We start from the raw sequence: 72,089 nt of genomic DNA, 5'->3' as shown, positions 1-72,089 counted from the left end.
AAACAAAGCTAGCCTAAGAAAAGAAATAACTAAAAGCAGAGCAGAACTTAGTGAAATTGAGACCAAAATATCCATACAAAACATCAACAAAACCATGACTTGGTTATTCAAAAAAAAAACAAAACCACATTGACCATTAGCTAGATTAACAAAGAAAAAGAGAATCCAAATAGGTACAACAAAACATGACAAAGATGACATTATATCAGATCCCGCAGAAATACATAAGATTCTCGGAGAATACAATGAACAACTCTATGCGTGCAAATTGAACCAGCAAGAGATTGAAATCCTGAATAGACAAATGTTGTGCTCTGAAATTGAATCAGTAATAATGTTAAAAAGCCCACTAACCAAGAAAAGCACTGGATCAGATGGATTCACAGCCAAATTCTACCACAAGAACAAAGAAGAACTGGTACCAATTCTACTGAAACTATTCCAGAAAATTGAGAAGAATGAGCTCCTTCTTAACTCAGTCTATAAAGCCAGCATCAGCCTGATACCAAAATCTGGCAGGAACACAACAAAAAAAGAAAACATCTGGCCAATATCCCTTATGAAAATACATGCAAAAATCCTCAACAAAATACTAGCAAGCCAAATCCAGCAGCACATCAAAAAATTAATACACCATGATCAAGTAGGTTTTATTCCTGGGATTCAAGGGTGGTTCAATTTATGCATATCAATAAGTGTGTTTTACCACATAAACAGAATTAAAAGCAAAAAGCATATGATCATCTCACTAGATGCAGTAAAAAATTCAATAATATCCAACATCCCTTTATGACAAGAACCATCAACAAACTAGGCATGCAAGGAACGTACCTCAAAATAATGAGTCATCTTTGATAAACCAACAGCCAACATTATATTGAATGGGTAAAAGCTGGAAACATTCCTCTTGAGTACTCACCTCAACTGAGCGAAGACTGTGCCATTGCAATTGAGCCTGGGCTACAGAGAGACTCTGTCTCAAAAAAGAAAAAAAAAAAAAAGAGAGAAAGAAAAAAAATCACTTTGTCTAGCCTGTATGCAGAACATAGGGAAAATTCTATACTATTCCTAAGTTTCATTTCAATTGCATCCTTCAACACTTTCTGGCGGGTTTGTTTGCTTTTGCCCAGGGCACATGTTTTAGCTTACGTAATACTGTGTTAGAGTTTACACAGGACTAAATGTGGCTTTACCTTATTATAATATCATATTTGGTCACATACCTTGACAACTGGTCTGTTTTAATCCTGGGGACATTTTGATCCTTGTAATGGATAATGGTTCTCTCTTGCTTTTTGTTCTTTTGAAATTGCAAATTTGGTTCACCTCCAGTAATTGCACAATGCTGTATGATACTAATTTGGCATGGTAAATTTTTTGCTTGGATTTATTATTTTTCTACCCAATTCTTCCTCACCTCTTTCCTAATTGTTCTCAATTACTTATTTTTACTGTTCCCTTATATGAATATTTTCTAAGTAATTTTACTCTTTTGTGTAATGATATAGGTCCTGAATAAATACCATTTTGACGTCTAAACATGACATACTATGGCACTGGGGAGAGATGTCCAAGTCCCAGAGTCTAAAGGCATTATAGATAAAATGATAGATACACCGAAGAGCCAAAAGAATCAGTACCATCGGTAATCTACACTGAAATGGATGTACTCTCCTGCATGAAGACCCTTTTGACAAATTAATATTCCCTTGAGAATGATATTTACTTAGCAAAAAGGACAAGTATGGAAAAAATTTCACACCCCTACACTTTTTCCAACCTACCATGTGAAAATGAACACCTATGTTCAGATTTTTGTTTCTGGCAATATGGTTGACTGGATAGTCTGAAAACTTCCTGCTACAAAACATTTTTAAAATATATAACTTAACTTGAAAGAAAGTAAAGGACCATAATGCTTGAAAGTGAAGAAAGAACTGGGAAGCAAATAAAAAGCTGTGGCTTTGGGCATTGCCAATCACAAGATGATTGGATTTTGGTTGCTGCACAGAAACAGGAGTCAAGGACTTTGAATTGAACACGGTGAGACTTGCATCGAACTACTTGATTAAAGCCAGTGTCCTCAGAGTGCTGAATTCTCAACAAAAGAACTGAACAGAAAAAAATTTCATCCTATGGGAGAAGAAACCTTTGTGTATTTGGAAATAATGCACTTCTATATAACTCACAAAAGAAGTCATAGTGGAAATTAGACAATATAACTGAAAAATAAAGAAAATACAATATATCAAAAGTTATGGGCTATGACTAAAACAATGTTCAAAATGGGATTTATTGCAAAAAAAGGTTGAAAAATATGAGCTCAGTTACTAACTTAAGAACTTAGTAAGAGAACAACAGGAAAAATTCAAAGTAGTAGAAAAAAGCAAGACTGACAAAGAGAGAAGGCAGGAATAAACAATAACTGAGGTGAATTAATCACACACAAAGCAGACATTAAAAATATGATCATCTTTTTGACAATAATTTTGAGAACTTGGATGAAAGGCATGATTTGTTTAAAAAATACAACTTGTAAAAATATGACTTAGGGAGTAGAGAACATTGAAAGATCTCTAACTACTTCATAAATTGAAACAGTTTTTAAAATGTCTACCATGAATCAACCTCCTCCCCTCCCTCTACAACCACCACCATCTAGGCAAACTGATTTTACAGGCAAAGTTATACCAAATATTCAAGTAACACGTAACTTCAGTATTGCCATATATAGAATACACTGTTCCAGAGAATGGAATAAGCAAGAATATTCTCCAAATCTTTAACAGAACAGCTTAACTAAAATCAGACAGCTGCAAGGAAAATTCGTAAAAAGAAAATTAGAAGCCAGGCCACTACATCAACTTAGAATAAAAAAAAATTAGAAACGAATCAATTAGCAAACAAAATCTACAATGGATAAAAAATGCATCATGATCAAGTGAGTTTTATCACCGAAATGCAAGGATAATGCACCACTGAAAAAACTATTAAAGAAATTAATCACATTAACAGATTAATAAAGAAAAAATCACACGATAAACTCAATAAAAAGAGAAAACAAAATCAATAAAATTTAATGATCTTTTGTGATAATATTTCTTAGAAAAGTAGGAATAGAAAAAGATTTTAATTTGCCAAACATCTCACACAGTGAGATTAAATATAATCCCATTAAAAATAATCATAAGAAAAGAATGTCTCATTTTACATTGTACCAGCCAGACCAGTAAGCCCAGAAACTGGAGTAAGCAAATATAAAGGTTAAAAGGAATAACCAGTTTTCTCTATATTTGAGGTTAATAGGTAACTCAAGAGAAATTACAACTAAATTATTTAAAATAGGGGGTTTCAACATATTTATTATGTGTAAGGTCCAGTAATAAACATTTGAAATGTAATTTTAAGAGGTTAGCATTTTACAATAGCAACTAAAATGTAAAACAGTAGGAATAAATTTAACAAAAGATGTGCAAGCCTTTTATGAAGAAAATTATGAAACTATTGAAAGTCATTAAAGAAGAACTAAATAAAAGGAGAGATATATTGTATGCAATAGAAAAAGTCAAAATATGAAAGATATACATTATCTTAAAATTTATGTATAAATTCAAAGCAATATTCCAATACAAATTTTACCGGTATTTATATAGAACTTGACAAGATGAGTCTAACATTCATATAGAAGAGCAAAGGGGAAAAAAGCTGAGACAGCTTTTTCAGAAAAGCTTTTGTAAAAAAGAACAACTCAAAGAGATACCCCTTTTATATATCAAGAAATTTTAAAGTAATAGTAATTAAGAAAAGGAAGTATTGGTATTAACATAGATTAATGAACCAATTAAAACAAATAGAAAGCCAAATATATATTTTTATATATATTATACATATAGATACACATAACATACATAGATATGTGCGCACACATATGCACAAACAAACACACACATACAACTATATACATGTGAGATGAGGCCTTTAAAATCAGTGGGGAAGGATGGACTTTTATTAATTATCCATGTAATATCCTTATCTTTAATTATAAACAATAATGTCAAAAATGCTCTTTTGAATAGAAGATCTAAAAAATCCAAAACTTTCCGGCTTTATGAAGAAAACAAAGAAAGATATTACTTCGATAATAAAGAATTTCTTGAAGCACAAAAGTCTAGAACAGTCTAAGGCATTGTTAATAAAATGAATTATAGTAAAATTAAACACCTCTGTTCATTAAGAGGCATTGTGAAAAAGAGAAAAATCATAAGAACAGACTAGATGAAGATATTTGTAGTGTATAGAGACAGTGTATAGAGATGACAAAAGATCACTACCAAGAATATTTCAATGCTTTCTATGAATCAATAGTAAAACAGTCGAATACCCCAGTGGGAAGTGGGCAAAAGAGATAGAAAGAGTGAAAGACATATCATTGGCCAATACATACATGAAATGACATGCAACTTCATAAATAGCTAAGAAAATGATGATTATAGCCACAATGAGATTCTATGTCACAGCTTAGCATGAAGTGAAAAGTTGAATATGTTGACAAGTATATACAGCAAAGGAAACTTTTACACAGTGCTATTATGATTGAAAATTTGATAAAATAATTTTAAAGAGAGTGGCTATTATCTAATAAACCTGACAATGGACATACACTAAACCCAGCAATTCTTAGATATGTATCCTAGGTATAATATTGCTTATGTGGAGAAATAGGAATGCTCTACACTGTTGGTATAAATTAGTTCAATTATTGTGGAAGACAATGTGGCAATTCCTCAAAGACCTAGAACCAGAAATACCATCTGACCCAGCAATGCCATTACTGGGTATAGTCCCAAAGGAATATAAATTATTCTGTTATAAAGATACATGCATGTGTATGTTCACTGAAGCACTACTTACAATAGAAAATACATTGAATCAACCCAAATGCCCATTAATGATAGACTGGATAAAGAAAATGTGGTACATATACACCATGGAATACTATGCAGTCATAAAAAGGAATGAGATCATGTCCTTTGCAGGGACATGGATAGAGCTGGAAGCCATTATCCTTAGCAAACTAACACAGGAACAGAAAACCAAACACTGCATGTTCTCACTTACAAGTGGGAGCTGAACAATGAGAACACATGGACACAGGGAGGGGAACAACACACATGGGGCCTGTTGTGGGCACAGGGAGACGCATGTGGGGCTTAATATCTAGGTGATGGGTTGATAGGTGCAGCAAATCACCATGGCACATATTTACCTATGTAACAAACCTGCATGTCCTGCACATGTATCCTGGAACTTTAAAATAAAATAAAATAATTTAAAAAGAAAAAGGAGATGTGCACAAGAGTGTTCATAGTTCATTGTTTGAAATGGAAATATTTGAGATAATGTAAATAGCTATAATCAGCAGGATGAATAGATAAATTGTGGAAAAGTCGTATGGTAGAATTCAAGTAATAAGAATGAATGAACTATGCTAGAACCATTTGTGTCATTGTGAGTAAATCTTCCAAACGTGTTGAGTGAAAAAGCTTCTTGGGGAACAACACACACAGGATTACTCCAAATATTTAATTGGAAGTATATAAGTAGTGACAGTATAAAGGTAGACAACGAGAATAATAAACATTTAATTTAGAATGGTGCTGTCTTCTAGGGAGGAAGAAGGATATAATTGGGAAGAGGGACAGAGAGCATTTAACTATACTTACGGTATTACATTTCTTAAGCTGTATTTTGGGCTTATGGGTGATTATTTACTATTTTTATATTTTTGGATATGTCTGAATTAGTTTATTTAAGAAAATCCTCAAAACAAAAATGAAAACAAGTAAAATTAGCTCTAGGTGCAATGTACCTATTAAGTATATCTAGCCATTTTTAATAGTGCTTATTTTTAAGACCTATACATCACATACCAAATTAGAATAAAATTATGTTTCTAGGGAAAGACAAATGTCCCTGACTCCTGAATGCCGACTGCCTTTTTAATGGCAAATATAATCTTAACAAATCTATTTGATGCCAAACAGAGGGCACATATATTGGGCATATTGTATGTGTGTGTGTGTGTGTGTGTGTGTGTGTGTGTGTGTGTGTGTCTGTGTGTGTGTGTATTTTGAGAGAGAGACAGAAAGAGCAAGAGCTTTGAATTGATGAATACCTGATGATTACGGTCAGAGATTTTACCTATGAAAGACTAAAAATTTTCTACAAATATCACATTTAGATTGTTTTCTCTCTTTCTTCCTCCTCTGTCCCCGTTCAGCTCAAGCAATAATTTTCAAATCTCTATCCAATTCTTTTGCATGTCAGAAATTATTGCTAGAGACTGCAATGCTCAAGGACTATACAGCAAATCCTTCTTTCATTAACTCTTTAAATTAAATGCTATATAAATATAAACATGAAATGTCATATGACTAGGAACACAAATGGCTACTCTGTAAGTTACGTTTGTCACTTTATGGCCAGGTCCATTATTTTTTTCTCAGTGCCTCTTCTAATGTAGATTTTAGAAATCTATTTATTGAACAAAAATGCTATGCAGCAAAAACATGCGTATCTTTTTTTTAAGGATAGAGCTGATTGTAATTCAGCAGGAACTTTTCTGAAGATTAGCTCTCTTCCTGAAGCTACAATTTTCACAGCAAATGTAAGAATAATTTATCCAACTTCTGTTATGAATATGACATTTCTTTTCTTATATGTGTACCAAGGGCTTAACAAAAGCTTTTATTATCAGGTATTTTATCTAGATTCAAAGCCTCTAAAGAAGGCCTGATGTTAATTATTTTGTATGTGACTCCCATATATTAGATTAGGTATTCTGTATAAACAGTTTTCATCTTAGTGTTAGAAAGCTGAAATGATTACAACTATGTATTGATGTTCTCATGGATTATTAGATTATATTTACCAAGTGCTAATTGTTCCATATCATTTAAGTAGAAGGGCCCTTATTCTTTTGTAATTTGTATACTAAGAATGATTTTGACTAAGCCATCCTTTTCAGGTTTCTTATGAATCAACCCAGGTAAAGGAAAACAAAAAGCTCAGTGAGGAGGCAAGAGGTGACCTTGCCTCTGTATTTTTCCTTTCACGACTGTGTAGGACATAGGACATCTCTTTGCAGAATTTGCCAGTTTTCCCATTGGCGCTATGTGTGGAAATCATGTGTGCATGTCCAGATCAGATTGTTCAGTGCCTGCATGGATCTTTGTCCCAAGAGCCTTAATATAAACACATGGAAACATCTCTCTTTTTGCTCAAAACTATATACTGAAAGTCGGTCTAATAGGCAAGCCTTAAAAGTTAATATTTGACATAATCAATGATAAGACACTTTGCTGAAACACCTATAATTTTGGTCCAAAGTTATTTTCCAGGACTCTGGGGCTGGGCATGTTTTCGAGACCAGGTTTCTTAGAGAAGGGTCTGCATTCCTGCATTTGACTTTTCTCTGAGACTAAAGCCATTGAAAGGATGGTAACAGGACTGCCTTTCCCTTCAAGACACAAGGATGTGGTGTTCATAATCATTTCTGATGACCAAGTTGTCTTTAAATGGATTTTTTTTTCTGACTCCAGGTTCATTTAATAGTGGTAACAACTAGAATTCCTGATGTGGACTGGGGGTATGAACTGTATATAGGAAGATTCCATTCACATTTCCCCTAATGTGGACACTTCAGACTGTTAGCATTTGGCCCTGCCAAGTGCCTCTTTTTTCCAAACTGTTTCAGGGAGCACTGGCTGCCCTCATCCTCTTCTTTGGTAAGTTAACTCCAGCTCCTTGGTAACTCTAGTAGAAGTTGTCTTCAAACCATAGCCCAAAGTGAATATTTTCTTCTCAATCTCTTTGGAATTATTTACAATGCAATTTCATTGCAACCTACGTAGTTAGTTATGGACAACTTATAACTTATAGACAGCTTTTATAACTTATAGATACTTGGACATTTAATTTGCCTAAACTCTCTGCAGACAACCAATATCTGTTGCCTTTTCAATAAATTTATTTCCTGATATCTGTAGCTGTTATTATGTAGACTGATGGTCTAGATATAGTTCCAACTTTGTTACTCAAATTTTTACTAAGCTACCAGAAACTGTTTAAAATAGATGACTACTGAAATATATATTTTGCACAGAATCCCATTATATTAGCATATTTTGTTGACTGCAATACAGTCATAGGTCATTTTAGGCTCTCTAAGTTTGGCAACTCTACGTTGTCAAAAGGAAAAGCTGTCTGGAAATTGTCTTGCCTGACATGACAAAACAATAGAGAATGAGTAAATACTCTCATTAGGTATGTGTAAAAAGAAATAAAATAATGAGAAAGCAAACACTATACACACACAATAATGGTGTGACTGTGACTAGAGTATAGATAGTCAGCAACTATCTATACTTCCAAAACCGGCATCACAAAAAAGAGAGCCTTCTCCATTGCTCTCTGACTTAGTTCCCTCTTCCACTAGGGCTTATTTGGGGGAAAACATTATTTTAAATTACTGCTATATCTTAAATGTCGTCCCATGTATATGCATTGCCTACTAAAATAGAAAATTTGAAAATGTTGCATGGTTAATGTGTTATTCCTTTTGGGGAATAGAACCAGAAGAAATGAGTTATAATTCCATATGAAGAATAAACTTTAACCTACAAACTCAGCAAAACAAGAATTATCAAATTACATCATTTTCTTTAAATCAACTCAAATCTTTTCTGAAGGAAATTTTACCTCAGTTGTTACTGAGATTCTCTCTCCCCTGCAATATTGTACAAATTCCCTGGTTTCTATGAAATATTTAAACATGGTAGAATCTCCTCCAGTTTTAGGTCCCCATCTTTCACTTCTGAAACGTTACTTACGGAGCCCGCATGGCCTGTTCAGATCTCCCATTGTTTCCTCCCCCCGACCAGGAGAATTTCCTTATGTGCATGACACAGCTCCCATCTACTGAAAACAGACACCTTGCTGAATAACTGACACAGGCTTTTCAAGGACATTTCCCAATTTCAGGGTCATGTCTTTTTTCTCTCTTGCTGTCCCTAGAAGAATAAATTTTATTCATTCCTGTGTAGCACTCTTGGGCTAATTGCCTCAAGAAGTTTAGATGTTTGTAAAAAGCAGTGAGAAATGTTTAGTCTCAGAAGCTTCTGCTTTCAGCCTGGCAAAAATCCCTAGGCAAAATTGAACAGTCTTATCAAAAAGGATGGGAGAAATATATCAAGATAGCAAGCATAATTTAATAGCTTAACAAATTAACCTGCTGTAAGTATATCTGGGTTGTTTATTTTCAGAGTAATTCCCTAGTCAATTTGCTTTTGCAACATAGCCAGGCATTTATCAAAAGTGGTGATTGTCATGATGTCTTGGTTTGAGTCTTCTTGAGAAGGGCGTATAGATTGTTAACATCCCTTGATGCCTATAAAACTTACGTCGTGGATTGAGGTTTTCATTTATCTTCAGTGTTAAAGTGTAAAGTCCTTGAGGGGAGGGTCAGAGAAGAGTCAGTATGGTTACCTATTGCACACACATGCCCAGTGCATGAGATAGAGCAGTTCTTCCATATACTGTTTTGAAAAAATGAATAAATTTTTGTAACTTAATATAGTACCTAGCCTTATTGCTTTCCATTGCAAAACAACCTATAACACTGCTCCTAATCACTTTCACAATGATAAGGCAACTTCTGAATCATCAAAGGCAGTTTCAACTATGATTGTCATAAATTGTCCATATACTGTATTTAATTCTAATTTCTTAATATTAGTTATGGATATTTGATGGAATTTTATGAAATTTTGCCAGCACAGTTAATTTTTTGTTGACTAGAATGCTTCTGTGACAGAACTATGCTCTTTTAATGAGGTTTTCATCCACATATGCTTACGATTAATTTTCAGTAGGATGGAAAATATTAGACTGCAATGGTGAAGGGGTATTTTCATTTACAGGAGCTATTTTGTATCAGCATTTTTCAAAGCTTAACTTGAATCTCATGATTAGCAATGAATTGGCTTCTATGTAATCACTAAACATCATTTATTAGGCTGTTCTTGCATTGCTATAAAGAAATACCTAAGACTGGGTAATTTATGATGAAAAGAAGTTTAATTGGCTCATGGTTCTGAAGTGCAGTGCTAGCATCTGCTTGGCTTCTGGTGAAGCATTAGGAAGCTTTCAATTGTGGCAGAAGGCGAAGCAAGAGCAGGCAGCTCACAGGGTGAAAGTGGGAGCAAGGGAGAGTGAGAGAGAGAGAGAGAGAGAATGAGAATGAGCAGTGGGGGAGGAAAGTAACACACACTTTTAATTGACCAGATCTTGTGTGAAATCAAAGTGAGAGCTCACTTATCATCAAGGAGATGGCCCAAGCCATTCATGAAGGATCTGACCCCATGATCCAAACAACTCTCACCAGGCCACCTCCAACACTGGGGGTTACATTTCCACATGCTACTTGGAGCAGACATCCAAAGTATATCACGTCACAATAGTTAACTTTTCCAGATTGTTCAAAGATCTCTAAAGAAAGACCATATTTACAAGAAGAAAAGTTCACTTATTACATTTACTAACATTTTAGTCTCTTCTCAGAGTACTCTGCAGAAGATCTAAGTCCACTCTACACCCTTGTTCCTAAAATTATGCAGGATCTTTTAAATTATGAAATGATCTACCCCTTCGTAACTGTGAGAATCATCTGTTATTCAATCACATATTGCATAGACTCTTTCAATAGCATTCTTTCTAGTATAATCTTGTGATGAATTGGACTCAGTACAGTTCCTGACTGTGTTACCATGCTTTTAAGTACACTTAATATTCTGAATAGGACATTTTTGCTTTAAGTAGATCCTTATTATTTTTAGGTGTTTGTTTTGTTTTCCTTAATATAATTATATATATATGTATATATTTCCAGATATATCTTAGAAATGATGGGTTAATCAATTTCATTCAAGAGTCCAATATGTCTTTGGTCTCTTTGAGGGAACGTTTCATAAATCCAGATTCTCTTTTTTTATTTCTGATTTTCTTTCAGAAATTACTTAATTTGAATGTGATATGTATTTTCCACTAAGCTTATGTTTAAATCAGTGTTTAGTATTCCAGGCATACTTTTCCACTAGTGAATGTGAGCATGTCCTCAGTAAAAAGTAGGCCTTCTAAGTATAGACAGGTTGTTTAAACATTGACGTGTGCATGTTTTCAAATCATGTTGAAATGTTTGATAAATATTTAGATTTAAAATAATTATCATACAAGGCAAAACAGGGGTAATCCCAAAATTTTAAAAGTGATTCACATCTCTCCCTCCCTGACTGCCTGTTAATTATACTCTATATTTAAAGGACACTACTTTTTCTTGAAAAACAGCATTTGATGGAAACCAAGCATTGGTGAGCAGATATAATTAAAAAGTAAAGAGAGTGAGAGAGTGAATTGCAGGCTACTTTTGTTTTGTATCCTTATTAATCAAATCTTAGTACTTTTCTTTTATCACCTATGCAGGACTGCAAAAGGAAGATAGTTCTGCGCTCACAACAAGGATTAGGCCAGGGCCTTGATGACTGGCATGGGTGCCACTGCTGTGCGTAATGTGCTGCTTCCTAAGTGGGAGGAGATGGAGTCTTGCCATTCTGTGGCATCACTCAGCAGGTGCAAATGAAGTATGAAATGAAAAATCCCAACCCACACAATGCACAGAGAAAAAACAGGTTGCATTTTGTAGTCACTGCTGTGCCAGGATATTTACTGTCACAGACAACGCAGCTCCAGTCAGGCAAGCGCCCCAAATCTCTCTGCTCTGACACCTGCAAGAAAAATGGTGTTTCACTCTGCGCTACTTTGCTTATGGTGATTTCCCTCCACGAGTCTCTGTCCTTCAAGAAGAAAACCAGTTAAAGTGTTTAGGAGCTCATGACTTTCTTAACAGGAAAGAATGATGTGAGAGGGGCTTGGGGGTTCTGTTTGGAAATGTGGGAGATTCTCAGAATGGATGATAAAATGTTTTTAAAATTAGGTTCCACATGGAATTATCATGCTTTTTTTAGCTTATGAAAAAATATCGTAGCTAATATTTATGCTTGTGTCATTGTTTGAAGGTTAGCAGGGAACCTACTATCACTGTTGATATCTAAGGTAAAACTGAGTAAACAAAATTATCTTAGTTAATTCAGGTTAATTGATAGCACCATGCTTTTAGATAATTCTGTCATTATCTCTGTATCTGTCTCAATTGATTTCAATCTTTATCTGCTATAGTCGCTTCAAGCAAATATTTAATTGTTAATTTTAAATACAAATATTAATACCTCTGGGATCAGGTTTGTATCTTCTTAGAGTATACTGCAGGAGATAAAGTCTCTGTCTATTTGGAGTCTTTATTCTATGAAATTTGAATGCTGGATGTCAATAAGATGAGTAGCATGGTAATATGTATAGTAAAATTAGACTAATTTTAACAAAAAGGAAGATGTAAAGGAGACAATTAAGAAGATAAAAGCTAGTCTATTTTAACCAAAACAAGAACTATAAATAGTTTAAAAATCAATGCTATTTTATTACATACCCAAAAGGAAATGCCAATATAAAATTAGTTAGATAAGTGAAAATATCAAAACAGAGGTGAGCAATGTGGTAGATACAGGATTGTTAGAATTTCAGATTGTACATATTTAGGGAAGCTCTAGCTTTCTCTCTAAGCCTAAGTTTCCTCATCTGTATTAGAGAATAATATTGATAAAACAATATCTAACTCATAAAGTTTTATAGGGAATAAGGAAAATAATCCATAGATAGTACATAGCAAAATGCCTCGCTTATAATAAGTGCTAGACTAATAACAGCAATTGGATTCACTTATTAGCAAACTCTAGAAATGTTTCAGAGAATACATTAATCTGAACTTTACAGTTTGTATTTGACCATAATTATACATTCTAAATCTGAATAAATTAGCATTTACACATTTTATTTACATGTGATCTTAATAGGAAAATTGTATTTGGAATAGGATTTTAAAAACTTAAAATGGGAATTAGTCACTAATATTATTTCATTCTTATATACAAAATTAAATATAATCAAGTTTCTTCATTTTATGCGACTTCAGGGACCACCAACTTCCTTTACTTACAAAGATACTCTTTACCACAGAAATGTGGTTTATGCTCACTGCATTCACTGTTAGCTGAATCTGGCAAAATTCATTCGTGGAATCTGATTCCACCAATAAGTTAAATATTTCTTTTTATTGATCATCTTCTGCCAAACCCAATGTCTTCTTGTCAGCACAAAGTGTAAAACTTGTAACTCATGGCTTCCTTACTATCTAAGGTGATGGTTCTTATATATTGGTTGGATAAGCAAAAATAGCCCATGTCCACATAGTGAAATATAAGAGATATTAAGGAAATCTAATTAACTAGATTTCTGACTGGTTAGAAGTATAGAAGGAGAGGGAAGTAGCAGACTATATTTTACCAAGTGTTTTACTTTGCTTCCTGGGTAGGTTGTGGTCCATTTATTGAGAGAAAGCATACAGGAGTAATATAGTTTGGCTCTGTGTCCCCACCCAAATCTCATCTTGTAATTCACATAATTCCCACATGTTGTGGGAGGGAACTGGTGGGAGATAATTGAATCATGGGGGTGGGTGGGGGTTTCCTGTGCTGTTCTCATGGTAGTGAATAAGTCTCACGAGATCTGATGGTTTTAAACCTTGTATAGGAGTTTCCTTGTACAAGCTCTTTTTCTTTTTGCTGCTGCCATCCATGTAAGATGTGACTTGCTCGTCCTTGCCTTCCACCATGATTGTGAGGCTTCCCAGCCACATGGAACTGTATGTCCATTAAACCTCTTTCTTATGAAAATTGTCCAGTCCCAGGTATGTCTTTATCTGTAGCATGAAAACAGATTAATACAGGGAGAAAGAACAAATTTGGTAGGCTATTTGATGAGCTCATTTTGGACATATTGTTTTTGAGGCAAACATGTGGCATATATCTAATAGACTTTGAAAATATTGGTCTATATATCAGATATAGGTTATAGTGGGTTATAGTGACATGGTTTAGAAATGCAAGTGTGGTAGTATTTTTTTATGATCAATAAATACCATGTCCTCAGTAACCATCACGCACATAGACAATAAATGTTGTTGATGTATGTGCAATTTTCAGAAAGCAGCTCTAATTTCATTCCTTGCTTGGAAACTCTTTCATGATACATCTTTGAAACCACAGTGTCATTCAGAAATAAGGCTTTTTTTTTCTTTAAAGTAAGGAGAAACAGAACTCTGATAATTACTAATATTAAAGAACAAGTAGAACACAAATCAGCAAAGGGAACTAAGTAGAAACTGTCAGCGGTGTAAGAGAACAGGAGAGATGAGTATCTCAGAAGTCAGGTGAAATTGAGTTTTAAGAATGGGGCAGTCATAAATGGTAGACTGGATAAAGAAAATGTGGCACATATACACCATGGAATACTATACAGCCACAAAAAAGAATGAGTTCATGTCCTTTGCAGGGACATGGATAAAGCTGGAAGCCATCATTCTCAGCAAACTAACACAGGAACAGAAAACCAAACACTGTGTGTTCTCACTCATAAGTGGGAATTGAACAATGAGAACACATGGACACAGGGAAGGGAACATCATGCACCGGGTCCTGTTGGGGGGTGGGGGGCAAGGGGAGGGAGAGCATTAGGACAAATAATGCATGTGGGGCTTAAAACCTAGATTATGGGTTAATAGGTGCAGTAAACTACCACGGCACATGTATACCTGTGTAACAAAACTGCATGTTCTGCACATGTATCGAAGGACTTAAAGTAAAATAAAATAAATTTTTTAAAAATGGGGCAGTTAACTGTCAAACAGTATTGTAAGGTGTGGGAGCTAAATAAGAACACAATAGAGAGGAACAACACACACTGGGGCCTATTGGAGGGTGGAGGGTGGGAGGAGGAGGGGATAAGGAAAAATAACTAATAGGTACTAGGCTTAATACCTAGGTACAGATTATTTCATCTGTGTACAGACTATGACAGAAGTTTACCTATGTAACAAACCTGCTCTTGGGCCCCTAACTTAAAATAAAAGTTAAAATAAAGATTAATTATATGTTTTCGTTTTAATCAAGAAATCATGGGTGGTATTTGCCGCAGCAATTTTCTTAAACTATTGTAGTGGCCTGAGGAAGGATGAATAACTGGAAAGTAGACACAGTAACCATGGAGTGCTCTAGAGAGGAGTGGAGCTATAGAAACAGCAAAAGGAAGAGCATATGACTGGAGAGAAGTAAATTGTGAGGAGAAATTATTTTAAGATGACAAAGACTAGTCATGCCAGAATGTTCTTAATCTCTAGAAATGATCTAGAAGAGGTTGCCAATGTGTGTGTGTGTGTGTGTGTGTGTGTGTGTGTGTGTGTGTGTGTGAGAGAGAGAGAGAGAGAGAGAGAGAGACTGGCTACAAAGTCTTACAGGATAAAAACAGCACATGTGAGAACTGCAAATAATTAACTTTGATTCAGAGGAAATGCACTTTCCATAAGATGAAAGAAGGTAAAAATGTAAATAGTACAGTAAAATGAAAACTTGAAAGGCTTTGCCTCCGATAACATTGATTTTTTTCTGAAGTAAGAGACATGACTTATCCTGAAAGGGAGGCAGTATCAAAAAATGGCATGACTTTTACTGTTGACTAATAGGGAAGAGACATTATGGAAACATACAAATAGATAAAGAAATATAAGTGCTATGGAGGACAATAAGGTACTTTGAAAGAGAATAACAGGTTGCATAATTCAGACTGAGCATTAGGGAAGGCTTTCAATTCAACTGATGCCTAAAGAATGAGCAGGAATTAGGAAAAAGGCAGACAGCCTATCACATCAGCAAAAGGAACTGTGATACTTGATTATTAATGATCATGTAAATGGCATTCACTTCCTTTTGTATTAAGGTCCTACTGGAGGGTTGGGATGAAGTCTTGTTTTTCTACCTTCACAATCAAGCACTATGATATTAGTTAAAAGTTGATATATCTCTAAACCTCACTGTTCGGCAGATGCTATCAGGCCAGTTTCATGTGGAAACTGAAGCTCAGTGAGGTTACTTCTCCAGTGTTTCCTGGGTAGGCAGTGTTAGGATTCATCGCTCAGGTCTCTCTGATGCCACAGTTGGCTTGATCCCATTTCCTAGGCTGCCTCATAAATACCTTCTTCTAGGACACACTTACTTGAATGATTTCTTCCCTTTCTCATGTTTATCATCTTCCTTTGTGCCCATTTTTAAGACTGGACGTCACTCAGACCTCCGTCTATGGCTCTGTACTCTTCCCTCGTTTTTCCATACTCTTTGATGACACCCTTTATGCCTACAGCTTTAATGATCACATCTAGATTTCTGATTCCTATGAGCTGACATTGCCTCAAATTTTATGTGTCCCAAATTGAACTTGCCATCTTTTTGTATGCCCCAATGGCTCTCCTAATTCGTCAGCACTCTAATGCATCTTGAAAACATTTTTGTTTCTTTCCTCTTTTTTGAAAAACAAATCTGTCATAAAGTTTCCCAGTGAAATGAAAATTACATTTCTTCTCTCTTCTCTACACACTAGCTCAGGCTGAAGGAATTACATGCTGCAATAACTCTCTGCTCTCTGTGCTCCTTAGAGTTGTCATTATCAAATACAAAAGTCTTTGCCTGGCTTTCACGGCAATTCATCATGTGGGTGCCTTCCTTTCACTTGCTTTTATATTTTCTTGCCACAAAAGTTCTTTTGTAAACATCGGATATTGACTTTAAGAGCTTATACAAAGTCTTTTTTAATAGGTTTTTGATGCAGTGAGCGGTAAATGGTGTTTGTTGTCTGTAACTATTCCACACCCTTGCTGAGACTTCCTTATAGGTGGAGCATACTTCCTCAATCCACTGACCTGAATCTTGACCATGTGGCTTACATTGTCCAGTGAAATATAAGGAGAAGTTCAGTGTGACAGTGAGGAGTGCAGACTTTCAGATGCAATGAGTGTTTCTTCTCGTTGTTCTGTGCTCCTGTCCTGCACCATAAGAGCATGTCCCAGGTCATCATGTTCTTTTGACCAGGCTCCTGGAATGAGAGACGCTTGGAGCTGACCTGAACTGGACCTCTAGAAGCAGAGATGCTGAGAACATCTGCAGATACATGAGTAAGATATGTGCACTTGCTTTTTGTAAACTACTGAGATTTTAAGGTTGTTACACAGCATCATCATAGAAATAGCTGACTAACATACAACCGTTCTAGAAACCAGGTCTATAATCACAAAACCAATCATAACCCTGAGGTTTAGTTTCTTCCTAGCTAGTGAGCTTTGGGCTAAGTGTTTTGAAGAAGTGTTAGATCATAGTTACAAAGGACTTCTTTTATGTGTTGGGAAAGCTGGGATTCTTTATTTAAATATCAAAATGATCTTAAGTTTGTTGTTAGACATATTCCAGTTCTCAGTAGAATTTAAATAGCAGAAATTAGCTACTAGAAATGAAGTCTTTTAAAAGTAGAAAATTAGTAGAAATGTGTATAAATTAATTTGATAGAAATTAGGTTTTGTCTGAAACGACTTTCTGATTAAATCTTCTTTGGACAAGATTTCTGGAGGTGCATCTTGAGACACACAGACTTTTCCTTGCTTACTCTTAAATTGGTTCTTAAGTTTTGGTCTTTTAAATATGAGGAACAGATTATGCTTAGATCCTTTATCAACCCTTCTAAGTCTACGAAGCCGTGTTTTCACAGACCATCTAATTTTCATAAGATAAACTTAGTTTCTTGATTCCTTTTCCAAAACAGCCATTTTCTAAAGGGTTTCCAGGAGGAGTTATTTCTTGTCTCTTTTTGTGGTCTTTCTAGGGTCCTTTATAAGACCTCATTACTAAAGCCCCAGAAAAGACATTGACACAAAATCAAGTGACTTTTCAAAGATCCATGAAATAGTGTCACAGATTATCTTTGATGTGTGACTGTAATTTGCTAGAGAATCATACCAGGTTAATGGCTTAACTCTCTGGAGCCTATTGAATTTATGCAGATACAGGGCTCTCAACTATCAAGGTCTCAACTGGAAAAGAGAGACGTGGAAAAGTCAAGATTTCATGTTTGTGAATTTATTATCATATTTTTTTTCCACAGTGGATTGAGCAGTCCCTGAGTCATATACTCTACCAGAGAATGAATGATGTCTGGTAAATAAGATGATGAATCTGACACATAAAAGTACTGAGGGCCCAGTCAAGGCAATATCACTGGCTGTGAAATGCTGAAGAGAATCAGTTGAAAGAGAAAGAAGGTAAACGTATTAGACTTTCAAAAAAGCATATGAAGTAGATTAAGAGAATTAATTGGAAATTATTCATCCAAATGGCTCTCAATAGGTAAAAGTAGAAATTATTTTATAAATCTTTTGGAAGCCAGTGTGAAACATTGTGTCAATAAAGGTAAAATGGAAGGTGGCCATCAGAGAGCATGTTAGGACACTGTAAAAATGTCATATCCTGTCCCTTTGTTCAAATGAGAATCACGTTATCACTGACATTGGAGTTTTTTGATGCCAAATTAATACATAGTTTTCTTATTTGTAGAAATTCTAAATGAGAAGAGCCTCACTTCTTTTGATCCTGTGGCATGTGGGCCAAGCCTACTGGATGCCTGTTTTTGTAAAAAAAAAAAAAAAGTTATTGTAACATAGATGCATGTGTTTGTTAGTGTACTGCCCATGGATGCTTTCATGCTAGAAAAGCAAAGTTGGGTTGTTGCAACAGAGAGTATATGGCCGTGTAACCTAAATTTTCTAATATCTGCTTTTTAGGGAAAAATTTTTGCTTGCCTCTGCTCAAGCACAATGGCTTTCACATATTTTGATTATCCTAAGGGAATAATATATTTTACATCGTCACCAGTGCATGAGCACCCACATACAAGAATATATCTGGGAAGACATTTCATGCAATAGTTGCTACTCAACAAGCCCTTTTTTTCCCTCTGTTTAATTCTATTCTGTTTCAGCTTTGAAACAATGCTGCTAACCCTTAGCTGCTTTAAAATATTTCACCCTCTGCCTCGGGACTATGAAAGCAATATTTTCTGCAAATGTCAATGTCACTCATCTGTTTAGAGTATTGAGTTTAGCTTAGCAGTGCATTTTATATAAAATAGAAACTTTATTATCTTTGTTAATGTTAGCAAGCAAACAACAAAAAAGTTGGTCAGACATCTGACATATTGCAATAAGGGAAAGGATTGAAAGGGACAAGATGCAGTCTATGAGAATATTGGAATGCTACTGACTTAATGACCTAACGTTGTTTGCAAGGCTTCCTCAAGAACCCAATTAATTTCAAATGGGTATCTTACATTCTTGAGAATTTTGCTCAACTCCATTTGTTATTGCTAGTTTTTTTATTTGTAGATTGAACAAGGGCTTCACATATAATACATACAGATACAAATCCAAAATAAGATATAAACTTGAATCACTGTCAAATTCTTTACTTTCTTTCATTCTTTTATTCATTTATGTAGTGAACATTTATTCATCGAGGCCAATCTCTGTTCTAAACACCATGCATATCTGTGTCACTCACAATATAATGATATCCTTATGAAGTGTACTGTTCAATATAAGAGACACAAATTAATCAAATAATCACATAAAACTGCCTTTGTGATAAAAGCTATGAAATTGAGATACATGTGCTATGAAGTACATAATAGGGCAATTTGACCTAGTCAGAGAGGTCAGTTGAGATTTCCATGAAGGAATAGTGATAGGGATAATATCACAAGGAATTTCAGGGCTGAAGAGGACAGGGATGAGTGAGCTCTCACAGTATGATAATGTATGCCCAGAAATATACTCCAGCTTTCTCCTTAAACATTGCTATTTTTTTCATTTCTCCAGCCTTTCTCTGGTGGTATTTACAATCAGTTATTTATCTTTTTTCCCACTGCCTTTAGTCCACAAAATGAAGAGAACATAGTTTAAAAATTCTATTATGTGTCTATCTATTTATTTGAATATTTCCATATAACATACTTTTACATTTGTGGAAATTGTTCCTGTTCATTTGGATTAAGTCCTAGACAGTTTCCCTAAATAGCTCTGTAAATCATCATGAAGACATGACCTTGGTTTTCAATCAGCTTATATTTATGGTTGGGAAATGATTCCTTGTGAAGCCAATAGGTTCAGAGTCACTGACCAAGGATTTATGGTTGCGCTTATTATGACGGGCTTGGACTCTAGAATGATAGCAAGGTAAATCCACTGTAAGAATGGATTTTCTTGTTGAGATCTAAAGCTTTACGTTTTTTTTAAATCTATAGAAGTCTCATTTGGTAAAGCAACTGAAAAACAAATCATAACTTTTCTTTTTCATGCTTATTTAAAAGATACCCATCTGCTTAGTTTCTGATCCTTAATATGTTGACATGACTAGAATGTTTTTATTTTTTGCTAACGTAAGGAATGGAGCAACAAAGAGATTTCAATTTATACAGTTTGTCTTTGTAACCATACTCCCATGTGAGTAATGTGGGATAAGCAAGACAGTTGTACAGCTGCTTTGCTAGAGATGAAGAGTAGAATTTTACTGTAGGAAAAATATTGAAAGTGCTAATTTGGTGCACAAATCTATAGCTAGACTCAGTCCAAGTTGACTAAATGGGTAATAGAATAAAATACTAAATAAAGACAAATGTACTAGTAAGTATCAGTAAGTAGTAAGACTGTATTCCAATTTTTTTCTCAATAGAGTGATAATATTTTAGTAATTTATTTCAAAAGTTAAATAGATAAAAGAATTTGTGAAAACTGGGTTTCAAATATAAGAGCTATTAATATCCACATGCAGAGCAAGGAGGCTAATTAAACGTTTTTTTTTCATCCTCCTGTACCCCAATGACCTACTCTTCTAAGGAAATGCATAGAACTATAGTTAAGCAAATATAACTTGTAAATGTCTAAAAAAGATTACAATAAATTCAGTGACCTAGAAATCTGCTTTACCTTGGGATTATTGCATTAGTGTATTGCTTCCCTCAGATATGATGTGAGTGTTCAAAAGTTTTCCTTACAAAAGTCAAGACTGGTCTTTGCTGCTAAAAAGAACAACACAGGAAAACATTACAGCCCTTTTTTTCCTCCTCTGAGTTACAATGCTAGGAGAGTCATAGAGGCCTGTCACCACGAGATGGCGCTCAGCTTCCGTCTCAAAAAGAAGTGAGTTCCATGTTTTTCAGCCCCTACTTATTACCATTCATTTCAAGGAGTGAAAAACAGTGTTCAGAGAAAAATCTTTGTTAGCACAAAGCGTCTACATTTGTGAGAGACAAAATTATGTTTCTAGTTCATTCAAAGACTAGTTGCTAATCTCGGAATTTTGCAAGTTAACTCACAGGAACATGAAAAAAAAATCCTACATTTATTGGTTAACTAGGCACACTCATTTGCTTTTTATCAGTTCATTGATGTTTTATGGGGAAGCATGGAAAAGGCAGTTGACATTTTCATGCATTTTGAAGGAAGAATAAAATGGCTGGTTCTCGGCTGTGCTTGTTCACAGGTTTTGTAAGCCGAGGAAATGGATACTACGGTTGTTTGTAAAACCGGATCCAAACAAAGGAAGAGAGCAAGGATGCTTTCCTGCAACATTGACACATGTACCACTCTCTAGAAAAAGGATGAGGCTGCAGAAGAAGGTTTTAGCTTAGCATTTCAATTCTAAAATGGATGGTCCTATTTAATTTTCCACATACAATAACTTTCCTCGCTGAAGAATAGATTAATATTACTAATCTCACTTATGTAGCAGCCTTAAAAGGCCAGACCAACACGGATATTTCTAAAGCAGATTGTAGTCATTTCTGCCGGTATCGTCAATTCCCTACCCACACTGAAAGTCATTGTGTTGGTAATCTCACGCTATTGCTTCAGTAGGCGTCTGCGTCATTCTTTGCTCTCCGTGAGCTATAGACAGGCATAATGGATGAAGTGATGAGAGGGCACAATGATGAATTAATATCCCAGAGGTCCTAAAACTAGTCACAATGAAAGAAGGCTTTTCTGTGGCCACTGGGTTCCTGGAGTTGTGTTATGAAATGTGATTCTGGGGTTGTCTGCTTGCTGGTATTCCTGTAGAAGGATAGAGGGAAGAGTTCTCTCAACTGCAGGAGAAAAAGAACAAGAAAAAGCAAGACATACATGTACTATAATGAAATGGGATCATAACTATATATGTGTAAATATATACACATATATACACGCACACACCAGGTTTTTGTATAAATAAATGTGAAGTTTTCTTTTTATCAAGCTTTGCACTATATAAAACATCTACACTGGTTGCAGCTTTACTATTTGTTTTTGCTTGGCATTTTGTTATAGAAATAGCATACATATTAGTGGTACATTAAGCTGCTTCTTCTAATATATGTGGATTAAGCAGCAGAAATAGCTTTTCTATTCTTTGCCATCTTTGGAAGTGTTATTGTGGAAAACAAAGTCAAAGCAGACATGATGAGCCAATGTCAATTTTGATTATACCTTATTCTATTTGTTCTTTTATGTATTTTCAAACTCTCACCGAGTGCCACCTTACACTAGGCACAGTACATGACGCTGAGCATAAAGGCGGGAAAGAGATCACAGTTCCTTCCCACAAAGATGCAGAAATGAATATGACTCTACCTGCAATAGTGCAGTATTACATGAACTGTGGTGGAATTGGAACAGTGGCATTTAGCTCAATCATAGTTATTAGCCTAAAATATTTCAATTAAAGATTAACTTACTACCAAAAATATGTAAAAATCATTTTCTCTGCGGGGACAGGATAAGCTAGGAAAGATGCAAGCTTAGAAAGAAAGAGCATGAGTGTGCTTCCTTTGTCTGAGAGATTATTCCCTTCTGGCCAGAAGAGGGTTGGGGATGGAACTCGGAAAGAAGAGTGCACAGAGAAGCTTAACCAGTGTTTTGCTGTTCTCGCATCATATATTTATAATGTGTTTTTACAGTTCAGTTTGATGAATTATGTTTTTCTGGGATGAAAATATTTTCACATCCAAACACAAAAATGTAGTTAAAAGTATTTAAGGGAAACATAAATAGTTAAAACAGCCAGTTTAGGCAACTCATGTACTTTCTTTTCTCCATTCAAACAGATATTTGAGAATTCACTATATTTCACAACTGATTTTCACTCCCTGTATATTGAAACAAACTCATACATATCTTAATGACATGCTAATCTGAAATAATGAGCCTCATATATAATACTTGTGTCCTTTAAAACGAATACATAACCATATGCTATAATTTTGTGGTGCTTGTTAATTAACACAAGTAGTCCTAAACTTTTCAAAAACGAGGGAGTAGACACCATGATGTGAACATTAAAACAAATAAATACACATACATTATATAGTGTTTAGTTCATGAGCTGGTTTGAAATTTGCTCCATGATTTTGATAGGTCATCTGTATTTGCTCTTGTGTGAAACACTTTCAATAACCCTTATTGGTAAAGCACTTGGAGATCATTGGTTGAAAAGTGCAATTGACTCTGAGTGCTGGCTTCAGAGCCTTACAATTGAGAGCCATCATAAATTTTATTTTTGCTGGCATAAATACGGAGATCTTTTTTATGCAGAGAGGGAGCTCTTTTATTTTGTAAACATTTTTATGCTAGGTGCTTCAGTAATGAATCTTAGATCAGTATAAAAATTGTTTGCAATAATAATCTATATACCAGTCTCTATGTGATGTTCTTATAGCTTTCTCTGCTTGCCCTGGAATAAGAAAGCATTAATATTTTGAAACAATTCTGTATGTGTGATTGTCTGTTTTTATGGTAATCAGAATACAAAAGATAAAAACACGCAGGTTTATTTTGAAAAAAAGGTGTTTACTTGAGGGATCTTTTCTGATAGCATAGATTTCTGTTAGCTTTTTAAATTTAAACAAGTATTCTGGGATAATATTAAATTTATCAGCCACAGAAAGGGGAGCTTTGTAGTTGTTGGAAATCCTGTTTTATCACCTATCACCCAGAAATAAAAGAAATCTTAAAGGATAAAGGTAGAAGTAAATTCAATTTTCCTTGGTATCAAGTTAATTTTTTCAATCAGAAGTTCTTTGAGCAGGTGAAGAAAAGACACTAAAAGAATTGGAAGCTATAGTAAAAGCCCTGATGAAGAATACATCATAAATAACTAACAAACCATAAATGAAAATTGGGTGCCTTTAAGGCGGGAACTACTAACAGGCTGCCAGGCAGCATTTGACCTCTTTTAATGGAAATTTTAAGAGAGGACTCGAGGTGATGAAGGGTCATTGAACCGGATGTCAATGGCTCCTGAGTAGTACTCCAGGTGGGCTACTAAGCTCATTCTGAAGGATGATGTAGATTGGGGTGCATCAATCAGCCAGGCAGAAGTCAACTCCCTGACCAGTTCTTTTCTGTAGTAGTTCAGACACTGCACAAAGTACAGGAAATCAGGTTATTTATTTATTTTGGGCTTTTATTAAGATATAATAACAACTTCTTATATTTGTTTAGTGTGTTATATTCAAGAGCCCATTTGCCACCTCAATTCAGTCAGACTATCAAATAAGACATGTTTTAATTTTCCATCTTCATATATATTTCTATGCTTTATGTGATAAAAAATTACAATTTATCTGGGATCAGGGCAATAAAAGAAACTGATCTTTTGCAAATACAGTTTGCTCTTATGTATAGGAAAAGTTAGAGAGAATAAAAGCCATTAAAGTTGTGTATAAAAGATACATTGGAGTTACATTTATATCATTGATTACACTGTTTCTCAATTACACAGTTTTGAAAAAAACACAAGCAATTAATCATGGTAGATTACACTCAGTTTGTATTTGGTCAGCAGTAGCAAGTAGTTATCAAGAAGTCTGAGTTCCAATTGTTTCTCTAAATAATCCTTTGTAATATCTTTTGCTTATGGGATTTCTGTAATACCCTTTAGTAAATGTGATTATTTATATCTAGAAAACATTTTAAAATAGCTCTCATTCTTTTTTATAATTATACTTTTAAATATATTTTAAACGTATTATATTTTTAATATGATGCCATTACGAGTCCTGCCATTTGTCTTGTTTAATCTGAATATGCATAATTACAAACCATACCAATTAAAATCACTATACATGCATTATTAACTGGGTAAATTTTAGGAGTAAAAACAAGATTAAAATATTCAGGCAAAATAATTACTCGTAGCTTATGTAAAAGAACAACAAATAAGAACTGGAAGTTATTAAAATTTTTATTTTAAAGAAAAGCAGTAGTTTTATATAGATGACACAATTTAGTATTGGTAGAGGGCAAAATTTCTATCAATAACAATTCTTCAGATATAATTTTCTTTAGCAATTGGAAATATTAAAAATAACTTTAGATATTGGCCAGATATATGACATTTATATGACCTACTTGCCAGTATTGAAATGATCCACTGACAAAAAAAAGAAGATATACTATTATGACTTTTATAAGAATTTAAGATACCAGTACTTTATTATCCTGTTTTATTTGAACAGAAAATAAGAAACTAAAAAACAATTAGCAAGGCCGGAGAGTATTTTAGATTAAACTGATTTGAAATATGTAGTTTTCCTTTAGAGACTGCAAGCCATTGGCAATATGGCTTGAAATGAGTGGCTTAATAATAAAATGTTTCTATCCATGTCTATAAAATTCTAGGCAACAAAATTTAGCCATGCATTTTTGCATTAAACATGAACTATATCAAACTGTAGTCCTTTCAGTGGGGTCCTGATTTGTCCAGCCTTCTTTATCAGTCGCTTGAGGATCTTATAAGCTATTGAGTTTAGAGTTTTTAAGGTGTGACAGATGACTCCAAATGGCTCCTCTGTAGCTAAAATTTGGAGCTATAACTTGAACTTAAAATTTGAAGTTATATCTTCAAATTTTAGCTACAGAGTATAGGCTGGTTCTTACACTCCCAGCCTCTACCAGGGGGAAATACTTTTTGTATGGCCATAGTTATCTGAATATTTAAACTGAATTCAGGAAAAATGGGATATCCTGCAGTAGACCGAACACTTCATTGTAACTTTGTTTTTCTGTAGCTTAGTACAGTGCCCTGTAACATGTAGGTTCGGAATATATGTTCATTGAATGATTGTATTTACACTTACTAAACTGGTTCTACTCAGATAAAGGTGCCCAAAGGGTCAGTTTGAAAGTGACAGTAAATGTTACTAGCAATTAATTTTATCAGAGAAGATACTAGGGATTGGAAGGAGGAAGAGATGAGGAAAGAGAAAGGAGAAAGAAACAAAGGTAAGCAGGAAAACCAGGGGAGTTGGACGTGTCCTTCAGGAATAGGTAAAAATTCAATGTGTTCAGGTGGTGGACAGTATCAGGCTAAAGCTGGTGAGCTGAGTGTTTGAAGTTTTTAGAATAAATTCAGGGTATTTAGTGGGTGCTCATAGGAGATGAAACTGCTTTAATTAATGGAAGACAGTCAATAACTTTTTGTTTAGTTTTATTGTAAGTTGGGATGAACAAACAACTCCTTTCCTTGTAAAGTCTTTGGCTTACATTTATCCATATTTCATGTCCATAGACCAAAAAAAAAAAAAAACCAAACAAAAAGACTTTGTATTAACTACTAGAACTTATTGAGCAACTCTGTAAATATCAGGTCAAGAAAAACAGACAACGATTGACTAGACATTTAAGAAAAGCAAATGACATAATTTTACTTCAGTCTCCTGATTTTCATCGGCTCATTTCTAGTTTTCCCAGTCCTGGAGAGGTGGATCAGTGCAGTTTGACATAGTGCCAATTCCGGATTCTGTTCCCTTCTGCTTGGTTCATTCTTTTTGCTCTCTGCCAGAAGTCGGTATTATTTGAACTTTAGTCCAAGTACTTCTCATCTCTCTTTATACTTTCGTTTCTCACAGTATCAACTCTCACTTCCATGAAGCTGATTTCCAAGTCGATCTCAAATCAATTCTTCCTATCTCCTTATCTATATTTAGAACAAGCACTGTTGTATATTTACAGAATGGTATTGTAGGGATATAAAATTAAACCTTATAAATGACATTCTTTTGTTAACAAAAATCTTTAATTTCTATTTTTTCTAATTCTCTCATTCTAGTCACTTAGACTCAAATCTTCAAATTATATTTTATACAATTAACTCTTTTGATAGCTACTATGCCTGTTCTTTTATTCTCACATTCAGTACTTTGTGCCTGGGTTTGTGAAAACCATCTTAACTTGTACTCCCTCCTCTTTGAAATATCATTCTGTACATCAGACAACTAGTAGACAAGTGTAGCCAACCAGTTTTTCTACAACTTTCATCAGGATATTTAAGTTTATCTTCATTTTGGCTTCAGCTTATTTTTCGAGTCCTAAAATATTTTTTAATTTCTTCACTTCAGACAGAGTATCCCATTTACTTAATCAATGCATTTTGCCTTCATACCTTTATCTATATATACATAATTCTTTCTCTGTAATTATCCTGACACTCTTCTCTGTGTCTATTAACCCTACTCATTTTTAAAAGTCTAGTACAAATTTGAACTACTTATTGAGTTTTCTATATTCAGCCTAGAGTTCAACCTAGAGTTACGCATTTTCTGTATTTTGATACTTTTGACATTTTGCAGGTCGGTCTGCTTACTGTTCTTCAGCTATCATTTTGTAATCAGGTATCTATAAAATGTCTCAAGCTCTTTCTCCTGCCTTTATACCTCCTTCAATTTTACCAAACTTTTAATGTCAGATCTACGAGAAAATCTGGTCTAGACTTAAGTTACTTAAGTCAAGGACTGTATCTCATTTATCTTTAGATTGCTGACACTTAGTGTAGTCTCTGGCATGTCAAAAGTACTTATGAATACTTGTAAAATAAATGAACAAATGGCCTTTCACAATGAAACCTTCCAGAATACACCCAATCAATACCGCTTTCCCACATTCCAAATATCATTCTATTAGCTTTCATATAGCCATTTGCTTTTTTGATTAGCTTTTTTATATAGCCATCTTGATATGGTTCGGCTGTGTCCCCACCCAAATTTCATCTTGAATTGTGGCTCCCATAATTCCCACGTGTCATGGGAGAGACTTGTGGAAGGTAATTGAATCATGGGGTTGGGTCTTTCTTGTGCTGTTCTTGTGATAGTGAATAAGTCTTACAAGATCTGATGGTTTTTTAAAGGGGAGTTGTCCTGCACATGCTCTTTCTTGCCTGCCCCCATGTAAGATGAGAATTTGCTCCTCATTTGCCTTTCACCGTGATTGTGAGGCCTCCCCAGCCATGTGGAACTGTGAGTCAATTAAACCTCTGTTCCTTTATATATAACCCAGTCTTGGATATATCTTTATTAGTAGCATAAAAGCTAAGTAATACACACGTAGACTTAGTTCTTTTTTTAATTTTTATTTTTAGAGTTGGGGTCTCACTCTGTTGCCCCAGTGGAGTATAGTGGCTGTCATAGCTCATTGCAGCCTCACACTCCTGTGCTCAAGCAATCCTCCTGCCTCAGCCTCTCAAGTCACTGGTGGCATGAGCAACCACACCTGGCTCTAAATTCTTTTTTTTTTTTTTTTTAACAGGAGTCTTATCTGTTGCCCAGGCTGGAGTGCAGTGGCACGATCTCGGCTCACTGCAAGCTCTGCCTCTGGGGTTCACGCCATTCTCCTGCCTCAGCCTCCTGAGTAGCTGGGATTATAGGGGCCTGCCACCACGCCTGGCTAATTTTTTGTATTTTTAGTAGAGATGGGTTTTCACCATGTTAGCCAGGATGGTCTCGATCTCCTGACCTCGTGATCTGCCCGCGTCGGACCCCCAAAGTGCTGGGATTACAGGCGTGAGCCACCATGCCCCCTTAAAGTCTTTTTTCATTTTAATGTTATTTTTCTTAACTAAATTGTAGGAACTTGAAGATTGATGATTATATATATCCCACAGTGCATACTTTACCCAGAGTAAGCACACAGTGTATAATTTTGGAAAATTTATTTTTTCATGGTGTTAGTGTTTTCATGTAGTACATATTTTACATACATATACACATGAAGAGTTCAGTATGTTCAGAACTTTGGAGACTCAATAATTCAGATTATTTATTTATGTTTTTAATGCTGCTAATTCATGAAAATTACCGAGGCATCTTAAAAATAAATAGGATATAAACAACATGATTTACTAAATCGAAGAGAAATCAAAACCAATGAAAAGAAGCTGGGATAGCTACTATTGGACACTGCAGAATGAATTACTGTGCTTGAGATTCAAATTTAGCTTTGGTTCAGAAAGTAAGGTAAAACAAGAAAAGTACTTAGGTATGTAGTTACTTTATTCTGAGAATATACCTTTAAAGATAAAATTAAGCACACATATTCTTCTGGGTATTGAATTTTTTAATCTGTTATTGAATTAGGAAGGTGTTTATTTCATGTTTATAAATAAGCAAGATATATAATTGCTCGAATAAACATTTCTTGTGTTGGTCCTCTAGGAAATTTGAGGGCTATTACAAATTTCTGAAAAACCTAATGAAAAGGCACTGCGGGAAAAAGGTGCCACTCTAAGCAACTTTGGAAAGGAATGGAAACTAAGACTGATGGCAAAAGCCCTATAAGCACTCTATGAGCTGATGAAGACTATATTCTAGTTCATAAAGTTGTTTTCCACGGGAATATGGATTAACTATTTTGAACCAACTATACATGAATCCTGGAACTGAAAAATTAAGTAATAGATGGCTGAAGGTGAGAGCCAGTTTTCTCACTTTTGAAGTGGGAGGTGACAAACAAACAAGGGGAGAAACATGGATGCATTACTTACCTATAAGGTAGTTAATGAATTAGAGTTGGAGATATCAGTATAAATTATGTTTAGCTCAATATAGATAAAAATAGATACATATAGAAATATTTATAAATATATGTGTGTATACTGGTTAGTATACACACATATATTCTTTTACTCTGAGAGGGCCAAGAAACAAAGATATTCCAGCAGCAACAGGCATATTTGGGATCTAGACCTTGTTTCTAAAACCGTCGTCCAATGAAAAGAACCATGGCTTCCTGAAGAAATGACTGGTTGTTGGGCAGGAAATATATAATATAATCCTGGAGCATCTTGTGGTGTCAAAATTTAAAGAAGTATCCAAAGACCCATATACATACACGATCACTCACCCAATAATGAGGGTATGGGGTATGTCAAAGGGACATTTGAACCTTCCGAAAGCTCTTAAAATGGCAAAATCCAGTACATGTCGAAGAATCATGAACATATTTAATCATATCCCAGAGTATCAAATAAATACTTATAAGCTCATCCTGATATAAACAAATGACTGGATAAATAGGTTCATGGAGAAGAATACACAAATATACTCTTGCATAGGAAATTCCAGATAATTTATGAAGATATTCTGCTCTCAAGGAGGTGGAACATAAGCTTACATTCCTTTCTTATGGATTGGATTAAATGGCTTCCTTCCAAAGAATGCAGTATGGAAAGGCAGAAAAAATACTAACTTTATAGTGGAAAAACCTGATAAACACTGCCTCTTCCAAGGGGTTCAGATCAAAACACAACCCTGATGTCATATGCATCCTTAATATGATGTGATAAGAATGGCACTTTACCTCTGTTGTCTTCTTCTTACTCTTAACTTCAGTCTAATCACGAGAAAAAATCAGACAAATCCCAAATGAGAAACATTTTACAAAATACCTGACCAGCACTCCTAAAAACTGCCAAGGTCATCTAAAATGAAGAAATTCTGAAAGTGTCAAAGCAGGAGGTGATGAAGGAGTCATGATGACTAAATACAGTGTTGCATCCTGATAGAATCCTGGAATAGAAGGAGAATATTAGGTAAAAAATAAGAAAATCTGAACAAAGTATGCACTTTAATTAATAACAGTATGTCAATATTGATGAGCTAATCATGACAAATGCAAGAGGCTAATGTAAGATTGGGTGTGGGGTATATGGGAACTCTCTGGGCTGTCTTTGCAACATTTTCTTAAATCCCAAGCTATTCTAAAGAAATGAGATTATTAAAAATAAAACTTAAAGCTTAAAATCAACTCATCTCTGAAATATGTGCAATCCTGAGTTATGATTCAGATATGTTAATTTATTATCTTGTTACATGTCATAAAATAGGGAACAATGAATATATATCATCGCCATAAGATACTCTCAAACACTAGATGCACTGTCTTAGTCCATTTGTGCTGCTGTAATAAAATAGCTGAAACTGGGTAATTTGCAAACAATAGAAATTTATTTCTCGCAGTTCTGGAGGCTAAGAAGTCCAAGATTCAGGATCAATTAAGGCCAGCAGGGTCAATGTCTGCCAAGGACTGCTTTCTGCTTTAAGATAGAGTCCTGTTGCTGTGTTCTCTGGAGGGGATGAACGTTGTGCTCTCACATGATGAAGGAATGGAAGAGAAGGATTTACCCTCTCAAGCTCTTTTAAAAGATTGTAATCCTATCAATGACAGTGGAGCCTAATCATTTTCTAAAGACCCCACCTCTTAATACTGTTTTGCTGGGGATTAGGTTTCAACCTCATTTTGGAGGGCAAACAGCTAAGCCATAGCATACACTGAATAATTTTTTGAGAAGGGCTGGATTTCAGGAAAGTTATAGTGAATTTCACCATTGAATTTTGAATTTTTCCAAAGACCTTATATCTTGCATTGACATATAAAGAATCTACAAAGAGGTAGACAGATTTGACTATGGAGACATTTTTAAAAAGTCAAAGAAGATCATAAAGTGATAATGCAAAGGGAAAATTAGGAGCACATATGAGAACATGTGAGATATGAGAACAATCAAGTTAATTTATGGAGCTGTCAAAACATTAATATGAAAATATGAAGGTTCTGTTAGAATATGAAAGAATATGATCAACCAATTTATAAGATAATAAACAGTCCAAAACTTAATTATATATTTAATTTTTCCAGGAATTTAATAAATATGGATGCAAAAACCACAGATACAATTATATGTATTCAAATAAATAATTAAAGATTAATACTCAGTAGTAATAAATACACATTACCATGTGTAAATTCTTACTGTTTTGGGATCTGAATTGGCATATTTCTAGAATAAAAGTTAAATAAATTAATAACTTTGGACTCCTAGGAATGCATTCATAGAGAATAATTAGAACAAAAATTTCAATTAGGCATGCTTAACAGAGCTTTATTTGTAAAAAGGAAAAAGTGGAAACAACCTAGATAATCAACGGTAAGGGGCTGGCTAAGTAAATTAGACTACATCCATGTGAAAGAATATTTTTTCAGTATGTAAAAATTATATTTAAAGCAGATCAATGCTAAGTAAAATATTTAAAGTAAAAATATTTAAAGCTAAATCAATGCTAAGTAAAAATTATAGTATACCAAATTGTATACAAAATATAATTCAATTGAAAATGTAAATCCAAATAGTAACTGGAAAGAAATACGTTTTAGTAGTGGTTATCTCAGAGAGGTGAAATTATGGTATGATTTTTGCACTTCTCGAATTTTTCTCTATTGGACATGTATCTATCCCTTTATTCATAATAAGAAAAGTATTATTTAAAGTAAACATACTAATATCCACATAACATGCATAAGCCTCTGTGTGAATAATGAGAAGACACATGGGAAGGGGCTGTGATAAGTCATAGAAGTCTGTAGGAGAAATATACTTAAATTTTACTTCTTACAAAATAGAGAGGCCTTTGCTTTGGAGTTTGGGTTAAAATCCAACATAGTAATGACCTCTAATATAGTGAGAGGGGGAGGATTTCTGTGTGTTTGTTCAATGGTAGGGCCATGACATACGGCCTTAAACTTTCTCCTCTGCTCCCAGGAGCAGATCAAAGTTTTGTGAAGGTTCAGGCTTATACAATTTTGGCAGTCCTTTATAAAAAGTAATGCAAAGTTATTAATGTAAAGTTTGGCATGGGGGTTTGGAAATGACACAAAAGAGTAAAGGGTCCTGTAACTGCAGTATTATTAGCCACGTGGTAAATATGTCTCTGTTGCTCCAAAAAGTGAGGGGAATTTTCCGGTAGGCTCCAAATTTAAACAGGTATCAGCTCTTCCCCTTCATCCCTGCACAACATTCTAGGTAACTCAAGGAGGTCTGTAAAACAGTTACAGCCACAGTTGTTTCCAGTACTATTAATACTTTCTAAGTATCATAATACTTTGCTTGCCATAGTTCTTAAGTGTTTAGAAGCACATACAAACCTTTGGGATGTTTAGCAGGTAGTCAAGAGAACTTCATTTCCTTTGTTGTTTGGCTCTTTGCTATGGGATTTATACTCTCCTAAAATCTCCTGATCCACTTTAATATGAGCTACACATCTCAGCACATAATGTATTTCCAAGAGTCATTTTCGTCTTCTGCTCACATGGTTTCTGGAAGACCTTTTGTGTGTAGACCCTTGCTTTCTGTATGAAAGGCAGGTCATTGAAGGAGTGAGAACCAGCTTTCTTCATTTTTCTAGATCGTCATTACTTTTCATTAAATGAAATCAGATGGATTTTTTTTTCAATCTGAACCAACTACCTTAAACTACTGAAGATGTCTTTAGGCTGCTTCTCAGTCTTACTTTTTAATTGTGTGTGAGTTTTCATGATTTACTGAATCTTTGTAGGCACTTTCATCGGAAGTTGTATAGGCTGCCTTAGATACTGCTAGTAGGACGTTGCTATGGATTCGTGGTTCTGCTAAATAGTTTTGTTGGTTATGGATGCTTTTCTCTACAATCTTTCCAAAATAGTTCATAAAGGAAATCTAATTCCAAATCCATCTCCTGCATTCTTGCCAAGTACTTTAAAAATGCAAAGTCTTTACATTCTTACCTATATTTCCCTTATTTGTGAGTTGACCCCAAATTCACCTTAGTACTCACTCTGCTTGGCATCTCTCCCAGACCTATTTTCCTTTTGCCAGTTTGGCTTGCAATAGATCTTAAAGTATAATCCACTCCAAGAATTACTTCATCAATCTTTGAAAGTTGCTCAGTCTGCACTTTTTCCTAAGCATGTCCCATCCTATATTTCCACTAGGCTGTGCTTTCAGTCCATCTTATGGGAAAAATCTATTGAATTAAATAGGAAATGTGATTTGGAAAGATTTAGGCCTCACTGAGGTGTATGTAAGCTCCTTACTCCATGCTACTTCGCTGCAGTGCTAAGAATCGAAAATTAGGAAAAAGCCATAGATATGTAAAAAATCCAGTGATAGTCTTTCATATATCCAAAGAAATTACTCTGAAAACTAATTTCGAAGACATTCTACCATGTACTTCTGCTGAGCTATCTCTTTAGCATCGAGCTAAAAGAAGACTAAACTATATATATTTTTCCTTTAAAAAAATCTTTTTAGGAAGCCATAGGTCTTCGGCCTCTTGCTGGAGACTCTTTAAACTTCTTTTCACTGAATATTTCAAAATATAAATGAGAGAAAAAAATTTAAACCTGTAACAAGCAACATCTTCTACCCCCATGGAAGAAAATTGAATTCTATGGCAAAATACATTGGTAGTTTGTGTTTATTGCAAAATATAAAGCCCCATGGAATTATCTGTAAGTTCACTGCAAACCATGAGAAAGCTGAATTGACTATCTAAAAAACAAATTGTATATTTGGGGATTGCAAGGTTCACAAGAGGAGGACAACTGTGAGAAAACTCATGAGGGATCAAGAGGCCACAGGAGACTGCAGAATGTTAAGAGAGAAAGTGGTCACACTGACTGTGACTGAGGGGATCTTATTTTGAAACATGAGTGTGTATAACCCATCTTAAGTTACCTTCTGTACTGTGCAGTGATTTACTCCACTACTGAAGCCTCAGGAAAGATGTACTAGACACAATGTTTTGTGATAAGTATTGTGGGGAATTTAAGAAGAAAAGTGACTATTTTCTGATAAAATCTTATGGAAATTTTCGGAAATATTGTAGAGTATGTGAAAAAATTATTAATATTTTAATGAACAGAAGCAAACTCAAAAGACTATCCCAATGGCAGAAGGTGGAATTATTTTTGCAACAAAGTAAATAGTGATTATATAGAATTATAATCCAAAGAATATGATAAATGCAGATAAATTCATACTTACATAAATAATAAATGAGTAAATGAAGGAGAAGAAACCATTCTTCCTTATAGGTGCATTCCAAAAAATATGTGTAGATGCTCATATCCAGGAGGTAGAGCTTAATTTCATGTCTTTTGAGTGTGAACTAGACTTAAGAAATTGCTTACGAAACATAGAGTATGGAAAGGGTAAACAATGACTTTATGTTGTAGAAACCTGGAAGACACCATGTGAACCAAGAGATCGAGGTTAATATTACCAGTGATAAATCATGTTGCTATCATCCACCCCTTGTTTTGATGTAAGGAGAAGAGTGTCACACCTCTGTGGTGTTCTTCCCGAACACCCTATCAGCCAGTTTAAGAATGAGAAAACAGACAAACTCAAATTGAGTGACATTCTCTCTGGCCAGAATTCTTCAAAAGTGCCAAGGTTGTGAAAGATAAGGAAAGACTGAGAAACTGTTAGAGAGTTGAGAAGGCATAGTGACATACATATGGCGAAGGACAATGTGATATACTGGACTAGATCCCGGAAGAGAGAAGGGACATTAATGAAAGCACTGGTATGAAGTCTGTCATTTAGTGGCATTGAGCCAGTGTTAATTTCTTCATTTTGACAAGTGTACCATAGTTACGTAAAATGTTAATATTAAAGAAAGCTGGGTAAAGTATATATGTCGATTCTCCATATTATCAAAAATAATAATCTGAAATTATTCCCCACTAAAAGTTTACTAAAATATTAAAGGTCTGTGTTACTTAGCATAAACTATTTTAGACTCACTGCAAATAAAAATTGTAATTCAACACTTCAAATTAACACACATTAACTAAATGATTGTGACAGGCAAGTCTTCATTTTAGGTTTCTGGAATACACGAGTGAAAAAATACAAAAAGTACAGCCCTCTTGGGGTGAGGCAGACAATAAACAATAAGTATAGTGAATAAATGCATTTTACTTTGTGTTGGAAGGTGATGAATACTATTGATGTAGTTTAGATCTGTGCCCCTACCTTAATCTCATATTGAATTGTATTTGTAATCCTCAATGTTAGAGGCAGGGCCTGGTGGGAGGTCATTGGATCACAGGGGTGGGTTCTCAAAAATGGCTTAGCACCAACACCTTGATGCTGTCCTCATGAAAGCCAGTGAGTTCCTGCAAGATCTGTTTGTTTAAAAGTGTGTAGCATCCCTCCACTTCCTCTTGCTCTGACTATGTGAGATGCCTGTTCCCCCTTTGCCTTCCAACGTGATTGTAAGTTTCCTGAGGCTTCTCCAGAAGCCAAGGAAATGCCCCATGCTTCCTGTACAGCCTGCAGAACCATGAGCCAATTAAGCCTCTTTTCTTTATAAATTATTTATAAATAATTTTTTTTTGCCTCAAAAAGTGACATTTATTGAAAGACAAAGAAATGATAAGATGTTCATCCCTTGGCTTCCTTCTCTCCCCCTCATGCTGTACCTCAACCCACCCCAAGATTCACTCTGGATGTGGCTAGGTAGCAGGACAGCCCCCAGCCCCTCAGATGAGATCAGCAACATTGAGGGGCATCTCCTCAATGGAGGCGTTGTAGAAGGTCTCGATATCTTGAAGAGTCCTCTTGTCTTCTTCTGTCACCATGTTAATAGCCACACCCTTATGGCCAAACCGGCCACCTTGACCACCTTTAAAACTGCGATTAACACAAGAAAATTGTCTAAAATAAAATTTTGGATTTGATTCAGATAAAATACTCTAAAACCCCCAGTCAAGGAGAGAGAGAAATGTAATATTTGTACATCTGTTCAATATTTAGTGTATCAGATGTAATTGTATTAAAAATATAATTTACGAGAGATTTCTGAGTAATTCTCTAATTCTTGCCAAAATTAGCTGTTGGGATCAGACATTAAAATGAACTCACTTTTCAGATTGAAACCTCAAAATTAACACTGAGACATTATATTAATTATGAATATAAAAGTTGAGGCTGGGCGCGGTGGCTCACGCCTGTGGTCCCAGCACTTTGGGAGGCCGAGGTGGGCGGATCATGAGGTCAGGAGATCGAGACCATCCTGGCTGACGTGGTGAAACCCTGTCTCTATTAAAAATACAAAAACAAAAAAACAAAAAACAAAAAACAGCCAGGCGTGGTGGCAGCCGCCTGTAGTCCCAGCTACTGGGCAGGCTGAGGCAGGAGAGTGGTGTGAACCCAGGAGGCGGAGCTTGCAGTGAACAGAGTTAGCCCCACTGCACGCCAGCCTGGGCGACAGAGCAGGACTCCATCTCAAAAAAAAAAAAAAAAAAAAAAACCAAAAAAAGAAATATAAAAGTTGAAAACTATTTGGTAGATTCAAAAATTAGCAAGAAGTAAACAAATATAAAGTTCTTTTCTCTTTTTTAAAGTAATTTTGGGGTCAGCAAAACATAAGTTCTGTAGTGGTTTGATAGAACAATTTCACCTTAAAATTTCAATAGTAACAGATAATACCTTGGTTGACAAGTAAGAAAAATTTTAAATAAAATCTCAAGTTATGTGCTGTTGCCCTATCAATAACATTATATTGTTCTCTCATTTTTTTCTTTGCCTTTAATAATTGGTATCAAATTTATTGTCTGGATACTAAATACGTTGTTAGTGTATTAATGACAAATTCTTTCCCAAGTGATGATATTATATACACAGTAATCCAGTGCAATTATGACTTAAATATTGAACTAGGTGTTGTAGAGATCATATATAGGAATGGGATATGAATTAACAGAAACTTATTTTGAATATTCAATGTTATAGAAATGTCTATGCTTATTGACATTTTTGGTAAGAATTTTTGTTAATAAAATGCATTTGGGTTGCTACTTAACTGATTGTGAATTAACATTATTTGTGTTATAGAATGAATTGGAAAAGCAAATACTTCTGTGTTCTACTGTCAAATGTGATGCATTCAAATAAGGGATGTTATGACAGAAAAAACAAATCTTCCTCAACTTGTCCACATCAGTTCCATTCCCTCATTTATAGGGAAGCTTGAGGAATGTTTAGTGAAATGCTGGCAAATAGACTTCAAGAGAAAGTCTAATTAGTAATGTTTTTTCTTCTAAGGTAAGTAGAGAAAAAAAGGTAATTATGGAAACCCCAAGTTTCGTTCTCAAATTTAAGCCCAACTTAAATATAGTTTAAGGTCTTTCTTCCTTTAAACTCACCACTCTTACTGCTTTTTGATTTTGTGGTGGTTCATCCATATTAATGTACCTAATGACAGGCACTCTGAAAAGGTGAGAATGAATTCTTTTCCTTTGACATATCAGCTGAGGATGATGTTACAAAGCATGTCTTTCAATGTGTATCTGCATGGACTCCGGGTCTGAGAGAATGATATATACTTCTACTTTATGCCTGCAAGATTCAAAAGGCCTTTTCAAATATTCATGTCTTTTTCTTTTTCCTTTTTATTCTCTGCTGGTATGTGTTATGTGATGAGAAGAATGTCAGAGTCTCTGGAGTCTTATTTTTAAGTTTTAGGCTTGCCTGAGGGGGGAAATATATTGGAAATTTGCTGGTCAAGCTGTTCACATTTTCTCATAACATGTCTAATAATTGCAATGCAGTTTGTTCAAATAATTTAGTCAGGATTTGCATACTTAGCATGATTGACTCTGAAGTGAGTTATTGGGCAGTGCCTGGCATTCAATCAGTAACACCTGAGGAGAACATTGCCTTTGTGTTGCAACCAAGAAGAAGTTAAAAAAGGCACAGAGATGAGGGATCTTTTTTTTATAAGGGGAATTCTGATCATTCTTCTCTGATCTTGTTTTCAACTTGTGTCTTAATTTCTTCATATTTGATGCCTCAAGTTAATAGGATTTGTATTGCCATAGGCACTATTGCCATTTCATATGCTGTATTAGGGAAGCGGAGTTGCTGATTAGAAAAGTGATAATGCAACTTCCTCTTCTTTCTAAATTAACCTTGGAGTGGAAGGGAAATGCATTCATGATTTTGTTATTATACTCACTAGTATTGGCGGTTGTTTGTCCTTTTTATTTTCTGTGGTTTTGAAAACTTAACATATACATCCATGGAGTATATTACTTAGTGTCTTTTTCTTCCATCACATTTCTGGACTAACTTTTGAAAAAATATTTTGCTTTTAATTTTCATCAGCTTCTGAGGCTCATCTATCTCCAAATCAACCAGGAAAAAAAAGTAGAAGAAAATCACCAGCTGTTGGGAAAGTTATTTAGAGGATGTTAGCCAGATTAATCTTTACATAATAATTATGAATTAGTAACGTTTCTCCTCCATAAAATCCACATATTTAGTGAGCTTCAGAGAACATAGAAGAGGCAAGAGAAAATGACAGTGAAGTGATGTATTAGCCATGGCTCTCTAGAGGGACAAGACTAATAAGATAGACATATATATGAAAGGGAGTTTATTAAGGAGTATTGACTGACACAGTCACAAGGTGAAGTCCCACAATAGGCCGTCTGCCATCTGAGGACCAAGGAAGCCAGCCCAAGTCCCCAAACCTCAAAAGTAGGAAAACCAACAGTGCAGCCTTCAGCCTGTGGCCAAAGGCCCGGGAGACCCTGGTAAACCACTGTATAGGTCCAAGAGTCCAAAAGCTGAAGAACCTGGAGTCCGATATTCAAGGGCAGGAAGCATCCAGCATGGGAGAAAGATGAAGGCCGGAAGACTCAGCCAGTCTAGTCCTTCCACGTTCTGTCTGCTTTATTCTAGCTATTCTGGCAGCTGATTAGAGATCGTGCCCACCCAGTTTGAGGGTGGGTCTGCCTCTCCCAGTCCACTGACTCAAATGTTAATCTCCTTTGGCAACACCCTCAAAGACACACCCAGGGACAATACTTTGCATTCTTCAATCCAATTAAGTTGACAGTATTAACCATCACAAGTGCTTCATCATGTTATAATAAAACAGAATTATGGCTTCAAGGACCCGCAGTCTTTAAAACTACCCACACAAAAGATAAAAGGGAACTAAAATTATAATTTCCCAAGGATTAACAGTATAAGCTTCATTCTAAGTGAATTAAATAATTTGTCAATTTCCTCTTCATACTGAAAGTAACCATACTAGGATATAACATGTGTTGGAAAAGTGATTACAAATGACTCAAATCAGTGCCCTAAAATTTCAAACAAATTCCCACTATTGATACATAAGGAATCCACATTGGGATTAGCAGTATTATTCACTTATGCAAAAATATCTTTTGACATGAGGTGAAAACATAACCTCTGAACACAGTCATTCTTTTAGGTTTTCAGTGGGAATTGTGCCTAAGTGATTAGGAAAGGATATGGTCCAATAAATAAACTGAAAATTTTGTAACAAGTGGTAGAGTAATACATATTAATTCTGAACAGATTGACACTGTAATTTGGGATAAAAACCATAATGATTACAGAACACAGTCAGTGTAAGTCTGATGGACTAGAACAGATGTGTCCACCTGTTTAGGGTCCAGCTCTGCTTCACTTGGGCTGCATAACACTAGCTATTTGGAAAGGCATACAGGTTAGGAAACAGAAAATATATTGGATTCTGGATCAATTTTTGTTCTTCTATGTAACAATTAACGTCAAAAAGACAGAGCACACCAAAGGCTAAAATAAAAGAAAGTCTAGAGGAGATGTAAACATTATTACATGCCTTTCATTGGAGATAATTTGGAAACCTTCATAAAGAGATTTTCAAGGTCAGGAGTGTGTAATAGATTCAAACTGTTTTTGTTTTTCTAACATCAACAAATCTTGTATAAATTAACTCAATCGGAGTTTTTTTAAAATGCTAAACTGAAGAAAGATGGAAAGAGACTCCAATATTATAATGTTCATGCCTAGGGGCACTCCATATATCCAATACCAAGTAAGACTAGGCTTTTGTGAATATTTATCACTTGAAATCATGGGGAAAATACTTTTTTCTTGACAGAATATGCCCCAGGTTTAAAGATTATACTGTACATCATTAAGGGGTAATTTTATTTTTTCTTAAGGTAGAAGGAGATATCAGTACTATAATAATAAATCTGCCTCTTTGTTATAAGAAAAGTTTAATGTGTGGTCATAAACATTGTTTGTTTTAAAGACAGATTGTTATAGATGTATTATTAAAAATATCCATCCTGTCTGTACTCTTTATACTTTCTTACTTAAATTTATTAACAAAATTGGGTATATGTGTGCCATTCTTTCTCTGTTGTCTCTGCCATCCTCTGGATATTTAGCCAATCCTTAACCTAAAAAGCCTTTGTCATTATAAGGGTAAAACATCATTTTGTTATATCTTAATATAGAGAAACCAGTCTTCTAGCTCATTTATAATCTTCAAATGTGTTTGTTGGAGATGTTTTGTATTCGTTAATTTATTTGATTTTTTGTATAATAATTTCCCTCCAAATAAGGTTTTCAAATTTCATAATGAGAAGAACACAGGTTAGTTTAGAGTACTGTAGATATATTCTTGTCAAAGATATCAACTGGGTAAAATGCTATCGGAAACATCCAAGAAGTTTAAAAAGTTTTGTTGGCCAGGTGTGGTGGCTCATGCCTGTAATTCCAGCACTTTGGGAGGCCGAGGTGGGCAGATAATTTGAAGTCAGAAGTGTCAGACCAGCCTGGCCAACATGGCGAAACCCCTTCTCTACTAAAAATACAAACATTAGCTGGGTGCAGTGGCAGGTGCCTGTAATCCCAGCTACTTGGTAAGCTGAGGCAGGAGAATTGCTTGAACCTGGGAGGCAGAGGTTGCAGTGAGCTGAGATCACGCCACTGCACTCCGGCCTGGGTGACAAGAGTGAAACTCTGTCTCAAAATAAATAAACAAACAAACAAATAAAATAAATAGATAAATAAATAAATAAATAAATAAAATTTTGTCTTCCTTGCTTGCCATTTCTTATAATCAGAAAAACTAGAGAAACATCTTTCAACATAGTCTATATGCAGTACCAGATTTGACAGAATTTGTATTATCCAAAAACTCTAGTGGGTAAATGGCATTATAGTTTATAATGAGAATATTTTGTCATACTCTTTGCACTCAAGGAAGTGTAAAAATTTAACAGATATACAAAAAGGAAGAGAAAACTAATATAAATAGATGAGAGATCTGCAAGTGTCCCATCCATTTAGAGGGCCAAAACAGTGATTGATTTCAGGGCAATTATGTATTTGCTATAAATTCCTGTTTTGAGGTCAAAAAATTAAAAGTGTTCAGAAAAATTGATGTAGTTTATGCAATTCTGGACATAGTACATTTTATCTTATCAGTGTTATTTTATAATATTCAGAGTAGATATATTAAAAATAATAAAATCATGACCTAATGACTACATTACTGTGTAATTACAGATGCAACATATTATAGTGGATGACTAAAGACTTTTTAGATTCTGTAGTTGTTTAAATTCAGTAGTTTCAAATTCTGACTGTGTATCAGCTGGGAAACTTTTAAACAATACTGATGTCTTGGTGCCTAGCTCCCGTATCCCCACCCTCCCACTCATGGATTGTCATACAATTGACCTGAGGTGGGGCCCAGGCATTAATTTTTTTTTTGAACTTTTATTTTAAGTTCATGGGTACATGTACAGTTTCTTTACCTAGTTAAGCTTATGTCATGTGCATCCAACAAAGGTCTAATATCCAGCATCTGTAAGGAACTTAAACACATTTTCAAGAAAAAACAAACAGCCCCATAAAAAAGTGGGCAAAGACTTGAACAGGCATTGATTTTCTTTCTTTTTTTTTTTTATTATACTTTAAGTTCTAGGGTACATGTGCACAACGTGCAGGTTTGTTACATAGGTATACATGCGCCATGTTGGTTTGCTGCACCCATCAACTCGTCATTTACATTAGGTATTTCTCCTAATGCTATCCCTCCCCTAGCCCCCCACCCCACGACAGGCCCCCGGTGTGTGATGTTTGCTGCCCTGTGTCCAAGTGTTCTCATTCTTCAGTTCCCACCTATGAGTGATAACATGCAGTGTTTGGTTTTCTGTCCTTGTGATAGTTTGCTGAGAATGATGGTTTTCAGCTTCATCCATGTCCCTGTAAAGGACATGGACTCATCCTTTTTTATGGCTGCATAGTATTCCATGGTGTATATGTGAAATATTTTCTTTATCCAGTTTATCATTGATGGGCATTTGGGTTGGTTCCAAGTCTTTGCTATTGTGAATAGTGCCACAATAAATATACGTGTGCATGTGTCTTTATAGTAGCAAGATTTATAATCCTTTGGGTATATACCCAGTAATGGGATGGCTGGGTCAAATGGTATTTCTAGTTCTAGATCCTTGAGGAATCGCCACACTGTGGTTGAACTAATTTACACTCCCATCAACAGTGTAAAAGTGTTCCTATTTCTCCACATCCTCTCCAGCACCTGTTGTTTCCTGACTTTTTAATGATCACCATTCTAACTGGTGTGAGATGGTATCTCACTGTGGTTTTGATTTGCATTTCTCTGATGGCCAGTGATGATGAGCATTTTTTCATGTGTCTGTGGGCTGCATAAATGTCTTCTTTTGAGAAATGTCTGTTCATATCCTTTGCCCACTTTTTGATGGGGTTGTTTGCCTTTTTTGTAAATTTGTTTAAGTTCTTTGTAGATTCTGGATATTAGCCCTTTGTCAGATGGGTAGACTGCAAAAATTTTCTCCCATTCTGTAGGTGAACAGGCATTGATTTTCTAAGAGCTCTTTTGGTCATTACATTGTGAAGCCAGGGTTGAGAAATAATTATCTTCATTTTTCTGTTCCTAAATTGGGTTAACTGGAGCCATTTCTCCTTATATCGATGAGATCTTATGAGAAACAGTTAATAAAATATCTTCACATACATTTGTGTAACATTTTATGGTTGTCAAAAAGAGTTTCAAATCTATTGGAGGTACACTAGGTAATTAAAGACTACAACAGAGGTAAATACGTTTTTTGGAAAGATCACTTGTCTAAATCTTGGTGGTGTCAGTGAATACTTCCTGGGGAAAGAGACTACAAATCTTTGGCATGAAATGCAAATTGGGGTTCAAGGTTAATCTGTGCAGAAACGCATGTCAGTATTCCATTCCTTTTTATGGTCAAATAATATTCCATGGTATGAATAATCCACAAGAATTTAGTCACAGAAAACCACATATTATATGATTCCACTTATATGAAATATCTGGAAGAGACAAATCTATAGAGACAGAAAGTTGATTAACAGTTGCATAGAACTGGGCTGTAAGGGGTATGGGGAGATTGGTAAGTAACAGCTAATGAGTACAGAGTTTCACTTTGTAGTGATTACGAAGTTCTAAAAGTGATGGTTGAACTTATCTGTAAATATACTAAAAACCATTGAATTATGCAGTTTAAATGGGCAAATTATACATCCTGTGAAATATATCTCAATAAAGTTGTTCTGAAAAACAAGTAGGCTTGCAAGACCAGATGAGTGAGAGCACTGTATCTGGAGGGAGAAATCTCAGAAAGCAAGGAGAGTTTAGAAACTGGTAAGTAGCTCCAGATGGCTGGCACATAGGGTTAGAGAAGGGTCCCAGAGGTGGTTAGAAGTGAAGCTAAATAAAACAAATGGGTCTGATCATGAAAGATATGTTTAGCCTTTAAATTTTTAAAAGTTGTGGTAAAATATATACAACATTTATCGTCTTAACCATTTTTAGTGGGTAGTTCAGTAGTGTTAAATATATTCACATTATCGTGCAATCCAATATCTGGAACTGTTTTATCTCACAATACTGAAACTCTATGTCTGTTAAATAACAATTCCCCATCTCCTCCTGCCCTAGCCCCAGGGAAGTATGGTGACTATATATCATCAAATAAAAAATGTCAACAAAGAGACAGAAATTGTTAGAAAGAACCAAGTGAAAGTTTTGAAATTGAAAAGTGAAATAAGAGTGATTAGAAAATCACTAGATGACCTCAATAGTAGGTTTTAGCATTAAAGAAATAATTAGTGAATTTGAGGATAAATGATTAGAAATGAGGCCATGTGAGTAGGAGAGAGAAAAAACAATGAAAACTTGTTCACAGAGACACAATCATTCTACCATAAAGACATATGCACACGTATGTTCATGACAGCACTATTCACCATAGAAAAGACAGAGAATCAACCTAAATGCCCATCAGTGGTAGATTGGATAAAGAAAAGGTAGTACATATACAGCATGGTATAATATGCAGCCAAAGAAATGAATGAGATCATGTCCTTTGCAGCAACATGAAGGAGCTAGAGGTCATTATTCCAAGTGAACTAACATAGGAACAGTAAACCAAATGCTGCATGTTCTCACTTGTAATTGCAAGCTAAACACTGAGTACATATGGACACAAAGAAGGGAACAACAGACAGTGGGGCCTTCTTGAGGGTGGATGCTGGGAGAAAGGTGAGGATCGAAAAACTACCTATCAATCAGGTTACTATGCTCATCACTTGGGTAATGATCTGTACAGCAAACCCTTGTGATGCACAATTGACCTGTATAACAAACCTGCACATGTACTCCTGAACCTAAAATAGAAGTTAAAAAATAAAGAAGAAATTTGCAAAAAACCCACCAGAGACTCAGAGAAATGTGGGATGGACCATTAAGTCCATCCATATATGCGTAATGAGAGTACCAAAAGAGAGAGCATGAAAGGGACAGAAGAAAACATTCTATGAAAAAAATGGCTAAAAACTTCCTGAATGTGAGGAAAACTAGTAATTTACATATCCAAGAAGCTAAATAACTCCAAGCAGAATAAATGCAAAAAACAAAATCATAACTATATACACTGCAGCCAAAATATTAAAAGTCAAAAAGAAAGAGAATATCTTTAAAGCTCTAAGAGAAAAACAACTCATCATGTACAGGAAAATCACAATAAGATTAATAGTAAATTCTTCTGAAAATAATAGAGGCCAGAGGCAATGAGATGACAAAGTGATGAAGTTAAAACAAAATAAAAACAAACAACCAGTAAGATGAAGCTTATATCAGAAAACCTATTTTTCAAAAATGAAGATAAAGACATTTCAAAAATAAAAAAGAGAAAGAAACAGAGAATTTATTGCTAGAAGACATGCCTTACAGAAATGCAAATGGAAATTTATCATACTGAAAATAAAGATGTTAGACAATAATTTGAGTCCACATGTAAAAACATAATTAACATAAAGGTAATATAAAGATAATTACAAAAGGCAACATAATTGCATATTTCCTCTTCAATTGTCTCTTGATTAAAAATATTAAGAGAACTAAAACAAGTAAATATATCAATATAGTAACTTGAAAACTTTCCACAAAGAAAAACCCAGGCCCAGATGGCTTCAATGTGAATCTACCAAACATTCAGAGATCAGTATCTTTCCTGTACTCTTCCAAAATATGCAGGAGGGAACATTTCTTAACTCAGTCTAAATGTCACGTTTATTCTAATACCAAAACCAAACACATTACAGAAAACTACAGATCAATAAACCAGCTGAATATTAGGATATTAATATATAAAATAACTCCTCAACAAAATACTGTGGATCTGAATCCTGCAACTTATAAAAAGCGTGCATACAGGCTGGGTGTAGTGGCTAACGCCTGTAATCCCAGCACTTTAGGAAGCTGAGGTGGGAGGATTGTTTGAGCACAGTAGTTTGAGACCAGCTTGGACAACATAGTGATACCCTGTCTCTACAAAAAAATTTAATTTCTAGGTGTGGTGGCACATTTCTGTGATTCCAGCCACTCAGGAGGTGGAAGGATAACTTGAGTTTGGAAAGTCTCAGGCTGCGGTGATCTGTGATCTCACCACTGTGCTCCAGCCTGTGTGACAAAGCGAGACTCTGTCTCAGAAAAAAAGAAAAAAGTTATACCACATACAACATGACCAAGTGGGATTTATCTTAGAAATGCAAGGTTTGTTTAATATCTGAAAATCAATTAGTATCATAAACCATATTAATAGAAGAAAGGATAAACTTCATATCATCATCTCAATATAGGCAGCAAACATTAAAAAATACAATACCATTTCATGATAAAAACACCCAACAAACTAGGAATAGAAAACTACCTCCTCAACTTGGTGTAGGCCATTCACAAGAAACCCACGGATAACCTTATATTTGATAGTGGAAGGCTGAATGCTTTACTTCTAAGGTCAGGAGCAAGGCAAGGATATCTGCTCTTGCCACTTGTGTTTAACATTGTGCTGGAGATCCCAGATAGGATAATTAGGCAAGATAAAGAAACAAAGTTCATCCAGATCATGAAGGAAGAAATAGAACTATCTTTAATGGCAGATTTAATGGTCTTGTATGTTTCCTCGTATCCTAAGAAACACATATACTCACACATACAACTATTGGAACTAATGAATGAGTTCAGTAAGGGTGCAGAACATTAGATCAATACATAAAAATCAATTGCTTTTAATATATTACCAATAAACATTGTAAAAATAACATTAAGAAAATAATTCCATTTATAATGCATCAAAAATAATATTTAGTTATACATTTAATAGAAGTGTAAACTTATACACTGAAAACCATAAAACCTAATCTCACAGAATTAAAAAAGATCTACAAAAATGAAAGAACATCTTGTGCTCATGGATTGGAAGAGTTAATACTGTTAAGATGTCAGTACTCTAAATTGAACTATAGACAATGCAGTGTCTATCAAAACTCCAGCTGGCTTTTTTACAGAAATTAATTTTCAAATCTGTATCTGATCAGAGATTTCTATTCAGAAGCCATAAAGAATGCCTATGACCGAACGATAAAAACAATTTTAAATGAGCAAAGAATTTGAATATGCATTTCTTCAAAAAAGATATACAAATGGCCAATAAGCAAAAATAATAATAATGATAATAAAGATGTTGAGCATCATTTATCACTTTTCAGATAAATAAAAATCAAAACTACCACTTCACATCCACTAAAATGGCTATGATCAAGAAAACAGATAATAATCATTGTCAAGGATGTGGAGAAATTGGACCCTAATGCATTGCTGGTGAAAATGTAAGTTGGCGTAGCCATTTTGGAAAACAGCTTAGTTAAACAGTCAGAAGATTAAACATGAAGATACCTTATTACCAAGCATTTCCATTTCTACTAAGAGAAGTAAAAACATATACCCACAAAACACTTCTACACAAATGTTCATAGTAGGTTTAATCATAATAATTGAAAGATAGAAGTAACTGTTCAAATATAACATGTTGCATAACACACAGTTGAATACTATTTGGCAATAAAAAATGAAGTACCAATGCATGCTACAACATGGATGAACCTTGACAACCTTGAGAAATGGGAGGTGATAACTAATGGGTATGTTTTTCTTTTCTTTTTTTTTTTTAAGGAGGAACTAAAATATTCTAAAATGAGATTGTGATAATAGTTACACAACCTTGTAAATACACTAAAAATACTGAATTAGATATTTTAAATTGGTTAATTGTATATGTGAATTATATTTCAAGCTGTGAAAAAGATATGAACTGTTTAAGTAAACAAAATAACAATATATTATTATAATATGTATGTAAATATAATGGATGAAAATAATAACAAAAGCTAGAAGGAGATATATTACTGTAAAGTTCTTATACTATTAGTCAACAAAGGATCTAAATTGAATTATAAAAAATACTAAGATAATCCAAAAGTTGTCTGAAAAATAGGAAAAAGAATATATGGGAAAAAGGAGAACAAATAGTAGAGGTACCTTTATTTCAAGGTTGACTATAAAGCTTTGTCATCAAGAGTGTATGCTGTTGACATTAATATAGAGAAATACATCAATGGAACTGAATAGATAACTTAGACATATACAAACATGTACAATTGATTTTTAGCAAAAGTGAAAAATAATTCTGTGGAGAAATGATAGTCTTAAAGAACAAGTGATTTGGCAACAACTGGATATAAACATTCATGCAATGCACTTTGATTGATGTCTTGCGGCATACGCAAAAGTAAGCTCAAAATGTATTACAGACCTAGAAATAAGTCTGAATGCAACAAAACTTGTAGAAGGAATCACAGGAGAAAAATTTTGTGACCTTGTATAAGGTGAAAATTTCTGAGACACAACAGCCAAAGGCACAATCACAAAAGGAAAAATTAACAAATTTGGCTCTATCAAAATGTAAAAGCTTGTGCTATTTGGAAGATACTGTGAGGAGAATGAAAAACAAGCTACAATTCACAATAGCAAAGGCATGGAATCAACCCAGGTGCCCACCAATGGGAAACTGGATACAGAAAATGTGGTACATATGCACCGTGGAGTACTAAGCAGCCATAAAAAGAACAAAATCATGTTCTTTGCAGCAACATGGATGCTGCTGGAAACCATTATCCTAAGTGGACTAACACAGAAACAGAACTCCAGATACCAAATGTTGTCACTTACAAGTGGGAGCTAAACATTGAGTAGACATGGTCATACAAATGGGAACAAGAGACAATAGACATTGGGAAATACAGGAGAGAGGACAGAGGGAACAGGTTAAGGGTTGAAAAAAAGTACCTATTGGGTACTATGCTCATTACTTGGGTGACAGACTCATTCATACTCTAAACCTCAGCATCATGCAATATACCTATATAAACAACCTGCACATGTACCCCTGATACTAAAATAAAGTTTGACGAAAGGAAAGAAAACAAAAAGGACAAGCTATGGACTGGGAGAAAATATTTGAAAAATATGTGTCTAATAGAGTATATAAATATCTGTCTAATAGAATATATATAAATAGAATAAGATATGTCTAATAGAATATATAAAGATCTGTCAAAACTCAATACAAAACAACTGAATAAAATGGGCAAAATATATGACCATGCTTGTCATCAAAGATGATGATATAGAGATGGCAATAAGCAAAAAAAGAGATGCTCAATATCATTTAGTCATTAGAGAAATGCAAATCAAAATCAAGATGAGATACCACTACATAATTATTGATAGGCTATAATTACAAAGATTGATCATATCGAATGTTGGCAAGGATGTGGAGGAAGGGGCATTTCTTACACTGCTGGTTGCAAAAAAAAAAATGGTACAACCACTTTGGCAATGTCTTAAGATGTTAAACATCTTCACAATGTGCTTATTTCACGTTGCATGCCTGTATCAGAAAAATCTTAGTTACACCATAAATATATACTCCTACTATATACCCACAAAATTTTTTTTAAAAAGTTAAACATGTACCTAACATGTGATGCAGGCTTTTTATTCCTAGTCATTTGTCATTAGGATGTGAAAGCCTATGTTCACGAAAAAACATATATGAATATTCATAAAATTTTAAAAACAGTTTATTTTTAATTGCTATTTTTAATAGGTAAAGTTGAAAAGTCCTTCAACATATGAACTGATAAACAAATGGTAATATATCTATACAATGGAATAGTACTCAATAATAAAGAGAAATAAGCCATTGGTACAAAATGATTTTGCCCAGTGAAAAAAGTAAGAAAAAAGCCAGAAAAAAGCAATAATCAGAATATGCTCATCTAACAGCAATGTTACACTCAAGATTTTACAGATGTATGTGAAATATTAGTTGAGAGTGACTAAACCCACGTAATATAAATATCTATTGCCATTTATTTTCTTAAATTGTATTAACTAATATTAAAAGTTAATTTATTTCTATAAAACCCCTGGAAGATAACTTAGGAAATACCATTCTGGACATAGGACTTGGGGGCAAAGATTTCATGATGAAAATGCCAAAATCAGTTGCAACAAAAACAAAAATTGAAAAATGGGACCTAATTAAACTAAATAGCTTTTGCACAGCAAAAAAACAAACAAACAAAAAAACTATCAACAGAGTAAGCAGACAACCTACAGATTGGAAGAAAATATTTGCAAACGATGCATCCAACAAAGGTTTAATATCCGGAATCAATAACAAACAGAAACAAATTAACAAGCAAAAAACAACCCCTTTAAGAAATGGGCAAAAAACACGAACTGATACTTTTCAAAAGAAGACATACATGCAGCCAACAAGCATATGAAGAAATGCTTAATGTCACTAATCATTAGAGAAATGCAAATCAAAACCACAGTGAGATACCATCTCACACCAGTCAGAATGGCTATAATAAAAAGTTAAAAATAACAGATACTGGTGAGGTTTCAGAGAAAAGGGAATGCTTGTACACTGATGGTGGGAATGTACATTAGTTTAGCCATTGTGGAAAGCAGTTAGGAGATTTCTCAAATAACTTAGAACCAGCAGTCCCATTACTGGGTACACATACCCAAAGGAATATAAAACATTCTACCATAAAGATACATGCATGCATATGTTCATTGCAGCACTATTCATGATAGCAAAGATGTGGAATCAACCTAATTTAGCCCAGCAATGGTAGACCGGATAAAATAAATGTAGTAAATGTACACTATGGAATACTACACCACCGTAAAAGAAGAAAATCATGTCCGTTGCATCAACATGGATGGCGCTGCAGGCCATTATCCTAAGCAAACTAACACAGGGACAGTAAACCAAATACTGCACTTTCTGACTTATAAGTTGGATCTAAATATTGTGTACATATGGACACAAAGAAAGTAAAAGACACTGGGGAGGGTGGGAAAAGGGTAAGGATTGAAAAGCTACCTGTCAGGTACTATGCTTATTACCTGGGTGATGAAACTATTTGTATACCAAACCCCCGTGACACACAATTCACCCACATGAATACCTGCATATGTACCCCTGAACCTAAACTAAAATTTAAACAAGAAATATGATCTGCTGGATTTCTACTTTCACGATGTTAGCTTCATTTTTAGGCATAAAACTTTTTGTTATAAATACTTTTTCTGGTGTTTGAAAATAATGTATATGCTCTGTTTATTTCCCATAAATGCTACGCATTTGTTCATCTAGTTAACTCACCAAATTTTCTAAAAAAGTTATTTAACATTCAGAAAAAGTTAATTTAGTTTTTTGTTCTTTGCATGTACACAAAAAACATGAACATTGAAAATATTGAAATATTTTAGAGCAAAGTTTTTAGAAAATATATAAAGTATATTAGATAGAACTTTTGTTGTCAGTAACAGAAATGAATCAAATCAAGCAAAACAATTTATATTCATATTTCAGAAGTTATAGGACCAAAATTGAAAGGAAGAAATGGCTGGGGACAGAACAAAAATACAAACTACAATTCTCATGAAAAAAGTATTTACAGTAATAGAATTACCACAATTCCTGACGATTCTGTGCACCTGGATACTCACGTTGCCTGGTTCTTTGGCAATCTTAAAGTACGGCACTGCTGCAGCGGTATAAATAAGTATCCCACTAGCCCTCTGGCATGGGAGACAGGATGGAATTGTGTGGAGAGGAAGAGAAATATTTCAGAATAGTTTTGAGATAAAAGAAATGTGAAGCAACTGTGGTGTGGAACAAAGCACTGGAAAAGATGGCATAATTTCAAAGAAATATTTTTGTGGTCTGCAGATCCTCTTGCAAAGTGTTTGAGAATTTGAAATAGAAAATTGAGTTATCCTGAGTTTACTCTTTGGTCTAAAAACTGTGCTTCTTTTGTGTAACATAATCTCAATGGGATTCTTCCCCTGTGAATCACAGGAAACAGAAAATAGTCTTCATGACTCTTTTCACAATTCTCTGAAGAATAACACATATCAATTTCATTCTAGATGCATAGGAAAATAAGTTAATTCATACATAAAATGGAGGCCTTTAGTGCATTTGGTAGGGGCTTAATTTTTCATGGAATCCCAGTTAAGGAAGGCCTAGAGTACATCACAGGCTTTATTTAGGACTATTTCACAGAAATCAAGGGCAAAAAATGTACAACTAGTCTTTTGGAAGCTGACATTTCCTGGCCAAAGAATCAGATTAAGTTTTAATCAGGCTATTTCAAAGAATTGGTGACAAACAGCAAAAATTGGCTGCTGAACACTGAGTCCTGCTAGGGGATTAGCCAATAGGATCATTATGACCCAGCCAACGTCCCAGAAGGGCATAGAATAGAAAGTGTGTGTGTCTGTATGTGTACGTGTGTATCTGAGTATAGAGGAAGGTTAGCTTTGTTTCTTCATTTTCTTGAGTTATACATGTGCTACTCGTCCTCTTTGTTTTTGTCCCATGTTCATCTTTGTCCCATATGGCTCTGGACTTACATGACACATTATTTTTTCCAAGGATCCCATTTTCTTTTATTTTTCTTTTTAATATATTTCAGTAGGTTTTGGGGGAACAAGTGGTGTTTGGTTATATGGATAACTTATTTAAGGGTGATTTCTGAGATTCTGGTGCACCCATTAGCTGAGTGGTATACACTATACCCAACATATAGTCTTTTAACCCTCACCTCCCTCCCACCTTTCCCCCTGAGTCTCTAAAATCCACTGTATGACTCTTATGTAAGGCCCGCATTTTCAAACTGCTCATGTATTCTTAGAAGATTTGCTTTTCTTAGACTAAGTGCGCTGGCTCGTGCCTATAATCTCAGCGCTTTGGGAGGTGGAGGAGGGAGGATACCTTGAACCTAGGATTTCGAGACAAGCTTTGATAACATGGAGAAATACCATCTCTACAAAAAAATAGCCGAGCATGGTGGCATGAACCCGTAGTCCGAGCCTGTACTCAGGAGCCGGAGGTGGGAGGATTGCTTGAGGCTAGGAAGTCCAGGCTGCAGGGAGTCGTGATCATGCCACTGCACTGCAGCCTGGGCAACAGAGCCAAACCCTCTTTCAATAAACTTTGCTCTTTATTATGCTCTGTAAAATGAGAAGTAGTAACTTTCTTTATAATCCAAGGAATGATTTTCGTCTATGTTATAGTTCTAGTCTTCTACTTTCAGCCTATGGTCCCAGTTCTGTAGTCCTTTTTCATCAAATAAAAGATCATATTTATTTTTTGCTTTTTAAAATTGATTTTTGAATAGACAATTTATAAAAACAAGATGAAGTCAAAAAGTTACAAAAGATATTTCATAGAATTTAACACTCAGTAATTCTGCCCTGATGTAATCAGCATTATTAATTTTTTATGTAACTTTTCCGATATTTTATTTATGTGGAAGTATATTTTTATGTATATTATTCTGTATATCTGTTTTCTTTAACAAACGTTAGTTACTATAAATACTAATATATATATACTGCTTTTTTCCCCACAGTACAGAACATTTAAATCTTAACATCTGCTGTAAAACTAACTTCCTTAGTAAAATGTAAAATAGAAAATGAGAAGAGAATTTGATTCCTTTGACACTGGTTATCTTCTCTGGTTGCCTAAATTTCACTTTTTGGCTTAACCAGCAAATGAAATATGTATATGTATAGGTCACATTACAAAATTTTGTATTAATTAAATGCATAGTTAGATAAAATAATTTATTATATAACTTTAAAATAAATTCTGAAAAATGTGTTTAAGTGAATCTTTTTTTGATTTTAAATTTTTTTCATGTAGACAAGACTTTAGAGTAGCGCTAAACTTTATTAAGAGATCAGATATATTTAGTAAGAGATCAGTTCTCATAGTATTTATTTTCACAAAATTTGTGTGATTAATCAGTCAAGCTTCTTGCCAAATAAGAGAGTCAGTAGTTTTTAGCATAATGATCATTTGTAAGGTTTCTTGGTTTAAGCTGGTGATTTTGATCTCTAAGAGTTTCACATTTATGCCACAAAATGTGAGAACATAAAACTACTCATTTGCTAATTTGGACATAATTTTACATTGCAAAACTATTCTTATCTTACAATTTAGCTTTTGTAATACATAAAAGATAGCTTTTATATTATTTTGGAAAAAGTTGTCGGATTACAAAATATAGTTATTCCTATTTTGGCCTGTTGGAATCTGACATTCATTTGTTTGTGAGGAATAACCTGGGAAATACGGCTTTATAGCACTGGCACTTGCGAAATAGAAAATGTAATTAGCTTGAGATGTAGTAAATGACTTTGTTTTTTCCATAAAGCCAACATTATGCCAAATAACAATAACTCTTAGAAACATTTCTAAGTCATTCTATTTTATTTTTAGTTTTATAATATTTACTTGTAAATTAAATTTTACTTGTCAAATGAAATAGTTTTCTAAATGAGTAGAAAACACCTCCTGTGGTTGTTTCTAATTTCATTTTCTGTTAACATAGCTGTTGGCACTAGAAATACAGAACAATTTTCAGAGTACTGTCAACCATGTAATTTCTTGGCAAATACATGGCAATTACTTCCATGTAATTATAGTGTCAGTCTATGGGATTACACAGCTTAGTCTAGGAAGACAGTTACCTGGTCATCTTGTCCATCATTCTACCGTATTTGTTTCCTGTGTCAATGTCCTGGTCACACCATGAATTATGGCTCCCCTTAATACTGCAGTCTGGTCAAAGCTATAGAATTCAGCTAAAGGCAACTCATTTTCTTATGTTCCTAGATTATTCCTTTGGATTAAGACTAAGGCACCGTTGTGGGTTAACTTTTGTTACTTATTAATGCTCCAGGGGCATGTAGTAATGAATGTTGTGGAGTATCTTTAAAGAATCAATAGAAATATTAAACCAATTAATTAACATAAATACAATATAAAGAAAGACAAACCATTAAAAAGTGTGATAATTTTAACTTTAGAAACAAGTTACACTTAGCTTTATTGTGTTATTTTACAAATTGAAGGTTTGTGGCAACCCTGCATCAAGCAAGTCTATCAGCACCACTTTTCCAACAGCATGTGCTCATTTTGTGTCTCTGTGACATATTTTGGTAATTCTTGGAATATTTCAAATGTGTCATTAATATTATATCTGTTATGGTGGTCCATAATCAGTGATCTTTGATGTTACTATTATAACTGTTTTGAGCACCATAAACCATGTCCATATGAGATGTCGAATTTTATCAGTAAATGTTGAGTGTGATCTGACTGCTCGAACAACTGGCCATTCCCTCATCTCTCTGCCTCTCCTTGGGCCTCCTTATTCCCTGCAAATGACCAAATTAATAATTCTGCAATGACCTCTAAGTGTTCAAATAAAAGGAAGGGTCACAAATCTCTCACTTTAAATCAAAAGCTAGAAATGATTAAGGTTAGTGAGGAAAGCATGTCGAAAGCTGAGGTAGGTTGAAAGCTAGGCATCTCGCACCAGTCAGTTAACTAAATAGTGGATGCAAACGAAAAGTTCTTGAAGAAAATAAAAATTACAATTCTAGTGAACACATGAGTGAAAAGAAATCAAAGCAACTGTGTTGCTCCTGTGGAGAAAGTTTTCGTGGTGTGGATAGAAGATCAATCCAGCCACAACATTCTCCTAGACCAAAGCCTAATCCAGAACAAGGCCCTAACTCTCTTGAATTCTATGAAAGCAGAGAGAGGGAAGGAAGATGCAAAGGAAAAGTTGGAAGCCAGAAGAATTCGGTTCTTAAGATTTAAGGAAAGAAGCCATCTCTATAGCATAAATGTGCAAGGTGAAGCAGCAAGTGCTGATGTGGAAGCTGCAGCAAGTTCTCCAGAAGAGCTAGCTAAGATAACTAATACATGTTACATTAACTAATATATTTTCATTGTAGACAAAACAGCCTTCCATGGGAAAAGGATGCCATCTAGTACTTTCATAGCTGAAGAGGAGAAGTCACTGCCTACATTCAGGCTTCAAAGGACAGGCTGACTCTTGCTAGGGGCAGCTGGTGAATTTAAGTTGAAGCCAATGCTCATTTACATCCTGAAAAATCTTGAGCCCTTAAGAATTATGCAAAATCTACTCTGCTTTTGCTCTATAAATGGAACAACAAAGACAAATGACAGTATATCCATGACCAGCATGGTTTACTGATTATTTTAAGCCCACTGTTGAGACCTGCTGCTCAGAAAAATATTTCAAAATATTACTACTCATTGACAATGCACCTACTCACCCAAGAGCTCTGATGGAGATGTACAGAGAGGTTACTCTTGTTTACATAGCTGGTAACACAACATTCATTCTGCAGCCCATTGATCAGCAATAAATTTTGACTTTCAAGTCTTATTCTTTAAGAAATGCATTTCATAAAGCTATAGTTGCCATAGATAGTGATTCCTCTGATGAATCTGGGCAAAGTAAATTAATTGAAAACCTTCTGGAAAGTATTTGCCCCACTCTAGATGCCATTCAGAACATTTGTGATTCATGGGAGGAGGTCAATATTGTTGCAATGACAATGAAAAATTTAGCACATTACATAAACTTATATGATAAAGCAGGATTGACTCAAATTTTGAAAGAAGTTATGTGGGTAAAATGCTATCTAATAGTGTCTCATGTTACAGAAAAATCTTTCATGAAAGTGAGAGTCAATTTGATATGGGAGGGGAGCAGGGAAGTGCTGGGTAGAGAAGGGCATGGTCTCTGACCAGGGCTCCACCCCTGGGTCTGTGCCCATGGACCTAGGTGAGGATGGGCATTTCTGTTTTCATGCCCAAATGTTGCATTTTCCAAGACCACCCTGTCCCCCCACCCCTGCCATCCTGTGCCTATAAAAACCCAAGACCCAGCAGGCACAGACACAACTGTCTGGATGTCAAGAGAAATGCATGGGCAGAAGAGCATACAGGCAGCTGGACATGGAGAGGAGCGGAAGAACACACCTGCAGGCACCAGCAGATGCCAGCAGGCCATCGACCAGAGGAACAAGGCAGAGGCTTAGGGGAAATTGGTTGGGATGGTTGGAGGATAGTTCAGTGGAAAGTTCAGTTGGAGGATAGTTCAGAGGATAGTTCAGGACTGAGTGGCCCCACTCCAGGGGAAAACCACCATCCCACTCTATCCCCCTTCTGGTTCCCCATCCACCTGCTGAGAGCTATTTCCACTCAATAAAACCTTGCACTCATTCTCCAAGCCCACGTGTTATTTGATTTTTCCGGTACCCTAAGGCAAGAACCCAGGATGCAGAAAGTCCTCTGTCCTTGCGATAGAGCAGAAAGTCTAATTAAGCTGATTAACACAAGCCACTTGCAGAGGGCAAAACTGAAAGAGCACGTTGTAACACATGCCCACTGGGGCTCAATCCCAGTTGCTGCCATGGGGTCGGTGTTCCCTGCGATGTGCCTGCCTGTCTGCAAGCTCCCCCAGGGGTATGAGCAGCCAGGCACCCAAGAAGCCAGCCACACCCCCATCGCACATCCTGTGATGGGGATAAGGGAACTTTTCTCATTTCAAATTGAGAAGAAAAACTTCATTCTTGTCTTATTTTACCAAATTGCTACAGCCACCTCAAACTTCAGCAATCAATTCCCTGAGTAGTCAGCAGCCATCAACATTGAGAAAAAACCCTTTACCAGCAAAAGACTACAACTTGTTAAAGACTCAAGTAATTATTAGCAATTTTTAGCCATGATATATTTTTAATTAAGATACGTACTTTTTAAAAGACATAATGTTATTGCACACTTAATTGACTACAGTATAATGTAAACATAACTTGGTTATGGAAACTGGAAAACCACAAAATTCATATGATTCACTTTACTGCAATATTTGCTTTACTGTGGTTGTCTGGTACCAAACTGCAATAGCTCCAAGGTGTATGCCTTTTTTTTTCAATGCTCATCACCCAACTTTTCTAAATGAACTATAAAAGGAAATACACAGTTATTCATACTGACACACTAGAATGGATTTTATATTGAAGAGTGAAGAAGCAGAAAAACATGTTCATATTTTCAGTTTAAGAGAAAATTATTTTTTGGCTTAGTTTTCGATAAAGTAAATGTTGAAATCCCTTAATGGAAAAGCATTTTTTGTTAAAAATTTTACAAATTTAAATAGAATTTTATTTAACTTTCAGATTACTTTTCTTATAAATATAGAAATTACAATGATATTAAAAGGTTCTTATTTCCTAAGAGTGGGAGCTTGATCGGTATGATCCACTTTTTGTAGGCATTTAGATTTACCTAAATAATTTCGATATTATAGAAAATGCTTTAATTATGATGATGAAAGTAGTATGAAGGTTCAATGGATTTACTGTATTTGTATATATTGGCAAAATTTCCATAAGTATAAAGAAATATGAAGGACAACAGGGATGTTTTAACTAATATAAGAATATTGTTAGTTAACATTTATTGAATTATCTGATAAATTATGAAAACCTTCAGTTAATTTTGCCTGAGTGCACAAAATCTGAAGGAAAATGTTTTCAATATTTTTAAATAATTATTGCTTAAAATGTGTCTTACTCTGTTTATTTTTAAAATGCTATTTGTTTACACCACCAAATTATTAACTCTCAGAAATTTCTTTTCAGGGCTTAAGAAATATCAAAATATAGGAAATTATTTTACAAAGATGTTTGTACATTAACTACATTTTTGGTAATTTATAAATATAAATAAATGTATTCATTTCTTCAAAAGTATTTTTGAGTATCTACCTGATTCCAGACATAGTACAAGTACTGCAGAGAAGGCAGAGTTACAAATATGAAGATGTTTTTTCTTGTTCTTGTTTTCTTCTCAGAAATGGCAGAAGACAGTTGCTAAATGTTATTCAGCACACCACTGTAAAATGGTACTGACTTTGCAATCAGATATACCTGAAAGCCTTGTCTTATACTGTATAAATTTGTTTCCTCATCTGAAAGGAGCAAATTATGTCATTACTAATATCATGGGTTTGTTGTAAGGATTAAATGAAGTAATCATCATAAAATGTTTAGCATGTCTTGGTTCATATCAAACTCATTACATTCTTATTTCAGTTACAGATTTCATCCTCAAAACATCCCAATCACGTTAATTATTAACAGCAGATGCTATACTAAGACAGACTGAATCAGTAAGTACTATTGATGTATCTTACAAGACTCATGTGGAAAGTATTGAGGCAGTGTAGAAAAGGGAGTGTTCAATGCTGTCAAGAAAGACTCACAGAAAAGGTAATGAATGGGTGGGATTATGACAGATGTACCAGAGTCTACTAAACAAAGAAAGTGGATGGCTTGCAGAAAATCCTAGGCAATCAGAATATTGTGTGAATGGCACAGATGTGTTGTAGAAAGATATTTGATAAAATGGACAATGTCTTCAGAGGCATCTATGTGTGGTTTGATTCCAGGCAAAGTCTGAGCAACACGAACATCTTTCTACAATGACTGCTGACAGTAAATATCATCTGCTACATAATTTTGCCTGAAACATGATATATTTTTGTTTTCTCTCTGCCTCATAATTCCTAGAATTAAGGAAGTGAAAGCTTTCCCACTGAATATTGACCACCAGGCTCAAATATACAATTACAAATTAAAGCATTAAACAAAGTAGGTCTTCCAAGTGATTTATAAATATTAACTAAGTCACTGATTTAAGTGTCAGGTTAGGTAGTTAGACATTCATATTAACTTTTATAACTGAGAACTTTGAAAAAAAGAGTAGTGTGTCTTCATTTAAATTCAGAAAAGCCCATACATTTGAAATTTGTATTCCATGAATACAACCTATTCTTAAATTGAGTATTTCATTGAATGGAGCTGAAGGAATAATATTATCTAAATAGTATACACATCAAATTTTTGCCTAGATTTATTATTTGTTTTTAATGTTTAAAAATTGGCGGGTTACAGTGTTATTTTTATGCTGGTCATTGTAAAATTATTATACACACTTCCATCATTGTTTAGAACCTCCTGGTACATTATATTGTGTTGTTTCAGTCTCTTCTGTATGTTTAACAAAAAATATTGACAACCAAGGGATGTTTTATATTTTTAATAAGAGAGAGTAGAAAATAAATACTAACAAACAATCAACCACATGTTTATTAATGCTTGGGGTCTTGCTAAGTTGTCCTTGAGACAATCTCCTTCCTTTGGACTATGATTTCCCACGGAGACATCACTTTGTAATGAGAAAGTAATTCTTTAGTTACCAGACTGCCTCCTAAGGTATGTAAGGATTATAGGCCATAGATTTGAAACAATTTGATTATTTAATATATCCATTTGCATTTATTACTCATGTATGGGTCAAAATGTATGTGGGTGTAGGGTTTCATGCTACATGTTAGAAAAGGATTAGTAGTTTATGTTTACTGTGGAGCTCCAGTCCCTGAATATCTGGCCATGATTGGTGTGCTAAACCCCTGCTCACTCTGAACATGACTAGGCTCTCCTCTGCCTTCTATTCCTTCTATCCTGACTGCTTTCAGTAAAAGCAAAGTATGTACTCAATAGACCCATTGATAAGAATAGTTCAATTATTTTTCCAAGACATCAGACCAACAGGGCATGTCTTTAACACATAGCCTACCTACTTTGATATGCAGTAAAAAGTGGCGTCTCTCTTCTTGTTTCTCCTGGTTGGCTTTCACCTCTTCATTCCCCCTTTATGCTTTAGCAAACTACTTAAAGGTATGAAACTTGTAACTTCTCTATTTGGAAGTTTTTTTGTGTGTGTTTTTTTTTCCTGGAAGGATTTTTTTTTAACAAATATATGTCTCTAAATGAAGTGTCACAGTGACACTTATGTAGAGGAAAAAAAATCTGACCCAGCTCAAATTATGGAATCAGAATTAATCTCTCATTAAGGTATTATTCAAATTTCTTGGCTTGGATCAGATTCACATGACCTATGAATTCAGACTGTGCAAGCAAGGGGACTTGAATTGATGTAGACAAGAGAACCAATAAGGAAATTAGAAATTTATAGCCAAAAGAAAAAAATAAAGCCACTTTAATTTCACTTCATGAAGTCTTTCCAAAGTGAAATTAAGGATATTCCAAAACTGAGCAAAGACAATAAAAGTAATTTGTCAAAATCAAACACATTTAGAGTTACAAAGAAAGCATTTCTAGTTGTGACCCTTAGGACCTGTCATTACTAAAAGAGGCTGTAAAAAAGGTTTGGGAGAAAGGTATTAAGGGAATAGAGGCTGATAAGGTAGAAATCTTCATAGCTAATATAAAAGTAAATCTTCCTAAACCAGAACCAAATGTAAAAAGGAAAGATTTACTGCTGGCTCTGTCTCTGCTGCTGTAATGGCCATATCATTAGCTATATGTTGTGAAAGCAGCCACTTGGTAAGATGGGAGGCATTATTTTTAAATTGATCCTAGAATTCTCAGTACTGTCTTTTTTTTTGGTTCTACATTCTTGCGAAAAATTTCCTGACAAGAGCAGACAGCTGTAGACCTAGTTTTGTGACTTCTTCTTTGATACTGTATAGTGTGGTGGGCTTTATTTTCACATATGTGCATGTTTGAAAGCCAGTTGTATTAGTTATTGTGTGTTCTGTGGCACATTGCTTACACTAAAAATTTCAGTTTCACAACTGGGAAAACAATATGGATGATGATGATGACAATAACAAATACTTACATTATTGTGAGAATCAAAATGTTATTACAGCTTCCTAAAATTTTTATTAAAGGACTTGGCACACAGTTCAATTTTAGCTTAAAATAAGAAGAATCAGACTATGGGCTCTCAGCAACCCTTCTAGTCTCATATTGTGAAGAAATTATCTTCACTTAACGTACCTTTTAAACTTATATTTTAAGTTCAGGGGTACAAATGCAAATATTTTAAGCATAGTTTGTGAGATAATAGACATACTAAAGTGAAAAGGATCATAGTAAAAATGATTTTAGCTCTTCATGGCATTTAAAAATCATCCCAAAACACCCAAAAAATTGAGTCTTCAATAGAAAATTACTCACTGATTAAGCATAAAGAAACAGAAACTTAAACAGAAACAGAAATGTCATTTTGATGAAGGAAAGGGATGTTCAAGGAAGGAGGGAAGCAAGTTGGAAACAAAGGAACGACAAGAACAAAATTGAAAACAGTATTCGAAACAACTAAACTAATGATTCCAGCAGCATGAATCAGGTTCCAGGTGAAAGGAGCAGGATGTGAAGTACCAAATTCTTGACCATGCCCTTTAGAGGCATTATTTTATTTAATTTGCATGGTTACCCTATGAGAGTAAGATTATGTTTTAATTTTGCTAATAAGAAAACAACCTTGAGATGTTCTAATATCGAAGTCCTAAAGAAGAGATGAGATGGACTTATTAATTTTCTGAGTTTTTTTTTTCTTTTACGGGAATAATTTAGGTCAACATCAGATAGGGGTCACGACCTTGGTTGAAATGAAAAAAGTCAAAGAATAACAGATGCTGTTGAGGTTGCAGAGAAAAGGGAATGTTTATACACTGTTAGTGGGAAGGTAAATTAGTTCAGTCACTGGAAAGCAGTTTAGAGATTTCTCAAAGACCTTGAAACAGAATTACCATTCAAATCTAATTATTGGGTATATACCCAAAGGAAAATAAATTGTTCTACCCAAAAGATACATGCACTCAAATGTTCGCCACAGCACTATTCACAATAGCAAAGACATAGAATCAACTTAGATGCCCATCGATGGTGGATTGTATAAAGAAAATGGTACATACACACCATGGAACACTACCCAGCAATATAAAGTATGAAAGTATGTCCTTTGCAGCAATATGGATGCAGTTGTAGGCCATTATCCTAGGCAAATTAACGCAAGAACAGAAAACCAGATACCACGTTTTCTCACTTATAAGTGAGAGCTAAAAATTGAGTACACATGCATATAAACATGGGAACAATAAACACTGTGGACTAGTAGAGCTGGGAGGGAAGGAGGGTAGTGAGGGTTGAAAAATTCCCTATTGGGTACTATGCTCAGTACTTGGGTGATGGGCTCATTCATACCCTAAACATCAGCATCACACAATATACCCATGTAAGAAATCTGCATATGCACTGACAAAACCTAAAAGCTGAAATAAAAAAAAGACATTGAAGTAACAGAAGAAGCCGAGATAGAAATCACTTTCTCTTTCCTACAGATCCCAAGGGAATCTGGGGATTCCCTTTTCTCTGGTACTCAGGTGTGACTCCAAGGAACTGGCTGGCAGAATAGACTGTAAGACAATACAATATTGAACAATACTGTTTTCCAAAATCTTTCCAAACCCTCAAAATTATCAAGCTTGGTGTGTTTGTGTGTGTGTGTGTGTGTGTGTGTTAAAGAGAGAGAGAGGAGGGAAGATGCAGGGAGATGAGGGGAGTATTCCCTTTTATGTAAATCACCTTTGTTCTTATTATTCATATACTCTATAGAGTCATATACAATATATCATTCTTGATTTTCTTACTTTGATGCTTGTTCTTCCAGTTATTTTCCATTATAGACTTGGGCAGATTTATGCTGCAGTGAATTGTTAGGTTATAGCAGTGCAAGGTGTCTAGGGTTGAGAAAATGGATTTTTTTGTACTGTGAAACAGCTTCCAAGTAGTGAGCTAAACAAGTTTGGTGATGCAAAAAATATGATTATCAATTTATCCCATAATAATGATTCATCTCATGACAATTCACATTACAGAGAATGCAAAATGTTATGACTGCCTCCTTGGCAGAGGTGATATGCCTCCTATCACTGCATATATTAGAAAAGCATCATCTTAAATGACCAGCTCCAGGCTTTCCAAAATTCGTATAAAAATGTATTTCAAATGGTAAACTCAAGATACCTAGTAGTTATTACTCTTGTTTAATAGGAAGTTTTCTTCTTAGTAACCATCTTAATAGTCAGTCTATAACCTTCCTGCATCTTTAAATGTTCTACTTGTGTTAAAAAAACATCTTTTTTATTAGAGGCCCAGCTTCTTTTTGTGGAAGTCAGAAAAAAAGTCTTAGTTTCCTCTATAGCTAGAGCACAGTTATATGACCTAGGTTCCACTAATTGGAAAATACTTAATACAGAAGGTGATGACTCAAATAGGCAGTGTCTTAGTCTGTTTTGTGTTGCTGTAACAGAATACCTGAAACTTAGTAGTTTGTGAACAATAGAAGTTTATTTGACTCACAGTTCTGGAGGCTAGGAAGTTCAAGAGCCTGATGCTGGGAACTTCTTTCTGCTTCATTCCATGGTGAGAGGTGGAAGGGCAACAGAGCACAAGAGCAAGAGGGAGCAAGAAAGGGCTTATCTCACTTTTATAACAAATCCACTCTTGAGATAATGTACCCATGTCCATGATAACAACATTAATCGATTCATGGGGGCAGAGCCCTCATTACCGCATCACCTCTTAAAGGGAGGACCTACCTCTCACCACTGTTGCATTAGTCATTAAGTTCCCAACACATGAACTATGGGGAACACATTCAAACCATAGGAGGCAACTTCTGCACAGAGTCCATGATGGGAAGAATGCCAGCAGAAACATCCAACTTCCAGGGGTAACAGTGGTGGATTCAAAGGAAGGGTCCAGTACTTTGCATGTGTGGAGTCCAGCTGTGAGTAACAGAAACTATACTTAAAGGTGGCAGTTATGCTAATCATTGGTATTTTAAAATTCATTGAATTTTTAATTAAATATAGAGACTTTGATAAAAAATGAATAATTCATGTATAGGTGATACATTACAATAATTATGCAACTATCAGGAAACCCTCATTCTCTGACAATGCCAAATTATAGTTCTTTGAGCCCAAGAGCCCTCAGTATTCCACAGAATTCTACAGCAAACTATTCTTCCAACCTGTGATCATTTGCCTTGAGATATTTACCTTTCATTTTTATTAATAGACTATTTTTATAATGAGTTTGTAACACAGAAAAATTGAGTGGATAGTAAAGAGCTCCCACATTAACTACCCCCAGCCACATACTGTTTTCCAATGATCAACATCTTACATGAATATGATTAGTATGGTACATATGTTATAATCATAAACCAATATTGATACGTCATTAACTAAAATCTACAACTGACTCTGATTTTTAGTTTTAATGTTCTTTTTCTGTTCCCTCGTTCCATCCAGGATTCCATACTACATTTATTTATCGTGCCTCCTTGGGCTCTTATTGACTGAGAGTTTCTCAGATATTCCTGTTTTCTTGTTTTTAATGAACTTCCTTTACAATTATAAAGAGTACTGGTCATGTGTATTGCAGGATGTCGTTCTACTAAAAATTTTTTTTATAACTAGATTGGGGTTATGGGTTTTCAGGAGGAAAATCCCAGAGTTAAAGCGCCATCTTCATCAGATTGTATGAAATACAATCATACTACCAACTTGATTTCTGATTGTTGATGTTGGCCTTGGTCACCCAGTTGAAATACAGGTTGTTAGCCTTCTTAACTGTAAAGTTACTCCTGTATTCTACTCTTTGGAAGAAAGTAACTTCATGCAGTGTAATTTTTAAGAAGCAGGAAATTATGCTCCCCGCTGTCCGTAGGGTGGAGTCTCTATAAAATTTATTTGGAATTCCTCTGCATGGGAGATTTGTCTCTTCTCCATTTATTAGTTTATTCAATCATTTATTTACATTAATATAGACTCGATATTTATTTTGTATTTCAGATTTTAATCCAATACTACTTACATTATTTTGTTGCTGAAATCATTCCAGTTTAGGCTGTTGGGAGTTCCTGGTTGGCTCCTGTGCCCTTTTGACATACTCTCACTAACATGCGTGTGAATTTTTTTTATGCCTACTTAACTGCTGGCACTGCAAGATGTTTCATGTCTAGCTTTAAAAAATTAAATTAAAATATAAATAACATACAAAAAAGCTGTACATATTTAATGTATACATATTGCCTATTAACACTTTTTAAGTATACTATCACTATTGTCAACTGTATGCACCATGCTGTACAGTAGCTCTCTAGGACTTACTCATTTTGCATACCTGAAACTATGTATTCTGAACAAAATCTCTCTGATTCCCTCTCTTCCCACTTACTGGTAACCACCATTCTACCGTCTGCGTCTATGAAATTGACTATGTTAAATTTCTAATACAACTTGGATCATTTACCATTTGCTCTGCTTTTTCTGTCTTGTTTCACCTAGCATAATGTCTCCCAAGTGCCTCTTTGTTGTAACAAATGAAAGGATTTTCTTCCTTTTTAAGTCTTAATACTATTCCATTTTAAGTACACATAACATTTTCTTTATTCGTTCATCTGTCAATGAATATATTAGATGTTTTCATGTTTTTCTTTTTATAAATAATGCTCTAGTGAACACAGAAATGCAGAAAATCTTTTTATGATACCGATTTCAATTATTTTTGGTATATACCCAGAAGTAGGATTGCTGGTATCATATGATGGTTCTATTTTAAATTTTTTAGGAACCTCTGTACAATTTTCTATAATGGCTATATTTATTTACATTTCCACCAGTGGTACACAAGAGTTTCCTTTTCTCCACATCCTCAACAGCACATGCTATTTTTAGTAATTTTGTTTGTTTTTTTTGTTTGTTTTTGTTTTTTTCTTTTGAGATGCAGTTTTGCTCTTGTTGCTCAGGCTGGAGTGCAATGGCATTATCTTGGCTCCCTGCAACCTCTGCCTCCTGGATTCAAGCTATTCTCCTGCCTCAGCCTCCTGAGTAGCTGGGATTACAGGCATGTGCCATCACACCCAGCTAATTTTGTATTTTTAGTAGAGACGGGATTTCTCCATGTTGGTCAGGCTGGTCTTGAACTCCTGACCTCAGGTGATCCGCTCGCTTCGGCCTCCCAAAGTGCTGGGATTACAGGCATGAGCCACTGCGCCCAGCCGCCATCCTTACAGGTGTGAGGTGATATGTCATTGTGGTTTTGATGTGCATTTTGTTGATGATTTGTGATGTTGAGCACATTTTCCTGTATCTGTTGAACATTCGTACATCTTCTTTGGAGAAATGTTTATTCAGGTCTTTTGGCTATTTTAAAATAAGGTTACTTGTTTCTATTGCTATTGAATTATTGGAGTTCCTTATATATTTTGCATGTTAATCCTTTATCAAATATATTATTTGTATAGGCTTATGTTGTTATAATATCTGTCCAGTGTTAGAATCAGTTATTTCTCCAAACCCTCCTGAATGTTTTTAATTGAAGAATGGTACTAAACCCATGATCTGGATGCTAGGTTTGCTTTTTGCTACTCAGATGTTTCTTTTAGGGCCTCTCCGGTAACAGAGCAAATAAATATATGTGTGTGTAGTAACCCATGTATATAGACACACCTGTAACTATTTCTTTATGTAACCATCTATCTATATTAAGTTAAACATGAGTTCTTGTTCATATTCTTCTTCAATTTTAATCCATTACCACACAAGTCATTCTAGTTTTCTCCCCCTTGCTTACTTGTAAATTCCAAGAGTGAGAAGTTTGGCTCCTACCATCTGCCATGCATTTACTTAATTATTCAATTCTAGCATAGACCTATAGCAATATCAGAATTATTAAATGATACCCACAGACTGCATTCATACACCAAGTTAATTAGGTCAGCCCTTTTTCCTCACTGTCTTCAGTGAGTTTTTTATACACTTGTAATACAGTTAGATTCTCGTAACTTGGTCCTTCTTTTGAGGCCCTGACTTTCTAAATTATTTATTTTTCACTTTGCATACATTAAGGTTCACTCTTTGTGTTGTAAAATTCTATAGGTTTTGACCAAAAATAATGTCATATATCTACTTTTATGGTATCTTACATAAATGTTTCACTGCCCTAAAATGCCCCATATTTCACCTCTTCATCCCTCCCCTCTTCCCTAAACTCCCAAAACCACTTCTCTTTTTACTGTCTCTATAATTTTGCCTTTTCCAGAGTGTCATATAATTGGAATCATAAAGTATGTATCCTTTCCACACTGGCTTTTTTTCACTTAGCAATATGCATTTAAGATTTCTCCATGTATATTTGTACCTTGATAGTTCATTTATTTATTTCACTAAATAGTATTTGATTATACATTCCCCTATTGAAGAATGTCTCAGTTGTTTCCAGTGTTGGCAATTATAAATAAAATTGCTATAACTATTCTTGTGTAGATTTTTTTTTGTGGACAGAAATTTCAAGTCAGGAAAATAACTAGGAGTGTGATTGATGGATCATATAAGACTATATCTAGCTTTGTAAGCAACTGCCAAACCATATCTTAAAGCGACTGTACCATTTTGCACCGTCTCCCAAAATGAATCATAAATCGTGCTGCTTTGCATGCTTTCCAGCATTTAGAATTGTCAGATTGTTAAATTTTAGCCATTTTAATCTGCAGTTTCTTTTAAGAACTTCTTTACTGCTTGCCTTTGGTTGTGAAACTATAATTATCACAGTTGATTTCATTTTATCTAGATACAAATCAATTCTTAACCTGATTTAATTTTTGTCTCCAATCATTTAGGCATAGTTTCTCTATTCTTGCGTTCCTTATATTGAATCTTTATTGTTTGACCAGATTTCAGTAAGTGGTTTTGGTTATTATTTGATTGTTTATTTTTGTTTTGTTTTATGAAGGGACATATTCCTGCAGTTCTTGTGTGTTTAAAGTTATCTTTCCGCTGGTTTTATAACTGCAACATTACTTGGCTGCACATTACATTTGTGGGTTGTATCCTCATCATCAGAACTTGTAGACATTGATACCTATCTTTTAGTATTAAAGCTGTCTCTGGAAAAGTCATAGGACAATAAAATTTTTCTCTCCCTGTCCTCTTTATAAGTAAGTTTATGTTATTACTTGGATGCTTATATGTTTCTGGAACATCACATAACATCACATAAGTTAGAGCTTGGTATTAATTAATTATTTTGTGCTAATTTTTCCAATAACATGGTATTTTTTTCTATTGGTAGACTTAGGTTTTGTTTCAGGAAAGTTTTCTTCTCTTTTGTTTAGCAATATGTTTTCTTTTATTTATTGTGTCTTTTCAGTAATACCAACTTATTCAGAAATGTTTTCTATATCTATCTTTTCTAAAAATCATTTGGGCAATTTTATTTTTTTTTCATTTGGTTTTTATTTTACTTATTTTGGATTATCTACTGCCTCTTTATTCAGTTTTTGTTTGTATTTATTTTATTCTAATGGATCTCTACTTATTTTATTTATTTCTTTATCCTCAGGTCCTAAAGCTATGCCTACTCGGTGGGCATTAGATACATATTATTAAGTGAAGTTGATTAAAAATATATTCAAGAAGAGATAATCATTCACAAAGGACCATTTAGGGCATTTCAGTAGGCAAATGACTAAAGCATAGCTTCTTTTTTTCCAGGTTGGGAGGCAGACCATGAATGCTGTGGCCTCTGCACTCAAAGGTAAAGTACAACTTAAAAAGAAAATAAAGATGATGTATTCAAACATTATTTCTTTTTTGTTTGATATTATTAGTTTTTAACAACATATGTAATAAACATATTCAAAATATCTGAATGTGATAAAGTCATATAAACTTTTTCTAAAGATGTATTTATTTACTTTTAATTAATTAATTAATTTATATTTTAAATAATAGGATTGGAGCCTCACTACTCCTAGGCTCAAGTGATCCTTCTGCCTCAAACTCCCAGAGTGCTGAGATTACAGGCATAAATGATGCACTTGGCCTATTTACTTATTTTTTAATGAAATTTTATATTTTAATTTGCTTTATAACTTGGTCTTACCACATCCTCCATCCACACTCCAATTCTAGAAACCTATGTGACACAGGATTCTTTTGGTGTTACTTCACCAGCCAGAAATCTCTGCAGCTGGTGGCACCTCTGCCCAGGTTTTGTTCAGGCCCTCTGGGCTCTCTTTGCCCACTCCGCCTGGGAGACTGTGTTTGACTCGCTCCACCAGCCCACATTCTGCACCCTCCATAGCTCTGTGCTCAGCCCACAGCTGTTCCAGGCGTGCCACAGATGGCTTCCACCTTGGGCACCAGTGTCTGGATGAGGGGGTGCGTAGCGATGCCCAAAAATTTAGAGACGCCACCAACTGCAGAGCCCAAGGGCTGTCACAGCCTTTGCTAGAAGAGTCCTGAGGCCTGAGCTCCCAGCAAGTGTTACAGATCTTGTTTGTTCCCGCAGCTTCCATGAACAGGGTTGTGTCACAGATTGTTTGGTCCTGCTACCCACAGGTCAGTGAATGAGGGCTTGTGGTGCCCACTGGTTTTTTTTTCTCCCCCACTGCTTGGTGAGCAGGAGGGAGGGTTACAGTGTTAAAGCTCTTTTCACACCCGCTGTTCCCTCAGGTCTGGGTTCTTGTCCCACAACCAAGAAGAATGAAGTACTCAGACACTGGAGTATGAGGAAGGCAGAGAAAAATGTTATTGAGCAACAGAAAAGCTCTCAACAATGAGAAAGGACCTGGGAGGGTAGCCCTCTGTGTGACAGGGAGCCTGAAAGCAGGTAGTTGCCTCTGTGACCGAGTCTGAAGTTTTTGTGAGCTCAGAATGGGGGACTGCATGCTGATTAGTCCAAGGGTGGGCCTAGTAAAAGCACCATTTGATTGGCTAACAGCCATCAAGGAAGTTTTCACTCTGGTCGTGAACTCTATCCAGAACTGGCAGCTCAGTTTTCAGGCTCCAGGCTGTCTTTGGCTTGAAAGTCGGGTTTTACCGTCACCTGTCCCTGTCTGCCTAGGAATTTGTCTGTCTCCTGTCACTATCACATGTTAAAAACATGTTACATGTTTTTAATTATTTTCTGCTATGCATTTACATATATGTAGCGATTTGTGTCAGTTATTTACAAAAGTATGATATGTTAGTTACTGCATCATGTTTTCTTTCTCAACAGTATATCACAGAAAGTTCTCTAAATAATTTAGCTATAAATCATTCCTTCAATGGCTGCATAATAGCCCATTTTGTGGAAGCAAAGTAATTTGTTCTGTACTCCAAATTGCTTAGTATTCACTTTACAGCAGCTGTTTCTCCCAGTATGAAAAAGCTGCATTATTGTATATATTTCCCCTACTGATAGTGATTTATTAG

At 34.9% G+C, this 72,089-nt stretch overlaps 2 long non-coding RNA genes and 1 pseudogene across 3 annotated transcripts; 1 reads left to right on the top strand and 2 right to left on the bottom strand.

Moving 5' to 3' along the window:
* The first annotated feature begins 17,028 nt into the window (after positions 1-17,028).
* LINC02300 (long intergenic non-protein coding RNA 2300) lies at positions 17,029-41,779 on the top strand. Of its 2 annotated transcripts, XR_943666.3 has the most exons (4): positions 17,029-17,227; positions 18,208-18,364; positions 38,121-38,330; positions 39,393-39,897. It is a non-coding gene; the product is annotated as a long intergenic non-protein coding RNA 2300 (long non-coding RNA). The 2 variants fall into 2 exon arrangements; XR_001750690.2 differs by having other exon boundaries at positions 38,121-41,779.
* LOC107984684 (uncharacterized) lies at positions 24,576-52,575 on the bottom strand. The gene is made up of 3 exons (XR_001750691.2): positions 52,515-52,575; positions 30,761-30,969; positions 24,576-27,107 (listed from the first exon to the last, which is right to left on the bottom strand). It is a non-coding gene; the product is annotated as an uncharacterized LOC107984684 (long non-coding RNA).
* On the bottom strand, positions 36,770-36,913 carry EIF4A1P12 (eukaryotic translation initiation factor 4A1 pseudogene 12; annotated as a pseudogene).
* Positions 52,576-72,089: the final 19,514 nt, after the last annotated feature.

This window comes from Homo sapiens, chromosome 14, assembly GCF_000001405.40.
Source record: "Homo sapiens chromosome 14, GRCh38.p14 Primary Assembly".
Taxonomy (NCBI): domain Eukaryota; kingdom Metazoa; phylum Chordata; class Mammalia; order Primates; family Hominidae; genus Homo; species Homo sapiens.
The sequence above is the reverse complement of the archived record's forward strand: the minus strand, read 5'-3'. Positions and strand labels throughout refer to the sequence as shown.